Source organism: Nuphar pumila, chromosome 10, assembly GCF_984573655.1.
Source record: "Nuphar pumila chromosome 10, dmNupPumi1.hap1.1, whole genome shotgun sequence".
Classification (NCBI taxonomy): Eukaryota; Viridiplantae; Streptophyta; class Magnoliopsida; order Nymphaeales; family Nymphaeaceae; genus Nuphar; species Nuphar pumila.
The window spans coordinates 92,853,393-92,925,481 of NC_143258.1; the positions used below are offsets into that span (position 1 = coordinate 92,853,393).

General features: G+C 37.9%; 2 protein-coding genes, 2 long non-coding RNA genes and 1 pseudogene across 9 annotated transcripts; 3 read left to right on the forward strand and 2 right to left on the reverse strand.

Moving 5' to 3' along the window:
- Window positions 1–10,057: 10,057 nt before the first annotated feature.
- LOC149827378 (metal tolerance protein 10-like) lies at window positions 10,058–19,558 on the reverse strand. Its single transcript, XM_090019324.1, has 6 exons — window positions 19,226–19,558; window positions 14,806–14,915; window positions 13,178–13,423; window positions 12,115–12,195; window positions 10,972–11,202; window positions 10,058–10,528 (listed from the first exon to the last, which is right to left on the reverse strand). The coding sequence occupies exons 1-6, from the start codon at window positions 19,419–19,421 to the stop codon at window positions 10,181–10,183; spliced, it is 1,212 nt and encodes a 403-aa protein (XP_089875450.1). The 5' UTR covers window positions 19,422–19,558; the 3' UTR covers window positions 10,058–10,180.
- A 3,897-nt stretch (window positions 19,559–23,455) lies between these two features.
- Window positions 23,456–29,584, reverse strand: LOC149827379 (metal tolerance protein 10-like; annotated as a pseudogene).
- Window positions 29,585–46,631: 17,047 nt separating this feature from the next.
- Window positions 46,632–48,518, forward strand: LOC149827380 (uncharacterized). 4 transcript variants are annotated; one of them, XM_090019325.1, is made up of 4 exons: window positions 46,632–46,745; window positions 47,153–47,442; window positions 47,535–47,598; window positions 47,703–48,518. In XM_090019325.1, the coding sequence occupies exons 2-4, from the start codon at window positions 47,270–47,272 to the stop codon at window positions 48,024–48,026; spliced, it is 561 nt and encodes a 186-aa protein (XP_089875451.1). In that variant the 5' UTR covers window positions 46,632–46,745; window positions 47,153–47,269; the 3' UTR covers window positions 48,027–48,518. The 4 variants fall into 4 exon arrangements, with proteins under 4 accessions (XP_089875451.1, XP_089875454.1, XP_089875452.1 ...); XM_090019328.1 differs by having other exon boundaries at window positions 46,643–46,745; window positions 47,150–47,442; XM_090019326.1 differs by lacking the exon at window positions 46,632–46,745 and adding an exon at window positions 46,797–47,058 and having other exon boundaries at window positions 47,150–47,442.
- Window positions 48,519–53,315: 4,797 nt separating this feature from the next.
- LOC149827381 (uncharacterized) lies at window positions 53,316–57,482 on the forward strand. 3 transcript variants are annotated; one of them, XR_016434890.1, is made up of 6 exons: window positions 53,316–53,596; window positions 54,124–54,241; window positions 54,868–54,921; window positions 55,039–55,185; window positions 55,332–55,439; window positions 56,319–57,482. It is a non-coding gene; the product is annotated as an uncharacterized LOC149827381 (long non-coding RNA). The 3 variants fall into 3 exon arrangements; XR_016434889.1 differs by having other exon boundaries at window positions 54,124–54,198; XR_016434891.1 differs by lacking the exon at window positions 54,124–54,241.
- Window positions 57,483–68,876: 11,394 nt separating this feature from the next.
- On the forward strand, window positions 68,877–70,620 carry LOC149827382 (uncharacterized). Its single transcript, XR_016434888.1, has 7 exons — window positions 68,877–69,016; window positions 69,130–69,152; window positions 69,260–69,332; window positions 69,702–69,903; window positions 69,992–70,102; window positions 70,186–70,229; window positions 70,401–70,620. It is a non-coding gene; the product is annotated as an uncharacterized LOC149827382 (long non-coding RNA).
- The last annotated feature ends 1,469 nt before the right edge of the window (window positions 70,621–72,089 follow it).

A 72,089-nucleotide genomic window follows, 5' to 3' on the forward strand; every position in this document is an offset into this window, starting at 1 on the left:
TGCACTGTTAACTGACAATAGCACAGCTAAAAAAAATGATTTTGATAAGTGAGAGCGCTCAAATGGACTTAGCCTGCTGCTTCTACAGTCTCGTGTGGCTAAGAATATTAGGAGCACCATACCCACATGTAGAATAGTAAAAGAATTTCTGGAAGTTATAGAGGCGCAATTTGTTAGTTCACATAAAGCAAGGGTTAGCACATTGATGACAAGGTTAATATCTATGAAATATACCGGTGGAGAGAACATCCGACAACATATTCTACAAATGAGGAATATAACAACTCAATTGAATGACATGAAGGTCAGCATATCTGATTCCTTCCTGGTCCACTTAATAATGACTTTTCTGCCTAGTGAATATGGACCTTTCAAGATCTCTTACAACACTCATAATGATGAATGGACATTCAATGACTTGATGTCCAAGTATGTTGAGAAAGAAGAGAGACTGAAAGGAGAGAAGATATATAGTGCTCACGTATCTTCTCATAAAGGTCACAAAAGGCATGGACCAAAGAAGAATGCCATTAAGAAAAAGGTAAAGAGGAACTTTGATGCATCTGTATCCAACGGGTCAGGCGCCAAGTCCCATGAAGAATCTTCTATCAAGTGCTTCTTTTGCAAAAAGAAGAGACATTTAAAGGCAGACTGCATGAGGCACAACAAATGGCTGGCAAAGAAAGGTAATTTGTTATTAGTTTTTCATGAATGCAATTTGATCAACATTCCAACTAATAGCCGGTGGATTGATTCGTGTGTCACTGTTCATATTTCCAATGATTTCATAGATATTGAGGATCCATCTTCTTTTAAGGAAGCTATTGAGTGTGAGTAATCTTAATCTTGGATAGAGGCCATGAAAGAAGAGCTAGACTCTATAGCCAAAAACCAAGTATGGGATCTTGTCGAATTGCCTAGAGGAGTCAAGCCCGTAGGGTGCAAGTGGGTCTTCAAGACCAAAAGAGACTCTAAATCTAATATCAAAAAGTATAAGGCAAGGTTGGTTTCTAAAGGTTTCATTTAAATGGAGGGCATTGACTACAACGGGACATTTTCTTATGTCTCGACTAAAGACTCGATGATAATTATTTTTGCCCTAGTAGCTCATTTTGATCTAGAGCTACACCAAATGGATGTAAAAACAACTTTCCTAAATGGTTAATTAAGTGAAGAGGTATACATGGATCAACCTTTAGGTTTTTATAAAGGTAAGTCAGACCATTTGGTTTACAGGTTGAAAAAGTCAATATATGGACTTAAACAAGCCTCTCGTCAATGGTATACATAGTTCACCAAAGTCATTTTGACTTTTGGATTCACAGAGAACATCGTTGATTGATGCATATACTTCAAGACAAGTGTGAGTAAGTTTATAATTCTGGTACTTTATGTGGATGACATCTTACTTGCAACCAACGATAAAGATATGTTGACAAAAACCAAAAAAAAATTATCCTTCCATTTTGAAGTGAAAGACCTAGGAGAGGCTGCCTATGTTCTCGGTATTGAAATCCATCAAGACAGGTTTAAAGGTATACTAGGTATCTCTCAAAAGCTTATATTAATAAAGTTCTCAAAAGATATGGGATGGAGCATTATGCTCCTACTACGACACCCATATTAAAAGGAGATAAATTGAGCCTAAATGACTGCCCACAGACTGAAGAAGAAAAATGACAGATGACCCTGATACCATATGTATCTGTGGTCGGCAACTTGCAGTACTCTTAGACATGCACTCACCCTGACATATCATTTACAGTCGGAGTTCTTGACAGATTTCAGTCGAAACCTAGTCTAGCTCACTGGAAGGATGCTAAGAAAGTCATGTGCTATCTGCAAGGGACAAAAGACTATATGTTAACCTATACAAAGATGGACCACCTTAAGGTTATTGGTTATTCAAATGCAGATCTGGGAGGTTGTCCTGACAGTAGAAAGTCTATTACAGGATACATATTTCTGCTAGCCAATGGTGTGATTTCTTGGAGGAGTGGGAAACAATCCACTACTACTGCCTACACCATGGAGGCTGAGTTCATATCTCTATTCGAGACAACTTCACAGGCCATTTGGTTGTGGAATTTCATCTCAGAACTTCAAGTAGTTGAATTCATTGAGAGACCAGTGAAAGTATTTTTTGATAATAAAGTTGTATCCTTCTCCAATAACCACAAAAGTACTACGTCTTGTAAGCATATGGAGTTGAAGTGTTTTGTTATAAATGAGAGGACAGAGAATCTTTTGGTGTATATTGATAACATAGGGACTAAGAAAATGGTAGTTGATCCTCTTACTAAGGGTTTGGCCCCAAAATTATATGTCGAACATGTTAAGAGGATGTGCTTGTTTGAAACCTTGTAATCATGTACACTGACTTTTATGTGATCATATTTTGGTAATAAAGACATGATTCTCTATTTCTTTCTTTTGTTGGTTATGCATCAAGTTTGCTTATACAGTTTAAGAGTTTAGCATAACAACAAATTTAGACTGATAAAGTGGACTTAAGACCTATCCACTTAAACTTTCATATACTCAGGTCAAGTGGGAGAATGTTGGAAAATAAAGTGTCCCTTTGTATGTGTCTCTTTCCATGCATCATACCTTTTGGTATGATGCATGGTGACCTTTTGAAGGTATCCCTTGGATACCTATATATATTACATGTTAGGCAGTGGTGTAGGTGTGGAATTTGAAGGCTTACAGAGATTGGTCCCTGCTCACCCATTGCTTAAAGGCCTATACTCATCAACATGAGCAGTTCGGTTGAGGAGATCGTTTGTCTCTCACATCAGCCCAATGGCAAGGACATGTATGTATCCCTATCCCTTTATATATGTGTTATACAATGTGTATGGTCCTCTGATTCTCCACATCAACAAGTAGCTCTTCCTAGGTTGCCTGATTCGAGAGGGTAACTTCGACCTCATTGGCATCATGAAAACAAAAATGGTGTCTTTGTTATAGTCTATAGGCCGGTTTTGGAGGCCAGGAAAGCCATCTTTTGGACCGAGTTGGAGTCGTTGATTCATTCTTCTCATCACTCATGCATCCTCATCGGTGCCAATCAACAGGTGGGATGCTGGGGAATTCAGGCGCTTCATTGATCGAACTGGCTTGGTTGATCTGACCCTAGGAGGAGACCCTTTCTCCTAGTTCAATAAGCACTCAGACCCTTGTCTCCACAAGTTGGACCGGGTCCACCTCTTATGGAATCTTGGATTGCATCCATGACTTGGAGGGTTGCATTCACCCATGGTCCATCTTAGTTCATGGGCATGTTATTATTTCATGGGGGTATGGATTTAGGTGGAAAAAATGCTTTCTTTTTTAGTGTTGGTGGCTGCGTAAAGGGGGATTTCGAGAGCTAGTGCACTAATCTTGGTCTAAGATGATCGATGGGACATGGGTGGCTTATCGCTTGTAGCAGAAGCTTTCTCGCCTTCGAGTGGAGATCAATCTTTGACTGAGGTCCACTAGGACCTCTAAATTTCACCTTATTGACGATTGGGAAGCTGAATTGCTAGCTATGGAACCCACATCGAGTCATGATAGGGGCCTCATTCGTGTCCAACCTGGAGAAGGAGCTAATTACGTGTATAAAAGAATGGCGTAGCAGGGAAGAGAAAAATTGACACCAACGTTCATGGGTCCTTTGGCTAAAAGACATGGATGAGAACACCCACTTCAATTCCATCGATACGTCTCTGATAGAAAGTGTTTCAATAAAATTGAGTTTATGTAGATCGAAGGTGATGTTGTTGATGATGCCAATTTGCCTATGGCAGTAACATCTTATTTTGCTCATTTTTTCAGTGTATCGGGCATGCAAGGAGAATCCATTCAGCTTTGATATACACTAGTCTCAACCCAGCGCAATCATCTACATTGGATGCTCCTTCCCTACTACTAGAAATTCAGAGGCGGTCAAAGGCCTCTCCTTCATGAAATCACCGACCTTGATGGGTACTCAGTGAATTTTTTCTTTGTTTTTGACATATTCTTGATCTTCATTGATTTCTACTACAACGCGAACCTACTTAAGGTGCTTGGTAGATCTGTGATCATACTTCTTCCGAAGGTGGTAGATGCGATGGACATATCAACTTTTATGCTCATTTTCATTCTTGGTGCACCCTATTAATTGTATCCTTTCAAAGGTCCTGACAAGAAACTTGTTGGGTGTCATTTCAAATATCATCAAGACCTCGCATAGGGCATTCATCAAGGGGTGGAAGGTGTAGGACTGTGTGGTGCTAGACTCGGAAGCCATCCATAACATCTCAGCATCAAGAAAGTCATACTTTATGCTGAGGATGGATGTTAGCAATGCATTTGACTCTGTCTCATGGCTTTTTTTATGCAATCATTGTAAAACATAGGCTTTCGGGACGTGGTGTAGATGGGTGAAAAAAATGGTTGAGATTGCATCTGCAATGGTTTGCCTTAATGTTGATTATGGCCCAGTTTTTGATCTGCATAGGGGCCTCCGACAGGGCTGTCTGGTATCCCCCTTCTCTTTGATATTGTCGTTAAGGGGCTGGCAGCCTTGCTAAGACAAGTTGAAAGGGTCGAATTTGTAAACCCGACATCCTTCTTTGACTTTGACTTCACTCTTCTCTAGTTCATTGATGACTTGATCATCTTTGGTGAAGCATCAATAAAGCAGATAATGTGGATTATTTGCACCCTCAGAGTATTCAATGTCACTTCTGGTCTGCACATCAACAGGTGCAAAAGCCAGGTCATCGTCTTCAATGTCGGCCATGTGATCACAATAATTTCCTCTCACATCTTCAAATGTCGAGTAGGTGACCTACTGATTTGTCACCTCGGCCTCCCTCTTGACAACCAGTCGGTTCAGGTGCCACATTGGTCGCCCGTCTTTCTTTGTGTGGAGTCCAGATTGTAGTCACGATGAGTTAAGTACTTATCCCAAGCTGGTAGATTGCCCTTGATCAAATCTATTGTGTCGGCCATACAGTCTCATTACATGTCGATGTACCAACTGCCTGCTAAAATAGAGAAGCACATTGAGCAGCTCATGTGCAATTTACTTTGAGGAGGAGACAAAGAGCGATCTAAAATCACTTTGGTGGCTTGGTCTCAGGTTGCTAGACCGACCAAGCCGTGTGGTATGGGGGTCACACCCCTATCATTGATGAATGAAATGTTCATTTCAAAGTGGTGGTAGTTTGTTTGCCACAACGATGGGGACCTTGCACTGTATTTTTGCTCATAGTATGGGTTGCAAGGCCCATCTAAGGACTGGTCCTCGAGCAGGGGTGGTGGTTATAACACATCAAATTTTAGAACCCGAAAAATGGTGAAAATATATTTTTTTGAAATACTTTAACGAATACAACAGAAAAACTCAACATGTTTAAAATTTGACATGCTACTTTTCATGACCATTCATAACCATACAATTGTGAAATTTAAAAGAAATAAATTTAAACATGCATAAAATAAATTAAAGTCTACAACTATTCATAATTAATTACATTTGTTCCTTGAATTAAAATTTAAATAAATAATTAAAGTCTAAAATCTTTGGAGGTATAGAAAAGATAGGATCGATCTCTGTCGTAACCTCTCGCCTTCATATGCAAGTCTCTACTCACTTTCTGAAAAACATTAAATCATATGGAGTCAGACATAATATGTCTTAGAAGGGTGAAATATATTAAACTCGTAAAATAGAAGACGAATAAGAATCTTATCAGACTTTTCATAATTTAAATCTAAAAATTTACCGAAATACTTGCACAACTAACATGCGTATACAATCCGCTAAACTAAACAAGTATGTATCAATTAACTCATTTAAAGCAAATACAATGCATGAGCAGTTAAAATGCATGAACTTACCAAATGCATAAGTCATGGAATGCATGCACAAATTCTTAACTTTAATTACATGTTCTTTCTTAAACGATGCATGCAATGCCTAACTAATGCACATACATATTAAGTTATCACTTCTTAGCCCCATGGGTACAACACAAGCAGAAACCTTGTTCAGGGCCATGACTCAGGCAATGCTTTACATACAGAGGTGGCTTTGGCCTGGCCGGATACCTTTCACTAGTACTGAGTGAGGGACGACAAGAGCAAGAGAGAGTCTCAGCACTACCAACTTGATGCATCAGACTTTCACTCATGACTTTCTTACCCTCTACACTACAGTCTATTGCAGAGGTTTCTCCTATCTTTGTGGGTGGGGAGGAGCAACCGTCTGTGTTCAAATAGAGTTCCATAAAGTTGGATGTATCATTTGCCCTCTCTTTGCAAACCCTTATTTTAATGTTGTATGTTTTACTTAATTACTTTAATAACTTATGTACAACATTATGATTGAATCTGTTATAAGGAGTCAACCACTTTTTGAGAAATGGATACATTCTTTTAAGTATTGCATTCAAATATACTTTTATTCTCATGCTTAGAATAGCATATATGCATGTATATGGACAATGCGATAAAGAAACATAATTTACATGCATTCACATAATTACAACATCATTATCATCATCATAGCATGATCAGACATGTAGCCAAAAACAATATTTGCAAATAAATAATGCACTTTGCATTTTAGACCCTTCGGTCCCTTAATTAATGCTTAGCCCTCTTTTAGGCAACATGTCTAGTCTTTTCAACCTTCATATTTATGAGAAAGTAAAGCATATGTAAGACGGGTCTATTTTTTCTGCCAAAAAGGCTGAGGAAAAACACATTTATTTGTTGTGGATTATGATGAATTGATAGGTATGTTTTGATTTAAATTTCTTAGTTTAATTATATAAAAAAATACAAATGTGTGGTTTCGGGAGACCATCTTTGGCCTCACTCGAATGCATAGACCCAGTATTACAGTTTTTTTGCCAGACATCCGACCAGTAAAATGCTCACAACTCTCTCATTCGGAGGAGTTTTGATGAACGGTTTATTGCATTGGAAAGTTAACAGAATTTTATGCCTATTATGAAAATTTAAGCAAGGAAAGCTTGAGAGAAAAAAATAAAAGAGCAAAATGGAGGGCGCATGAGTAGGTATGGCAATCGGGTCGGATTGGAGGGTCAGAATACCTCAACACAAACATGACCCGTTTATTAAACGGGTCGGATGTGGCAAACACGAACACGACCCATTTATTAAATAGGTAACATGACACAACATGGTTAACCCATATAATAAACGGGTCGGGTTGACACGACATGATTACACGACACGGCAACCCGTTTATTAAACGGGTCGACCCGATAACATAGACACGATTGTCGGTTGACGGGTTGATGGGTTGGCAGTTAGATAAGTTAATATATATAGAGTTAGAGTTAGATAAGTTAATATATATATATATATATATATATATATATATATATATATATATATATATAAATGGGTTGCGGGTTGACGGGTTCGTGTAAACGGGTTGACCCACCCGCCTAACCCGTTTATTAAATGGGTCAAACGGGTTGGCGGGTTGGCATACCCCTAACACGAACACGACCCGTTTAATAAACGGGTTAGGCGGGTCGACCTGTTTACGACACGAACCCATTTAAGACAAACCCTAACCCGGCTAAGAAGCGGGTTGGCGGGTCGGGTCATATTTTGCCACCCCTAGGCGTGAGCCCCTCCTCTCTTTAAATAGGTTTAGGGAGGGTCAAGGGCTAGATCAAATCCCAGCCCTTGATCAAAACTTAGCTTAGTTTCTAAATCCCAAGGTGAGTTTCTTTCCTTTCTTCTTCTTTTTTCTTTTGCATTTTTTTCCACATATATTATTTTATTTTGTATAGCCTATGATATATAATTTATATGCTTAATATAATATATGTATTATGTACTAAATATAAGAGAAAGAGGGTTGGTTGAACCCTATGGTTGGCCTCCCAATCCAATTTTTGAAATAGACAACTTGCTTGTTTGGCAAGCAAATTGACTTTTCTATTTTATTTATTTATTTATTTATTTTTCCTTCTCTCTTCCTTGGTCCAGCTCCTTCTAGAGGCCTTTTAATGCTCTCTAAAGTGGCACCCTCCTGTTGGGTTTTGTTTTTACAATATAGTAACTTTTGACTTTTTCCACCTTGATTTTAATTTTTGGTAAGTTTTATTTTAACCCCATTTTAAAGTATATTTTTGTTTTTAGTATTTTAAAGTTTAAATTAGGATGTCACATAGGATGGGATGGCCTACCTATGGAATCATACTATTTTATAAATTTTGATTAATTTTTAAAATCCATTCCATGGAATTCAAATTAAATTCAGTTTAAATTCTATTGAAATGTTTCATAAATGAATTTATAATTCACATGAAATGTTAATACATGGAATTTAATTAAATTCATGCCTAATTAAATTTCATTAATAAATTTTTAAAGTCTTAAACATTTAAATTATTTATTTTAGTTAATTTCCCTAAGGGTCAATTCGACTTTTCCAAAAACTACTTAGAAAAATATGTTTCAAAATTCTATAAAACCCTAGGCATGTAGGGGTCATATATTTTTTTCACATTAAAATTTTTCAACTAAACCGTACAAACCCTTTTAGTGCATTTTCAGCTAAAATTTGGAATTATAATTTATCACACAATAACTCAAACACCAAAAGTTCAAAAACAAACTCAAAAAAATTGAGTATTACAACGGGCTTCTTCTGGGTTGTGGCGGCATTGGTGCCAAGTATGGCCCAAGTTCGTAACTGGGCTAGCCCCAACAGCTGACAGGTGGGATGTGTGTGTATGGTCTCACACCGCATTTGAGGAGTTCTTGGTGGACTCTTTTTGTCTTGCATTTGGCGAAGTCGGGGCTGACCCACTTCTGGTAGAGAGCATGTGGTGCCGTGGGCCATCTCCTAGATCGAGGATGTTTGCTTGGCTAGTGATCAGTGTCGATGTGTTGACTCATGACAACCTTCAAGGAGAGGTTTCTGCTTGCCTAGTGTTTGTTGCCTATGCAAAGTTGATGCCAAAATTAGGGATGGCAGTGGGGCGGGGCGGGGGACAAGGTCTCCACCCCCGCCCCGCCTCAAGATTTTATCCTCCATCCCCGACGGGGAATGGATTTTATCCTCCATCCCCGCATTCATCCCCGTTTCATGTCCTCCATCCCCGGTTCAAACGGGGATGAGGCGGGGCGGGGATATTGCGGGGAAAAGTGGTTGGGGCGGGGATGAGGCGAGGACGGGGCGGGGGGCGGAAAAGTGCACGTCCATCCCCGCCTCCACCCCCGAACGGGGATGGATTTTAACCTTCGTCCCCGCCTCCATCCCCGTTTCATACCCTTCATCTCCGGTCCAAACGGGGCGGGGCGGGCCCCCGCTTTCCCCCGGTCCACTGCCATCCCTAGCCAAAATGTTCCCACGCTTGCTATGGTCTTACAACTTTTTTCAAACCCTTCTCTCTCGACTACTTGGCAGCAGCTTCGCCTAATAGTGAGTTGAGAATCTTTTGCTAGAGACCTACTTCTTAACCAGAACCTGCCGCCTAGAAGAAGTATGTGGTATTATGTTTGGAGGTGTTGGTTGTTCACAACTTGATGAAAAGTTTGGTAGGAGCTTAACGAGACGACCTTTGACGGCAGGGCTAGGCCTACCTCCTCACTTCTTGTTCTTATTCTATCTTATGTATTTTACATGATTGTCATGAAATGGCCAGCGACGAACTTGGGATGGATTCGACCCATCTTCCGTACCTAACCTACTCTTCATGTAAAGTTGGGGGTCGATGCCCTAAGCTTTTTCTTTATCTTGCTTTAATAAAATCAAGTTTACTTAACCATATGGAGATATGATGTTTTTATATTTTCTGTAGTTTAGGTGTTTTATTATATTTTTAAACTTTTATGTGTGACGATGTCCGAGTTTTTGTCAAGGACGAAATTTTTAGTGTATCACAAGATTGTCTTTTACAAGGAAAATCCCGATAATAGGATATTAGTAGCACTTATAACAGCTACATCTAACCAAAATCAATACATATTTTTGTTACCCCCTTTTTTTTCATGGAACGTGTCTACTAATATGCAAATTACCCAAGTGATCAAAACACCCTTTTATTATCACAAGAAAAGAACAAAGTTTTCAGCAGCATTAAAAGACTTGAAGGTATATTACACGTTTCTTAGTGTTTCAACAGCATAAAAAGGCTTAAAAGGTTTATAACTATTTCACTTTCTTATTGTGTTCAGGCCTATGGCTCCACTCATAATCTAAATGCACAAACGCCCGCTCCACTTGAGGAAGCTGCTCCAACTTCTCTTGAAGATCTTCCCCAATGTCATGTGCTTGGCTTAAGAGCATGTCACCTGGCAGAACTATGTCAACCTCCACAAAGTATTGTGAACCAAATGTGTATGCTCTGACAGTGTCAATGTGCCTAATCTCTTGATGGTGATTCCATGTGAGATATGTCAGTGTCTGTAAGAATTCCGGTGGCGCCGTCTTTCCGACCAATGACCCGACGTTCTCCAATACTGTCTTAGCCCAAGTGCTGATGGTATACAGAGCGATCTGCTCAACAATTCAAGAAAAACTCCTCACTATGAATGTTTTGTGCCATAGAAATAGAAAACATTTTGCATTTTTTTTTTGTGATATTCAAGCAGGGGGATGATGGATCCCCTCCATCCAGTAGAAAGCCCTACTGGTGGCTACAGAACCAGGCAGTTACTCAACCACCCATACCAGTGGGGTTCGAACTTGAAATGCCCTATCACATGGGGACTTGCACAAACTACTACTACCAAATAGACGGAGCCCCCGTTGGTTACATCTTGTATCCTCCACTTTCATAACACTCAACGGGTGTGTTTGATTACTTTGGATCTCATATCTAAAATGATTTTTCATCGGATCTCAAACCCAGCGTTTGATGTGGGTATCTGTGCACACACATGAGAGAGAGAGAGAGAGAGAGAGATTACAAAAGAAAATGCATAGTATAGAAAAATTACCAGTATGGCTCCAGTAGGGTCAATCCACCAATAAAATCTGACGGCTAAGATCGCGGTAATCAGACCAGTTGAATTGGTGACAACATCGAAGAAATGGTCTTGAGCATAAGCTCTGACAATCTCATTTTGGAATCTTTGGCAATAAACCATCAGACCAAACTTCACCAAAGTAACCGAGACCATGATCCCGATCAACCATTTCTCCTTTTCTCGATCAAAAGCTGTGTGTGACTGCAATTATACAATTAATTAATCTCCATACGGCAAGCCAAAAAACAAAAAAAATAGCAAAAAGAAAGTATACACACAAAAGTGATGTGCAAAAGAATTGTCCTAAAGGGGTACCCTGTTCATATGATCACTTAACAGACATATACAGGATACCCGTTTGAACATGCATTTTGAGAACTTTTTTGCAGCTTCAAGATCCAACTCAATGAAAGACCTTGTGGTCCATCTCTCTCCATACTCTCTAGTCTCTACCATAAGTATTTCAACAGGCTGCCTGAAATTTAACTTATTACATTCAACCACCTGCTACTGTAATTTATGTTCCGTAGACACGCTTTGGTCAAAAATTATTCAGTTGACCTTTGTTCAGTCAATGAAAGTGGTAGCTAAAATGCTACTGTTTAACCAGAGGCTATAAAATGACATAAGATGAGTTTGTTTCATTACTTAAAAAAACAGAAAAACAAGAGAAAAAAGTTGAGCATGTTTGATAAGCAAAATGACAAAAACATTATTTACACCTCAATATTGTTAAATGCATCAGCATAAAGCAGGTGGACAAGCGGGTTAACCAAAATCAGGTTTCTATCAATAGCTGATAAATTAGGTAGCTTTTGTAAAAATCTTCAAAAAGTTAGGTTGTCTAAAGTGTCAAAGCCACACCTTGAAAAGAGCACTGACCAGAACATGAGAAATGGTGTCTTGATCACACGAACCTGGTAATTATACGCAACATGCTAGCACACAGTTATTGAATCGTTCAACTTCTAACAAGCGAAACAGAAACTCTGTCACAGGGATACTCCAACTTACCCCCGTGTCACGTCCCTTTGTATACTACTACTAGTGGAAAATTAGACAAAAAGAAAAAACATGACGTAGCGTGTCTTTGTAACATGAAACAGAAAGTACCTTGGTGATCAGTTCCCGAGCAGACTCCAACAGTATCTGGAAGCCCAAAGTTGCCATTACAGAAGCAAAGACCACAATCCCCTGTGAATTCCATCCCCTGTTGATCAGTTCTCGAGTAGGTTTGAAAAATAGAAACGGTTGAATTTTAACATGTTTCAAAATAAATCCTTTTTGTCAGGAGGCATACAACCTGCAATTAGGCCTAGTACAAGAGCTGAGCTTGAGATTGGTTCGTCTGCTTGTCATGAGCCGAGCTTGTCACAAGCTAACTTGTTTTCTAAGAAGGTTTGTTTTTTTAAGTATTTTTAGAATTTGATCATATATATAATATATGCATAAAATCAAGCATGTAGAACACATATGTACAGACGTCGGATTAAGGAAACATGAAAAAACCCTTTCAAAAGCTCCCTAAACTAAGAAATTGGTTTTTAGCAACCACCTTCTCATGTATAATATATCTAATAGGCGTATGAAACATATATAATACATATAATATAATATACGTATAATATATAAATCGAGCCTACACGAGCTGAGCCAAGCTGAGCTTCTCCTGTTTTTTTTCATGTGGAACGAGGAAACCACCCTCAACTACAAAATAAAGAGGCATTGTCCCGATGGAGTAAAGCCATGGGGGCATATCCGTGCTGGCTATGCCTGCCATACTTATATATGGTCATTGTCCCGATGGTGTAAACCCATGGGGCACCCCTTGCCCCCATGGAGTCGCCTAATTGCTTCAACATAATAAGCAAAGAGCATGATACCCTTACTCTTGATAATTCAAGGGGCTGATATGTCCATGAGAATGAAACCCTGACCACCCTTATAGCAGCCAAGGCCCCCATCTCACTATGCCAAACCCCTTGGGACTGAGCTTCTCCTGTTGAAACTCGAGTTGAACACATATACAAGCTGGCTCATAGCTTGGCTCAACAACCCCATGCAGTTCTCGAGTCGAGCGAGCTGCTCATCCGGTTTCCCAGCCCTACCTTTAATTCTGAACCCCTAACACGTGTAAATCCACAAGTAGAGAGATAGAAATATTGGAAAAACTTACTACTGGTTGCATTCGAGCCTTCCCTACGGGATAGCTATATTGGTTAGGCTTTTTCATGGCATGTGCTGTGAACCAGAGTATGAAGCCGGAGAGCAAGTCCAGGAGGGAGTCCAGAGTAGAAGCAATGACCGCCAGTGACTTGCTCTCATAGGAAGCAAACACCTTTGCAATAAAGAGCACCACGTTGGCCGCATTGGAGACGTGGATGGCAAACCTTTCGCTTCTTGCTACCTGTTTCAGCTCATCCTGCAGAACTCATTACAAGAAACACGTACGGTCAAAGTCATCAAAAGATAAGCAATCAACCGTGAAAGATCGATCCATTTGTATCCAAGCTCCTTTCGATCCTAGAAGACTCCATGCCCTACGTGGTTCGAAGCTCAGACACATTAATTATTGGGGTTTGTCTGCGTGGCCAGCGGGCGTTGAGTTGAAGACTCACGATCAAACCCCGGTGGTGCACCGGTGTGTCCGTAGCTTTCAGATGTGGGCTACATAAAGAACAGGGATCCCATCATTTGAATAGGATGGTTTTCATCATACATTCAATCCTAGCCATCCAGCAGAACCATCTAGCCATTGATTGGATGGCTAAGATTGAATGTATGATGGAACCCATCCTATTTCAAATGATGGGATCCGTGTTCTAAGGTAGGGTGGTCGTGGGACTCCACATGAGGTTTTCCTCTTTTTGGCTAGGTTACTCATCATTTAAAAAAAAACAAGAAAAAAAAGACATGACCACGATCATTTGAAAATGGGTAATCTACGAACAGGTGCTTAACATATGGCAAATTCACATTTAGCTGCATAACCTCATGTGTTTTCTTTTTTATTCACACAACTCTTGCTAAGTCCTGAAAATGACAATTTGAACTTTTTTCTCTTTAAAATATGCAAAATTTTAAAAAATACACCTAAATTTTGGGTGATAATAAAAAAACAAACCAAAGTTTTCAATATTGTTAAAAACACAATTAATGGCTCGTTTGAATGATGCCTAAAACCTGGTTTTTAGCCAGGTTTTGAATGTAAACTCAGTTTTAACAAAAAAAACAGGTTCTGCTTTTTTTATGGTTAATAAAAAAATCAAAGTGTTGCTTCCATCAAAGTTGTCATTAATTGTATCTATGATTATTGACAAAACTTCAGGTGTATTTAATTGAAAAATAATTCCAAAAAAAAAAGTTATTGGTTTAAGGGTAAATCTGTAAATTTTTATCCTATTAACTTAACTTGATATCCCAGGTTAAAAATGATGAAAGTGTCTATTTAGATAAACCGAACATAAATCTAGGCATGTTTTTAATTATATAAAAAACATAGTTGTGCCTTCTATTATTGTCAAAAAATTAGGTGTATTTTTTGAAATTTCTTAAAGTATTGACGTCACTTTTGCAGCCCCTCTACCATATAACTATAATTAAGGTAAATAAGTAAATTTCAGTCAGAAAAGCAACACAGGAAATCTTCTCAGCAATTTTTTACTAGATATATCTTAAATATTTGAAACCAGAGACGGCTAAACAAACATTTTGCCGTATGTTAGGCTCTTATATGTAAAATATCCATTAAAAATTATTGATCCTAACACCACAACAGTAGCAGTAAGAAGGAAAATGTCTCACCTCAGTCAGACCTGGTGCAGCACCCATTTCGTGAATAGTTTCCATCTCTGTGAAACCCTCCAGAAGCTTCTCCTGCTTCTTATAATACTCTGCAACCTCATTTTGTTTGCCTACGAAAATGCAGATTGGTAATCAATCAACTATATCTAAGCAAAGTTAACGCAAAATCATAGAGTTTTCAAAACTTTTAGCCAATTATTGCTATATTTGAATAAAGATGCCAATAATTAATTGGAATGATATAGGACACCAAATCATGTTTATATTGAACATTTCTACTAACAAACAGCGTTGAGATTCTGTCTGCAATTTCATTACTTGCAATTTTTGTAAAATATCACAGATGCCCTTGTCTGATTAATTTCTTAAATAAATGTTTAGTAATACATTTCATAAACAACAAAACTATTTCCAACTTTTTAACTTCTCATTCTAGTTTTAGTAGCGATTAGCCAAGATGACATAAACAAGTCTTTTCCATCAAAACCCCTTAAAGGGATTCTCTAGGAATGAAGATGAAGGAGAAAAGATGATTGAGTTTTTCTTTAACATGTTCTTGTCACAGTCAAAATCTGCCTACTTGGACAAGTCTATCAGCCAAAACATGCATGCTCATGTGAGGCAAGGAACGTTCTTGGACACTTATGGCTAATTGCTTCACCTTTTAGGCTTATGGAATATATATATGGTAACATTTAAATGATTATAAAGGTAGGAAACATTTAGGTACTTTTTTATATTAAAGCTTTAGGTTCCTCTTATTCCCATCTCTTTTTGTCTTTGAATTGAAGCATATTCTTTGTACTAGACTTTGTTACTTTTAGCTAGATTTACAAACATAACGATATTTCAGTTTTCAATCACATCTTCACGTTTTTATATGAAGAACTGAAAATGATAAGGTTTTTTATTTGAATTTTATTTTCTCTTAATTGGGAACTTCATACACTTGTTTTTTTATATGTATATATCATACTCATTGATACATCTGTTTTTTTACAACCATCATCGCTTTGATCTTAGCCAAAAGGCCATATATAGTTGGGAAATTTATTTAGAAGACTTCTTCGTAATTTTCTTCTTCCTTGAGCTTTGTCTTAAAATTTTATTAACAAGAAAAAGTATAATACGTTAAATATATTAAAAATGGGTTAACGTTAAAAAATGTAAATTTAAGAGTCTTTTGAGATTAAATAAATAAAAATAAAAACACCATATTCAAATCATGATATTTTGAAAATATCAAAATATATTAAAATTTTAAAGTAGGTGGCATGCATCCTTCACGAAATGTTAAAAAAATATTGTAGCTCACCAGGGAGAGCAGATCAGGTGACCGGATTGGGCTCGCTGTTATCCTTGGCCGGTACTGGACACCCATAATCTAATATATATTTTATATATAATATATAAAATATATATTTTATGTTATATATACAGGACAAGTCTGGCAGCCGGCCAGTTCGTGCCGAGCTTGGTATAGGCCCAAGCCCGGCCTGTGGTGGGCTGGGCCAGCCCGTTGCCCACCTCTAGCTAAGATGGTCATCTCAAGTTCTATTTGTTTTGCGTTATATCTTTGCTAATTGTCTTAAACTCTTAACTCAGCTTCGGGCCGATATCTCATCGATCGCCCTAAACAACTTGTATATAATCTACTACTTAATAAATGATTTTTTTTTACCTCAAAAACACTAAAAATAATGTTAATATGTTTAAAAATATTAAAACAATATTTGAATTTTTTAATATTAAAAATAAGATGAATCGGCTTTTTTTTTTTTTTAAGAAGATCCAGGATGAGTGATGCATGGCATGGGAACAGTTCCATGCAATAAAAAAAGTTTACATCACCAAGTTGAATTAATATAAGATGAGATGGGAAAGTATAGTCTTCCTTTTCCTTTTATTGGTAGCACTTTGTGATTTTCCTTAACTACCAAGTTAAGAATTTCAGGTGAACAACTTGGCAATGACGTAGGAAGGTTGAAATCCATGAGGGAATCCTATTCGTTGTGGGAAGTCAACCGCTTATATACGTTGTCGGTGGCATATGTCAGGGAAAACGTACCAAAATGAATCACATGACACCTGTGAAACTTTTTCTGTTTCTTCAAGACCTCTTTTTTCATTTTCCCAACTTTGCTGATGCAGTGAACATGAGGATGGCTCATGAACCCACCCTAGAGAATGATACTCTTATCTTAAACTAATTGTTTAGGAAAGCAAAATTTTAATTAAAAATAACACAAAAATGCAGAGAAAATAATTAAGGCTATGTTTGAGAGTCTTGGTACGGAGGTTATGTTGTGGTCTCGTACCCTCTACTCTCTTGCTGCCTGAGAGCAATGGCATTGCTGAAACAAAACAATGTGTAGGGCCTGGTGATGGCAGGCCCAAAGCCACATTTCAACACCTTTCAAGAAAGGACGTTTTTGACAACTCCGCCTCTCAACATCGCTCATTGGCAAAAGGCCATTCTCCAAAGTTCAGATAATGGCTGGCTCTGTGGTAAAGCCTATCACATGGATACTTGATTTTGATCCATGTCTGATTGTTCTTTCAATATATATATATATATATATATATAGAGAGAGAGAGAGAGAGAGAGATTGGTAGCTGTGAAATCCATAGGTACTAAATTCGTGGTCAAACACGCTGATCATCCATTGCTTGCGTTGATGGATGACCAGTGCAAAACAAAATAAAAAATCACATTTTTGACAACTTTTTTCGCGAAAGGAGAATAATTAGGCGACAAAATTGAAATGAGCATTAGCAACCACAAAAGACCTTTAGAGGTGATTTTTTTTTTGCCGCTAATACTCGTTTGATCATTAGCTGCGATAATTTTGTCGCCTCTAATGCCCCTTTGGCAGAAAACTTGTCATTTTGATGCTATTTTTTTTTTGCGCATGACCGTCCGTCAATGGGCATGATGGACGGCCAGCACGATTCACCACCGATTTAGTACCTGAGCATTTTGCGGCTACCAATTTTCCTATACATATTGCCCATAACAGTGGATGGGCAACGATGCTCGTTCATTGTTTTTTTTTAATTTTATTTTGGGGTCTTTAGCGACCTAGGTGTAGGGATGGCAGTGGGGTGGGGCAGGGCGTTGCGGAGGACAAGGTCTCCACCCCCGCCCCGCCTCCAGATTAGAACCTCCATCCCTGCTTCCATCCCCGGCGGGGATGGATTTTAACCTCCACCCCCGCCTTCATCCCCGTTTCATGTCCTCCATCCCCGCTTCCATCCCCGGCGGGGATGGATTTTAACCTCCACCCCCGCCTTCATCCCTGTTTCATGTCCTCCATCCCCGGTTCAAACGGGGATGAGGCGGGGCGGGGAAAAGGGTACGTCCATCCCCGCCTCCATCCCCGAACGGGGATGGATTTTAACCTTCGTCCCCGCCTCCATCCCCGTTTCATACCCTTCACCCCCGGTCCAAACGAGGCAAGGAGGGGTGGGGCCCTGCTTTCCCCCAGTCCACTGCCATCCCTACCTAGGTGGAAAAAAGGGTTTTAGCGGTAATCACCGCTAAAGGTCTTTTTTTTTTCTTATAACGTGCGTGCCTGTCATCAATGGCGGGCGCGTCCAAGGTCCCGACAGTGGATGATTTGCTCATCCACTGTTATGGGTTATATATATATATGCAAGAGAAAAACATAATTATCATGTCATGAACGTGATAATATCACGATAAAAAAAAAAACATGCCAGATTCAAATTCAGTGATATTTTTGAAATATCGCTTTTTTCCAGAGTATACCAGTAATCTCGAGATTTTCTAAATAATGACCGATATTTGTGGCTGTGGTACCATGACAGAAGGCAAAATGAAGCGTGTCAGTAACTTATCATGCAAGGGGTATCTGGTGTTGGTTGTGGGCCTTAAATCTAGAACTGGAATCCAGGCAAACACTGGACAAAAATCAAATGTTAACAAGTTTTATGCATCTCCTTTTTAATTTTTTCAGCACAACCTGTTCTAAGAAGATTTCGTAGCCGTTTATTACCACAACTTCCAAAATTCAACTTGCTAAAACAAATCAACACGAGCAAGGAAATAACAGTCACGGGTATGTCATAGTTATCTCCATTCGATCCCAACCTTAGAAAAATGGCTCTGAATTTGTTTATTTTTTTTTTTTACCCTCACCGAGAACCGGGTCATTTAATCGGCCCGCCTTCCAAAACTCCAGGTTGAAGACACAACCATGCACCAGCAGGATTCGATCATGAGTCAGCTTGACACAGGACCCCTCCGTTGACCCCATGGGGGGGGTCTAGTTGACAGTTCACACGGACAAGTAAGTTGTTAAAGAAGACATGAGGTTATTTCTTTTAAGTTTTAACAAGAAAAAGAAGAGACCATTCTCCCACACGCAGCGTACAGAGAGAGAAGAGAGAAACTCACTGAGGCATCTTAGGCGATGATGGAGGGACTTGGGGAGGGTCTGAGTGCGGTCGGGGAGGGTGACCTCGTTGAGGTTGAGGCGCCATGAGGGCACGCCGGAGCCCGAGTGATTCTCCGCTTCTATCACCAGAGAAGACGACGATATCTCAAGCAGATGCTCCGGAGACATCGTCTCTGTTGGAACCGCCATCACCATCTCTCTCTCTCTCTCAACAGCAACAACCAGGGTTTCACGTAAATTTGGTGTGACTTGCTAGCATGATCTTCTTTATTGATTCGTTGTCGTTGGTATATGAATAACCAAGTCGTCCCCTCCAAACAAGGAAATCGAATCGTTGGGGGCTCCTGAATATTATACCCTACATTCAAGCAGAGAAACTTCCCTTATTTATGCTCTCAAGTGTGATGAGGCTGCTACGTCAGCCACCGGCTGTATCTGTGTGTTGCAACTTGGTTCGATGCCTTAACCCAAGCGTTGGTGTCACGCTAACTCTAGGAGGACTCTAGGAGGGCATATCAGGTGATTTGGCAAAACACAAATAGTTGTGTTTTGAAATCACCAACATTCATTATAAAATGATGACATCAGCACTTTTGACATTATCCGCTGCCTGCAAAATGAATGATGGTGATTGAAGTGACGGACGGTAGTGATTTCAAAACAGAAAAGTGTATGTTTTGCCAAATTACTTGATTTCATCCTTGCACGCGATCCAATCACTAGATGACACATGCATATCCGGTCATTTGTTGGAAAGAGTAGGTTGAGAAGAGTCGGGACCTAGGGATCGGGTAACTGCTCGCTTATGTGATACAGCCGAATCACATGACACATGTGATGTGATTGGCGTGTGTCACATAAGCAGGCAGTTACACAATCACTGGATCCTATAACTCGGGTGGAGAATGGAATTCACCAGATAATGGATCTGCTCTCCATTAGGGGTCATTTTAATGCTGAGTCCACCTGAGAAGATTTATAGATACGCAATCTGACGTCACTCAAACAAGGGGATTTTTTATCCTCAGATATGAAATCCCCATCACAGGCCAAACCTTCCAAAATTTAAAAGGGAGCTCAGTTTTGGGATCCAAAGATATCCGATCAAAAATCTTCAGATCTGAGATCCAACCGGTTCGAACACCCCCTTACGAAGAAGGGATGTAAATCCAAGCCCATTTAATGGGATTCAGTAAGCAAAGTAGTATCTAAATGCTAATCGGACTTGGTTGTTGCGTTATCACATTCTAGTTTGAGAAGATCTGACCCGATTATATGTATATGTCACATGATTAGGGGTGTGCACTTTAGGATCCACTTTTAGTATAAGCTTTTTGCTGTGAACGTTAACACCTTACATCCCATTATATTCACCTCATGTGCGACCCTTTGATGCAAATGGATCAGATCCAGGATGGAGGTTTATATTTAGCTGTTCAAGATCCGAGCTGTTTGCATCCCTACCTTTGATCCTAACATTAGATGCTGTTCCATTTTATGAACATTTTTTAACCAATCGAAATATAGGATTTGGAATTTCATGATCCTACCATTAGATGCTATCCCTAGTGGGATTCGAACCTGAGGCCCCTCGATTATAATAATTTGACCTAACAATCCAGCTACGTCAATCAATCCGCAATGGAGATATTTGTTCAAGAATAAAGTTTATCCAGAAGCATTTGTCTAAATTGAATCACAAAAGAGATCCTTTTATAAACGGTGGAATGGATCACTTTTTATGCATTTGTTGCATTTTGGAAAAAACAGTGGGTCCCACAAAATTTATGACAACTTTTTCCTTTTTTGACATATTTTTTCATGTACGTACCAAACGACTGGCTAGGAAAATCTGGAAGCATGTGAAGGGAAAGTAAAGCAGCTAAGGTCTTAGGGTACAAATGGATATCGGACACAAAACTGGATTATGGCTGATCCAAAGAGTGGACTCAGTATTCGTTTACCTTAACGTGCTGTAGATTTTTTATTATGATTTTGATGTCAAAATTGTGGCTTGGAAACGGTGCCTCACATTGGGCAAATGCTTCTAAACATAATAGGTTTGGTTGCATTCAAATGTGATTTGGAAAATTCATGCAAATGAGGGGTGAATCTCATTTGCACAGCTAACCAAACACGTGATTTGGAATCTCATGCAAATGAGAGAATGGATCTCATTTGCACATCTAACCAAACGTGTGATTTGAAATCTCATGCCAATAAGGAATGGAATGTGATTTGAGATCACATTCGAAGTGAATCTTATATGATAAATTGACTTGAAATCATAAGACTTCAAATCACATTTTATTCCATCTCATGTGGTTCCAAATCACACGAGATGCAACCAAACTATTAGCCGATCCAAATCCGATCTGCTGGGATTTGAATCCAGCACGCATCATCTATATCAAACGGTTATGGATAACCATGGGCATGAGCAAAGAAAATGTAGGCGTGAATCTCTCCAACCAGTGTACATTATCCTCCTCAGGATCATCGCGATCCACCTCAAGATCGGATCTGACAAGATAAGAAATTGTTGAAAGGCTGGATCACAGGCATATTATCTGAGGACGTGCTTGGGTTCATCATTGAGCTTGACATAGCTGCCCAAGTCTGGTCGAACCGTGAGGAAGCGCTAGCTCTTGAATCTCAAAAACGTGAATGCTATTTGCTTCAAAAACTTTCTCTCTCTGAGCACATTGCTAATTTCAAAAATACTTGTGACGAACTAGCCACCATTGGCAAGCCTGTCGATGATAAAACAAAGTCTTTTTGTTTCTAAATGGCATTCGACCAAGGCTACGAAGCATTTGTCCTCACTGTGATGAAGTCGTATGTTCCTACATATAAAAAACTTGTCTCTCTCTCCTTCAAGCTCATGAGACTTTTAGAACCCTTCAAAATCCCTAGCAAGAATAACCCAAATCAGAACGTCGCATTTGTGAGGACAAAAATAAAAGCAACAGGCGAAGAGGGTACCAAAATCAGTTCTCATCTCAAGGCCACAGTTTCTCTCAGACAGGAAACCAGTCATCTCTTCAGATGTACCAAAATCTCAATCAAGGACCTCAAAACAATCAAAATTGTGACATAGCAGTCCACCTCGCCCAACAGCATCATTGACCATCGTTATCACGCAGATTACAGCAGCCTTAGTAAGCAGTTGACCACCATCTCAGATCCGCAATCTGATGACCCACATCATGGTACCACTGATGGTTATGGGAGTGCCGATTTAGACCAATCTCCCAAAATCCCAACCAGCCCAAAGCAGGTTATATGTTCCCCCTCCCTCCCTCACCCTCCCAACGACAGTCGTTAGCCACAGTGCTTTTTCGGGGGTCCCAATGAGCGCCACGTATATAAGCTCGTATCTCCATGTTTGTTAGCATAAATTAGAGTCAGTGACTGGTGCGGTTGCAAAGACTTAATTACACTTTCCGCCATTGGTGCCATAAAACGATGATTCTAAAAAAGGAGTGGTTGCAAAGACTTAAGTACCCCGAAGATGGTTATTTAAGACCCAGTAACTACACTGCACGATTATCCGAGAAACAAATCCCCCTGAAGAAGGCCATGAACATCAACCCTCTCTCTCTCCCTTTTCTTTCTACCTCTGTGCACATTCAGCAGACGATTCTACACTGCTCCATCAAGCACCGACTGACCTGCACACTGACTGTAGCATGGTTCAATTTGATGAGTTGTGGAGCCTGATTCAGAGTTTTTGCCCTTACAAGAGGGGGGTTACAGGGGGCCAACGCCCCCCGAAAGAAATTTTTTGGGGCCTTGTATAAATTCTTTCTTTTTTTTCCCGCTTGTAACTGTCAAAAAAGAGCAATACAGTGTTTTGTTTGATCGTTCTTGTTTATTGTTTCCTTCGATTGTTTCTTGATCGCGGTTTTTGTAGCATCCTTTCCCACGATTTTATGTTTTTTTTTTTGCTATGCGGTTTTCGTAAATCGTTACTTGATTTAGCGATTTTTCATTTTTTTTTTTTTGCTACTCGATTTAGTGATTTGCCATTTTTTCGCTAAGTGATTTTCGTAATTCACTACTCAATATAGCGATTCACGAAAATCGCATAGCGATTTGCCATTTATGTTTTTTTTCGCTACGTGATTTTCATAAATTGCTACTCGATTTAGAGATTTGCCATTTTTTTTTGCTACGCGATTTCCGTAAATCGCTACTGTGTATAAATTGTAAATTGCGATGTTGAACTATGCTTCCTTCAGCACGATCGTCGCCGTGATCAGGCTGTAGTAGCCAGTTGTCTCGATGGCAGTCTTGAGGTTCGTGATGGGGAAGCTGAAGAGGAACATGTCATTCCCGACGTTGGCGGGGAGGTGGGTCCTGTCGGATAGCACGGTGTTGGAGGTCAAGATAAGAACCTTGAGGTGTCAGAACCCCACAAATGCCCGCCAAGACTTGAGGGTGAGAACGCCTGTGTTGAGCAGCGTCAGAGTGGCCTGGAAGACACAGCCCTGATCGAAAGTATTGCCGACGTAGGGGTAGATGGATTGTACTTTGAAAGACTCTGTTGTAGGTGTACTGGAGGAAGATTTCATTATAAGTGTCCCTCGAAGGCGGCGGAGGGGCCGCCGCAATCGGTTGCCCGTTGAATGAGGGCAGCATTCCGGCCACTGCTAGCAGAAAGAGGGCGACGATCACCATTGGATCGCTGACTCTTTGCCTCCCTTACTTTCTTCTCTAGAGAGAGAGAGAGACAAAGAGAGAGAGAGAGAGAGAGAGAGAGAGAGAGAGGGAGGGAGGGAGGGTTTTACAGTGCTGCACGGAGAAGGAAGAAGAAGATGATGATGACGGAAAGTTCAAACGAAAAAGAAAGAGAAAGCATTTCAGGTTTGTTTCGTTGTTTGGACTTTGAAGAGTTAACATCATCCTCGACTTTCTGGATGGAGGATATTTTTGGCCTTTTTTCGAACCGTCATTTCCCTTTTTTTGAATGGAGAACATTTTTGTCATTTTCTCAAACTGTCGTTTCATGACGAGAATAGCAAGAAAGGGTACTTAAGTCTTTGTAACCGCACCAGACTCTGATGCTAAGTGATGATGACACACACGGGAATACGAGCCCCATGTGCTTATATATGTGGCGTTCATTCGAACCCCCGAACACACACTGTAGAAAACATTGCATTTTCGGGGGGAAACACACAACACCCTCCCCAACCAACCAACCCTAATTGAGACTCAGATCGATATGCATGACACCTCTCCAGCTTCATGCTGCTGGCAATCCAGCTTATAACACCCATACCGTGGTCACTCGGACCAAAGTTGGCATTATCAAACCCAATGAAAAATATTTTTTAGTCGAGCTTGATGTTTCTCTTGAACCCAAGACCGTTAAGTCTGCCATCACTCATCTAGGTTGATTACAAGCCATTAAAGATGAGATACAAGTCCAGCTTGATGTTCCTCTTGAATCAACTTTAACATATGAAAATAATAAATATGGCATGTTAAACATGATCCAATAATTTATTTTACTTTTAAATATTAGATCTATGTAAATCAAGTGTTGTACCGCCATAAGCTCTCTCACAAGGGCATGTCATTTTGGCTGCATGTCCCTTGGTGACATGCATAGAAATGTTGATTTACACTATAAGAAAAATGTTAATTAGCGATGGAAATTTGCGATGGATTTTTTTCGTAGCAAATTTGTGATAGATTAGCTAGAGAAAACTTTCTTCATGAATCTGTCGCTAAGTAGCGACGGATTAGCGATGAAAATTTTCTCTAGCTAATCTGTTGCTAATTAGCGACGGATTAACGACAATAATTGTTTGGTCGCTAATTCTCAATACAAGAAAAATATTTTAGCGAGGGAATTTTTCTGTCGCTAATTAGCGACGGATTAGCAACGGAAAAATTTCCTCGCTAAATCCCTCGCTAATTTTCGATTTAAACCGAGCGCGAAATTTTCCCTCTCTCACCGTTCGAAATTTAAATGGATCGCGCTCGATTTAAACCGACTTCTTCGGAGGACGGCGAGGAGAGCGCGTTGGAGAGCATGTACATGAGAGTGGAGGACGACGACGCCGGAGGACGGTCGGCGATCGCTGGAGGACGTCGGCATCGGTTCACGGAGGACGACGACGCCGGTTCATGGAGGATGACGGCGACACCGGTTCATAGAAGATGACGACGCCGGTTCATGGAGGACGGCGACGCCGGAGAGCACCGGTTTATGGAAAACGGTGACGTCGGAGAGCACCGGTTCATGGAGGACGGCGACGCCGGAGAGCACCGGTTCACGGAGGACGGTGACGTCGGAGAGCACCGGTTCACGGAGGACGGCGACTCCGGAGGACGGTCAGCAATCGCTGGAGGACGTCGGCGCCGATTCACGAAGGATGATGATGCCGGTTCACGGAGGATGGCGACGCTGGTTCACGGAGAATGACGGCGTCGCCGGTTCATGGAAGATGACGGCGCCGGTTCATGGAGGACGGCGACCCCGGAGAGCATCGGTTCACGGAAGACGGTTCACGGAGGACGGCGACGCCGGTTCACGGAGGACGACGACTCCCATTCACGGAGGGCGGCGATGCCAGAGAGCACCGGTTCACGGAGGACGATACAAGTTTGACGATGAGGCATAGCGATCATTCTGTGCAATGCCTGTCGGGTGCAGTATAAGTCCGGCTTATTGCTGTCGGAATACCGCCCGATAGGGATCATTTTTTTTTTTTAAATTTAGTGATGGATTAACGACGGATAATGTCTGTTGCTAATCTGTCGCAAATTAGCGACAGAATTAACGTCAGATAAGTTTTTACGCTAATTAGCGAGCAAAAATCTGTGATGGCCTCTATCCATCGCTAATCTGTCGCTAAACAGTTTAGCGACGGATTAACAATGGATATAAGCCATCGCTAATCCACGATTTTCTTATAGTGTTAGACACATCTTACTGTGGCCATTATTTTTAGTAGTTTTAATGATACTTCAATAAAAGATATTTTTAAATATTAAAATATCAAAAATAGTTTTTATTAAGTAAAAATTAAAAAATTCTGTGTCATGTCCATTTTAGCAAAAATTTTAGAAACTTGCAAGTCCAACCTGCATTCCTCAGTCATTCCCTAGTCCACATATCTATGCGATATAGACCATAAATTAAGATATAAAACCAGATTGAAAAGGAAATATCATAAAAATAAATTGTCTAGAAAAGAACTTCACTCAAAAGGGTACAAAGTGCCAACAAAAATACATGCCAAAGAATAGAAAAACTGGTTTGAAAAAACTAAGTGCAAAAGCCTTCATTTAGCTTGGCCTACTTGACATGTCTTCAAAATTGAAATATATGTATGTGGAACAATATTGACAATGCTAGATTGAACAATACTCTCTAGCAGAAACCACCCTCTCTTTCGCACTTTCTTGGCTTTCTAAATTGGAGATCAAACCGTATAGATATTATCTACATTGTTTTCTGTTGAAATTTGGATAGGGCTATGCACAAAGTGAGGAAGGAGAGAATAGAGAGAAGATGTGGTAGATGGGGAAAATGTAAAAAATGACCTATGTCTGGGGGTTGGGGGTGGTCTTGCTAGGTTATTCTTGCAGTGCGTAGGGGCTGGGGATTTTATAGTCCTCTCCCCAGTAGCCATTTTTATAGCCTTGAATAGAAATTTTAATCTTATTCAATACGTTATAATGAGATTTTAACTCACATGTTATGTGAGTTATGAGCCCAACATCATGTGTAGCTCTTTGGATTCTAGTGTGAGCCCTTATAGCCACATTAAAACTTAATTATCAAGAACTAACATCTCTTACTTGGTCATACGGGGCAAACAACCATATTGTATCACAATTGATGCATCAAGTATTGATATAGCACTTCATGACATAACATGCACCTAATAAGTTATGCACAATTTTAAGGGTTGTATCAATATGTAATTATGGTGTTTTTTCATATATTATGAGTTATTTCTCATATAATCATGTGAACTTTGTATCATTCATATTCAAATATGAGGTTTTTCACATATGCTATAGGTTATTTCCTACATAGCTATATGCATTTTTTCATCATTTTTATATAATCAAATGTAATGTTTTTTCACATGTTATGGGATGTTTTTCAGATAATCATGTGATATTTTCATCATCATATGAATCATGATTTTTTTCCTATATGGTATGGATTTAGTCATGACATTGTCCTTGCATGCACTAATTTCACATAACCATATAGGTTTTTTATCATGTCACAATTTAAATTTAACCATGAATGTGCAATATCATATATAAACAAATACTTTATATTGTGAGTCTCACTTTCTTACTTAGTCATGAGGTTCTTATGGCTCTTCCATGACCATATCATATGACATCATCATGTCCACATAAACACTAGTGAAGTTCTATGAATTTTCATTAACTCATGAATCTATGATAAAATATGATTTATTAATCATAACAACTATCACTTTTCAAAATTTTACCATAGTCAATACTCCCACTATCTAAGTGAAGTACCCTAGTTAACATTCTGGTGCATAAAATTTTGGTGGATGTTTATGTGATTCTGAGTATGCATCTTAGTGATCTCCTGCTCCTTCCCATTGACGCTCTCCCTCTTTTGCCGCCCTCTGGGTCAGCGGCTCCTGCGTGAGCCTGTTTTGTCTGTTTGATGTTCTTTTTCCTTTCTGCTTTCTTTTATTTGTTTTGGCTTTTGCTCTTGTTTCATTCATGGGTTCAACATTTTGTTGATCTTCATGAGTGGTAATGTTGTATTTCTTTCGTCTCTCTCTCTCTCTCTCTCTCTCTCTCTCTCTCTATATATATATATATATATATATATATATATATATATTGAAAATAGTGAGCAGTGAACATTACCAATATGGCTCCAGTTGGGTCGAACAACCAGAGGAACCTAACTGCCAAGATTGCTGTGGCTAGGCCAACTGAGTTGGTGATGACATCAAAGAAATGGTCTTTGGCATAGGCTCTAACGATCTCATTTTGGAACCTTTGGCAGTAAACCATGAGGACAAACTTTAAAACAGCAACTGACACCATGATGCCAATCAACCATCTCTCCTTTTCTCGATCCAGGGTGGGGTTTGACTGCAGATTTTCCATTTGTTAGTAAATGTGAACAGCTAAAAGAGTTCCGAGAGAAGATCAGATCATGTTGTATTTAACTGCGCCAGTTATATTCAATTCTCTCGGGGCATCTCACTTGGAAAGTATGAGAACAGGGCCCATGGACATCTGCAACAAGTGAGATGTGTGGTGAGGATTGAATATAACTGAAGAATCAACTATATACAATATGACCTGAGCTGTCCATACATCCTCTTTATCACTATGCACACACACACACACACACACACACAACCTCATACATTTGCACCCAACTTGGGCTTTCAAAATGAGCTGAAAGAGCCAAGCTCCTCTTGTTCATGCTTGCTTGTTTAGGCTCAACAACTAGCTTCGTTTCGGCCTTTCATTAACCAAACCTAGCTGAGAGTCCTCTGTTCAGTACTCTGTCTGTTAGTCACAACTGTCTTATTCAAAGCTCATATTAGGCGGTACAAATTCAACCATCTCCTACATGAGCCAAACTGGACCGAATCATGAGCAGCTGGGCATGTCCCAGTCCTAGACTTGTATGTGGTTTCAAGGGTGCCCTGTCATGTGCATGTACTAATAGAGTGCACAACATGGATTTTATCTCATAAAATGTTGATATGAAACTGTGAAAAACACGCTTACTGATTCAAGTCCTCACACAAGCATGACCTTGGCGACTATTACTAGCTGCTATCCCGGCTGGTTCCTTGTCATCGGAAAAACATAAATGGTTCACAATTATTATTAGAGTACCTGTGTAATGAGCTCTCGAGAAGACTCCAATAGTGTCTGGAAACCAAATGTAGCCATTACAGATGCAAACACAAGAATTCCCTGCAAAGGCCAGCCAGTTCCAAATACTAAACAAAAGGTCAAGTTTGGGGTAGGATTAGTATTCCACCCTTTGGTTCTTATTAAGACAACTGGATGCGGCGACAAAATGAAGGCAAGGCAAGGCAGATCGAGAACCTTACAACAGGCTACCTTCGGTTCTTGCCAATGGGGTATCTGTACTGATTGGGCTTTCTCATTGAACGGGCAGTGAACCAGAGGATGAACCCAGAGAGCAAGTCCAGCAGGGAGTCAAGTGTGGAAGCAATGACTGCCAGTGACTTGATCTCCACTGATGCATAAACCTTGGTTATGAAAAGTACCACATTAGCAGCGTTGGACTTGTGGATGGCACTCCTCTTCCTCATTGCTAGCTCTTTCATCTCGTCCTGCATGCACACGGTCGCCAAAATATCCAAAATATGCCTTCCATGTATTGAGGGAAAAAATTGGAATGTGCTTGCTTTTCTTCCTAATGGATTTTTACATGTAGTGAAACAAATATCAGCTTGCTTCCGCCAGTTTCACGAATTTGATTGAAATAAATGCTCTCTTAAAGTCAGCTTTGATATTTGAAATCCCACCAATTCTATTCTAAAGCCCTCACAGTAGAAAACTTTTCTATGTTCTGATATGCAGGTAGTTTTTTATAATATTCTAAAATCAATGATCTAAAATTTTATAAATATTTACTACTTAAAATCATATTTTTTATTAAAAAAATGATCCAAGTATCGTTTCTTAACAAATCAACCATGTTAAACACATCTGCGGGGTCAGATTTGCAAAAATCACTCCAAAAATGCATGTTTGCTCGCAATAGGCTGATGGTAGGCTGGATAATATATATAGATTAAATATCCAAATGTACTCTATAGATTAAATAGCCAATTATGCCTTGTGTTTCTCTGATTCTCCGGCTGCCTTCCAGCCTACTTTAGGAAAGATTCTTCCGTAATGCATGATAGTACCTAATCATATTGAATCATTTCAGTCTAGCTAGAATTTATATTTGAATGATAAAGTCTACGAGTGGTAGTGAGCCTCCAGAGATTACCTGCTTCTGAGGAAAACTTTTGTCATAAAAAACACTCAATATCCAGGCCTTCTTATTATACAGAGAGCAACAGTGTTATATAATTGTATGAATGGCCTTATTTAATACAGATGAATTGGAACTCTTCACCTTCCTCATTTCTTATTTGCCCTGATTGAAAGTAGAAAGTGACGGCCACAGATGAGATCACAACAATTTGTCCTCCAATGGTAGAAATACCTAATCATGTTTGGATTGTTGGTCCACTTTCTTAGGGAGGGTGCGTTGTGACGTAATGTCACTTTGGGATGCTCTAAGATAATGACATTCGGATGCCCATGCGATTGTCGTATTATAATAAGATAAACCAATTTTTGTAGCAAATATAGTTGCCTATTGAAAGTAGAAAGAAAGTAGATCGAGTGTTTGGGGGCAAAACACTTAATAAAGTGTTCTGACAACTAGGGGAGCCACGTATAGGGATGGCAGTGGACCGGGGGGGGGGGGGGGGGGGGGGGGGGGCTTTGTACCTCCACCCCTGCCCCCATCTCAAACTAATTATCCCCGTCCCCTGCCCTGCCTCGCCCCACCCCTTCCCTGCCCCGTCCCCGTCCAGCCCCGCCTTGCCATGGATCTCATCACATGAGATTGGATCTTCCAATCATGTTTAGAAAGAAAAAAAAGGGTTACAACATATGGGCTCATCTATTGGATATGCTTGAATCATGTCAAACTTGGTTGAATCTAGAAGATTAGATCCAAATACAACCCACTTTAGTTTGATTGGATATGGTTCAAATGCCAAGACAAGCTTACTGCAGACCCAAAGCAAGACAGGCACAATCACTATCATGGTCGACTTATAGCATAAAAAGCACAAAGCAATCACCAAGCTTTGTGAAGAACAGACATAAAATGCAAGCCACCATAAGTCAAATGAATAGCATTGAAAGTATAGAATCACTTATAAAGGAAAAAACAATATAGTCCTTGTGTGGACTAAATGGACATATTGAAACTAAAATTCAAACATAAATTTCAATTTCACACTTGGCACAGGTTATGCATTTGGATCATGGTAAGATGTATGCCATGAGGTGAGGCACGCTCCTCTTCGGGGGATAGGCTGATGAATCTATGGCCTACCCAAGGCAATTTATTGGTGCCTCACCTTCGGAGCAGGCAATTGCCACCTTGAGGCGGGGACTTGTTGAAATCAAGGCTTTCCATCGTTGCACAAAAGTACAGCCAAAGAGGAATTTATTTGACAAATCTAGAAGTTTTTGCAAACAAGAAGTATGTTTAAAGAAGAAACCAGAAAAAGTTGTGATGCCTCAATTTTCTAGTCGACAACACACTCAAATCTATGTTTTCCATAAATTTACCAACACAAGTGATGGCAAAAATTATACTAAGCCCTTCACTGTTTGAAATGTGTTGAAACTTGTCACTAGTCACATATCCAAAATAGCTAGTGCAGCCAAAAATTGTCTAATCAAAAGAGAAACAAATAAACACTACAGAGCATCCTCTGAGTTTCACTACCAAAATATAAAATCGGCAAAAGCCCTATCACATGAGAGGGACAAACCTAGACGAGTGGGTGGCACCAATACCTGGCCTTCCCTGCTTGACAGACTTGTAGCTTATGGAGAACTCTGCCAAGTAATGGTTGATCATCTCTGGCTTGATCTCAACCTGGTTGAAAGTCTATCCATTGTACACTCCAATGATATTTCTGATCATTTTAGGCACAATAATCATGTTGCACAAGTGGGTCCTCACTAGCTCAGGCTTTTCACCAGATCGGGCTTCACGTTTCTGATTTATAATGCAAATAGACTAATAGTTAGAAACATTTCTATTACTTGTCAACAATAAAGTTGCATTTGAAATAAAATAAGACTACCTAAATCTCTACACAAGGTAAATTTTTTTGGTATAAACCAGCTACAACGATTGGTTTACAGTAGTCAACTTTTTTTTCCTTTAAAAGTTCAGCTTATTAGAGTATCCAATGAACAAACAGACAACAAGAATTATAATAAAAATAACAAGAATTACTTGGTTGCAGAAAAAAAACAATAACAACAGTAATACTTTGAGAGAGAGAGAGCAAGTCATGTACTTGAGTATGAATACACCAAAAGCAATTAATAAAAACAGAAAAGAATTACAGGTGAGGAATTTGTTGTTTACGAGGTTCCTTTTCTGTGGGCCTCTGTTCCTTACATTTTGTTTCCTAAACACTATTGCTATAGCATATAGCGCTACTGCAGCATTGCCATTTGGCACCATATTGGTTATCCTTCTCATATGGGCACTAGTTACATCACATTTGCTTATTCTAGGTGGAATAGCTGGTAAAAACAGTAAGGTTGACTTCCAAGCTCCACTTTGAACCATAAAGTATCCCAGAGAAATCCCACCATTGCCTTGGTATAGGGGAACTATGGTGATGGCAGGATTCTTGCCTTTCAGTGCTATCTATATTGAACCTTACTACATCTTTGCAAGTGTACGGGGACACAGAATCTACACCATCTACAACATTCTCTTTATTGTCTTCATCATTCTCACCATTGTCACAGCATTGATTATTGTGGCACTAACATACTTTTAACTTGCTGCTGAAGATCATGAATGGTGGTGGAGGTGAGTTAATATACATTGTATTCTGTTATGTTAATTCCATACAATTTCTGTCTTTCTTTTCTATTTCATCTGTTTTTCTTTTAATCTATTTTTTCATGTCCTCACTCTCTCTCAGTTTTATTCTTTGATTTCTAGTTCTATTGATTTCTATTTACCTATGGTTTTCTAGTTGCAAGATCATGTGAGTATGAACTTGTCCTTCACAGACGCTCTAACTTCATGTATTTTGTGTTCTGTATGGTTGTGTTAATGCTTGAACAATAGTAGTTTACAATTGTTTTCAGATTTTCCTGAGTTCAAATGTGGCTCATCAGGAGGGCAGAAGTGTAGGCTACAAATATAAGGCACTAGGTTATTAACATCGACAAATTACTTTGGGTAGCAATAGAGAAAAAAAAACAATAACAACAATAATACTTTGAGAGAGAGAGCAAGTCATGTACTTGAGTATGAATACACCAAAAGTTCAAAACAATTCGTGAATATTGTAGCTTGGAGGTTTTCACACACCAAAACAAGCAGAAAAGAATATTGCAGCCCTTTTACTCGAGTATGAATGCACACATACAAGTCATGTACACTGAATGAAACTGAAAAACCAATCAAAGCATAATGATGTTCTTTGCCTCTTCCTCTTCTCAAATATCCATGCAATGAAACACACTCATATCAAGCTCCTTCTAGTTGTATCCATGCAATGAAACACACTCATATCTTTGCCACCTCCAGTCACCCATCCCCTCCTACTAAAATTTCAGGAAATATTTACATGCTGATAGTGGTTAGGGCCCTCCTGCTTAACTTGTAGTTCAAAGCATTGGTAACTTTGTATCCTCTAGCTAGATGCTCATGCTTTTGAACTTGAAAGTTTCAAGAATTTTTGTCTACTATTTTTATGGTTTGATGCATTTTATTGGACACTACCTGCAAATAACCACATATTACTAACTTTTTTGCACTTAAAGTTATCAGATTTTGACAACTGTATGTTTGGAATAATCTAGTGACCCACATGAAGTAATATAGCAAGGACTTAGGAAAAGTTGTCATTTGACCAGAAGATGTTTCACCGATGCTTAGGCACCAATATACCATATGGGGATTGTGGAGAGTGAACTAATTGTCTATGAAATTGCAAAATGAAGCAGCTTTTCTTTGGATGCCATGAATAAAAAGATGTGTGTCATGCATCAATGCCATGAATGGACCACAAAAATACTGGTATGACCCAACACATCACTTGAGCTCAACATGTGAGTTCACAAATTTTTTGAAAAACAACACTTCACTTAGCATGGAACATAAATAAAATAGTCTATTACATTTTCCAGTCGCATACTTTCAACTACAAACATATTGCATAACTTCTACACACTACAAAGTTCGTTCACAAATATCACTAAAAGATTATCATATGCTAGTTATTTCTTGAGAATAATGTGGTTATGGCTCCCAATGTCAATCACAAATCATGAGATGTTGTAAGGAAAACAGGACATCTTCACAAAAATCTACTTTGAACAAAATAATATTTCTTGAGAACTCAATATAGCTTGAGGTGGCTTCTTAGATGGAGCAAAAGCTTTTGCTGTGGATTTAAGGTCCTAAAAAATTCATAAGATTTAATGCACATATCAAATGTGGAAGTAAAGAATGATAAATCTAACAACATACATATTACTCTCCAAACTGGATGACATAAATGCAAGAGAAAATTCTAACAATTTGTTAATGAACTTGCAAATAAAGAATTGCCATTAGCTCATTAAACTCTAAATATCATCAGCATTGATAGCATTTGTATCTTCTACTTCACTTTCCTATTAACCAAACAAATTAGATTTTGTCAGCAAGTGATAATAGCAGATAAAAGAGTGAGTAAAAGATAAAATTCACCACATCCATATCTTCCAAGAATGTGTAACACTGTGGATCCTTCGATGATGATGAACCTATAAATAAAAAAATAATGCATTAGTTACACATTATAACATAAGCATTCACTAATTATAAAATTATTATTTTATTACCTCGTTCTTCAACCCACAACCAATTTTGAGAGCACATCAAAGCCTCTACTGTAGTTGGAAGAAGTCTGCTACAATGTGGACTCACCACCCTCCTGCCTGTACTAAAAGCAGACTCTGAAGCAACTATGGAGATAAAAATAACAAATATATCTGTTGCAATCTTTTGTAGAAGAGGATACTTCAGACCACTTGACTTCTAAAAAGATAGTATATCAAAATCTGTAGTTCTTGGCATCATCCCATCTTCTAAGTAATGTTCCAACTCCGATCTCTCACATGCTTTTTCCATATCTTTAGATTGTATAAACTTATCAAAGTCAGAAAGATCATCAATTAGTGGACATTTGGATCCAATACTTGATTGAGGAGAAAGTTGAGGTTCATTGGAGTTGTTTTCTTGTTTTTCATATTCACTGATCAACTTCAAACAAAGATTACTAATCCTCATAATTTTATTTAAAGCCTCATTATCTCCATAAATCTTCTTGTAATAATACTCTAACATGCTCAACTTGTATCTTGGATCTAAAACAGTGGCCACTCCTATAATATCATGGATCACACTCCAATACTTATTAAATTTTTCTAACATTCTAGGCACCATGTTTTTCACCACATCTTTTGGATCACTTGATCACTTAGTCATCTCAACTATAATCCCACAAATAGTTGAAAAATAGGTTTTTGTTGTAGGATACTTTATACTTAAAAGTAATTTTGTTGCACGATGAAATAACTCTAATTTCTCACAATTATCTTGTGCCACCTCCCAATTCTCTTCTGTCGGACAACACTTATAGTGGGGATCTCGATATGTTAAATGAGTAAAAACATCTTTATAAAACAATGCAGTTTGAAGCATGAGAAAAGTTAATTTCCATCGAGTTTTAACATCAAAAACAAGGTTTTTGGTAATTGAAATATGCATTTAATGGGTAGCCTCTTCAAATCTTTGTATTCTCATGAGAGATGATGTCCAATAAACAACACTATCACGAATTCTTTTAATTCTTTCTCCAATCACAGCCAAACCATCTTGGACAATCAAGTTGAGAATATGTGCACAACAACGCATATAAAACAACCGCCCATGTAATATTAATAAACCAAATGAAAGTTTATCCAATAAAATATCAATAACTGCATTATTAGTGGTGCAATTATCCATCATCAAACTTATCAACTTTCTATCAAAGTTCTACTCAAACAAACACTCAGCAAGAACTTCCTTGGTATGTTGATAAGGCACATATAAAAACCTGAACATAATATAAGAAGGTGATTAAATATTGATATTGAAAAAACATGTCAGTAATGAACGAAAAAAAAAGATTGATATTTGATAAGTACCTTATGATTCGACTTTGCAAGCTCTAAGAATTATCAATGAAGTGTGCAGTGATAGCCATATAACCCTTCTTTTGATTGATAGATGACCACATGTCTGTAGTGATAGCAACTCTACTTTTAGTTTTTTTCAACAACTTCATTGTCTTGTCTCGTTCCACATTATAAAATTTTTGAATATCTTTTTTCACAGTGTTTTGAGTAATTATTTTGAACAAGGGTTAAATAGTATTAGAATATTTTCTAAACTCATAATGATCAACCATACTAAGAGGATATTCATGTAGAATAATCATCATAGCAAGATCCCTTCTTTCAGCATCTTGAACAAATTGCCAATTCTCTATTGTTTTCTCAGCATTCATTGTAGTTTTGTTTGTAGCCAAAATATATTGCTGAATATTATTATGCTTAAGCCTAGGACAGATCTTAATATGATCATGCAAATGAGTAGTTCCAACCTTGGCACCACCAATAAGACATTTATGACAATAATTATACTCTGACTTATCCTTTCCACCAATCTTTTTCCTAGTAAAATATTTTCATACAACTGATTTATGCCTACTTGTCTGTCCAAGTGCGAATGTACCACAATTAGTTGATTGGTTTTCATTATCTTTTATTGAAACATGGTTGCTATCAACTGGTGTTAACAGAGCTTGAGACATACTATGTGAACTTGAAGGTTGAGAAATTAAATTATTGGTTCTTGGTTCTTCCTCTTCCATATCAAATTATGACATACCAACTTATAGCTCTACAAAACATTCATAAAAAATTGACATACATATAGCAATTTCACTAAAATCTGGTTCAAAATAAAAATAATAGAAGTATGGTAATAAGATAATAGAATTTCAGAGAGCCAGAATGATGCAATAAGAGATGAAAAATTGAACATTAACAATAGGAAAAAATGAAAAACATCAAGAATGAGCTAGTGTCTAGTGAGTAGTGACAGAAGCTGGATGAAAATTTACGAAAATCAACTTTACAAAAAATATCAGAAAAACTTTACGGTAATGTAACATGATGGAGAAATACAACTGCATAAAAAAAATAAAATGTTGTATGTTGATAAATACACTTGCATGTAAAATTCCCAAGCATATTGTCGATCCCACTCCTGTAGACACCCAAGATAATAACAAAAAAAAAAAGACAACAACACAATAAACAAAAGCATGAAAAATCTAAAAAAAATAATAATGTGTTGAATCCATATAGTCACTAACCAGCACATATCATGGCCAGTATTTTCTAATTTATTATGGTACACAAACCCCCAACCATAGGTAGTTTGTAACCCTTCTAATACAAGCAGAGGATTCTAGCCAAAGAGACCCCCTGCTAGGTAAGAAACCCTCCAAAGACCATGTTTGTACTCAAGAGCCAAAAAAAATTTCTAGCATGCTGATTCTAATATGATGAATAATCTCCATTGGCATATTCAAAATCAGGTCACAAATGGTGCCCTACCACATGCAAAAAAAAAAAAAAACCCAAGCATTTTAAGAAATGTGTTCCGTTAAAAACAAGACTCAAACATCCAAAACCAAAAAGAAAAAAAGAAGTCAAATACAAAAAATTGTTATTAGAACAGCTAAAAAAAACATGCCAAGAATTTTTTTTTACAAATATGTGACATACTTTTGATTGGTAGCGTGATGTAGAATATGAGTAGCGGATGTGCAATGATGACCATCATCACAAACCAGTAAAGAGATAGACTGACATTGAATATTAAACTTACATTGAGCATGAAAGTATAATGTGTTACGGTCACCTTCCAAAATCCACTAAGCTCTAGACGTTTGACGCAAAAAGGCTTCTTCAATATGAAATAAAGAAATAAGCTTATGTTTTAGCTCCGAGTACCCATCCACAAGCTCCACCTGTCCAGCATCAATACGATTTTCAAAGGCCATCTTTAGCATGTTGTATATTACCAAATTTCAAAATTTAAGTGCTACTTAATGGCATAGGCTTTAACACTACTCATTGCATGGGGGGCAGTCAAACATGTGTTGGAACCAAAGGTTAATAACAAGCTCAGAGTAACCGTAGCCAGATGTTGAAAAAGCGAGAGGGCGTAGGCAAATCTGAGTAATATTTGAATGAAACAGTTAGTGCCTTGCGATCTGAAACTGGATTGGAAACAACCTCAATTGAGTAAGGAAACACTGAGAGCCATTGTTGATTAATTAAGCCATGATCGCCCGAAATGTGTTTCCAAGCATGATTCAAATTTCAAAATATGTTGTACTTAAAAATCAAAACAAACAAGAGAAGCAGCAGTATAGATTTCATTTCTTTGGATGCACACTCCTGCATGCGACAAAAAGACTAAAATCACCTATCATTCTTGTGGAATCTGAACCTAGCACTGAAGTAAAATGACACAGCGAGCAACCACAGATTGTTGTAAATGACAACCAAAGACAACCAATCTTGCATCTCATCCCTTGCAAAGTTGGTGGACGAATTTGACACCGACGATGATGGTCGTCGATGGTTGACAGAGAGAGAGGGCTGAGGGCTGATGAACGTGTTGTTGCTGCTGCACACGATTTAGGGTTAGTAAGTTAGTATATATTATTATGGTTTTATTGTAATTTTATTAGTTAGGTTTAAGTATTTTAGTAATTTTATTAACGGGGATGAGGCGGGGTGGGGGGAAGTGTAAGTCCATCCCCGCACAGGGATGAATTTTGACCTTCATCCCCGCCTCCATCCCCATTTCATGCCTTTTATCTCCGGTCCATACGGGGCGAGACAGGGCGGAGCCCCATTTTCCTCCGGTCCACTGCCATCCCTGGCCACATAGTGGATGCCTCCTATAAAAAAGAAGGGGTGCCCCCGGATCAGATTACCAACAGGGAGCTTCGCTTGTCTAGCCGGAGTAGTTAGTGCACGTCATCTTGTGTTGGGACGTTACAAGTTCAAACCCCAAATGGTATGATTGTATAACTGGTAGGGGTCTGCCTAACCCCAACTTTCTCTGTAATAAAAAAAAAGGAGAACGGATGGAGCCTTGGACAGAAACACCATCCAAGGCCTCTGGATGCCATCATGAAAATGAACAGCACCCAGAACCTACTTAATGTCCCTTATTTTGGATGTTTTTTAGCCATCCATTAATTTTGCTTCATCGATGCCGTCCATCAGCAAAGTGAACACTTTAGGTACAGACCATCCTTTTAGATGAGACTTTGATGCCATCCATCTCTATTATGAACGACATTCAAGGAGTCTTGGACAGTTTTTTTGTTCAAGTCTCCTTGGACCTGATCCTCTTTCCTTACTAAAGAGAGGGGGAGGGGGGGGGGGGGCTGAACACAGAACCACGCCTTGCAAGAAAAGGCATATAACTAGGGGTGTCAAAGGGTCGGGTTTGGTTCAGACCCAAGTGGAACTTGACTTGGACAAGATCTTTGGGTATGGTATTAGGTCGGGCTTGAGTCTAATCAGGTCCACTATAAGAAAAATCATACCTGAACCCAATAAGAACTACATAGCTAGGTGACTGAAAGGCATATACATTCGTAAGTTTGACACCTAGGGTGCCTCTTGCCACATGATCGAAGCATCAGGCCTCTTGGTGGGCAAGAGGGCAAGCAGCCCCATAGCTCTATGCTGCCAAGTGTGGTGACCACATCTTGGCAGGGCTTTCTAGCATGAAAATATAATCACCAACCTCATATTGGCAAGCCTTCGGTTGGTAATATCCTTGAGGTACCCTCTGGGGCAGCCACGTTAACAGGCGGGTGGGCATGTACCTTGACCTGTAAAAATCCTTTATGAGAGATTTGGGATAGAGTGGGCATGCAGCTACATTGTTTTTATTATAACTTTTTACTTTGATATTGTATAGAACTGATTTTTAGCTTGTTGGAAAGATAACATCTTTTAGTTTAATAGATATTTTGGACAAAAATCTAAAAGATGTTTTTTGAAGTTCAAAAGTTTAAGCAAGCAGAACTTTAAAATGACATTGTCAAAGTGTTTACAACAGCATATCAAGAATTCGACTTTCCAATTGTCATTTGTGAATCATTTGCATGTGTCATTAATTGTGTCATCTCGGCAGTGTCTTCATCCTCGTCTATCCTTTCTGAGTCATTCTCATCAGATATGGTATAGTCATCATCATCATCTGATTCTCCTCTTTCAACGTGATCGTTGCTACGACTAATTGACTGTTCGAATACACAAACTAAATCAAAAGTCATCATATTATTTATCACTTTATTTTCTTTCATGATATAACATGTATGCATTTCTAAATTTCATGATTAACCATAAAAAATAATACATTCATCATCACACCTATATTTCAAGCATAAATTCTAAAGTCCAACTCATATCTAGTTGTATCATCTCCAGGTTCTTCATTCGAGGAGGTTTTTCATCGATTGTACAACATTAATTAGTCATGAAGGTTTTTTATTGTCTACACAATATCAATTATTCATGGAGGTTTTTCATTGCCTGCACATCATACATATATATCCCTAATTGGTTTAGGCAATTGCATGCCCTCTGCATGTATGTTAAGAACATCAATATTGCCTATTGTTTGGGACAGTTGAATGTTCACCAAAGGATTGTACTCAATAGATGATGCTTGAGATAGATGCACATTCTTTACAGGATTCTTATCATTATAATCAACAATTACTCTGTGTTTAACTTTGTAAGCCTTCAAGTAAACATCACTACTAAATAACATCGATTTTATATTATCATCGTTTAAAACATGTAACTGTATTTGTTGGTTGTCTACGTTGGAAGAATAACTATACAAGAGGCTCAATAATTCTTCCTCATATATGGTTTTATTAGAAATCAAAGCCACAAATTTCTTAAAGCTACTATTTTTGAAGACTATTATAGATCTCTAATTAGGATAATAAGACTAATGATAGTGTACTATAGTCTTTTCAGACACCATTATTAATTGTCTACACCAACCACACAATATATCATTCATTTAATGAAAATATCATCTAACAAAAATGTCATTCATATATCCTTCACATATTCAATTAACAACAAAAACCTAACCCTGTGCACAATCAACTCCAACCTCATCACACTAATTGAATGCTTGCACACAATTGTTACAGTTCAGAGTATGATATTAGATCCTGACCCAGTTCCTAGGATTCAAAGCTTTTTGGGGGTCTACCAGCACTGTGTGAGTCCCAAGTTAATGATATGATAATTGACATGACCTCTCTAACGATTGACAAGTCAAAAAATCCAGAGTCTGTAGCAAGAGAAGGAGAAGTAGGACACATGTCAAGCATATGAGGTATGCCAATTGAGGAATGAGTCCCACCTAGTGGGCGTTACATACTAGAGAGTTATATGGGACATCCTCTAATTCTAGAAGCTAATAAAAGTTAATTAATTATGAAAGAGTCTTTTAATTGATTTATTCTTGTAAGGAGTTCTTAACTAAAAAGAAGTTCTAAATTAGTTGGTTTCTTTATGCAATTAGGACTCAACTCAAACTCTCTTTATATAAGAAAGTCTTGGAGAGCAATATTAAGCATTGAATAAGATTAAGATTTTTTAAATCTATCGCTCCCTAGTCATCCCCCTCTCCTTGGATGATTCTCTATCTTTCTCTTTAACATCTTTCTCTTTCTTATTTCTCTCTACTCTCTTTCTTCGCCCTCATGACCTCTCTAATTCTCAGTTGACCAGGCCTCTTGGATTTGGACGTCCAGGCCCCTTTAGGAGCCTGAGCTCCTCTAATATCCCAGACTGTGTGTTTCTGCTTTTTCGACAAGCCAAGAGGCATCTCTGAGTTGCAGATCATGTGTTCGAGCTTTAGAATATGAGAAACTTTAGCTCAACCTGCAACATATCTCCTAGGTACTTCTATAGCCTTTTCATAGCCATAGGATATTTTCTATTGATTTTCTAGACCCCAAAAACCACAACCATATTCTACCAGGTACCCAAAATAATTGATTCTCCTAAACCGATAAACCTTAGCCATTAATAGCCTTTCCTTGAATTTAGGGTATATTCCAGACCCTTACACACATTCCTATGTGACCCTAGAACCCTTGAACTAGACACTATTAATTTTGGACCAAAACTTTACCTAAAATGCTTATTGAGCCCAAACCGCACCTACCTGATTTAGCCGTTTGACCTTGTTTTTATTGTTTCGGCCAAACTACAATCACGAGAGACCTCAGACCTCTTCCCCACCATGTTCAGAAGGGTTTATCACTCCCGACATGTGTACCATAGGTTTGACGATCCAATAACTCAAACTACAATTCTCGTCCATAAAAAATCTGGACCTACCTTCCATGCCTTCTTTCGAACCACTTACTTAAAATATTCTAGAGGATCTAACAACTGTCAACCCTAACCCCATTATCGAAGAAAAAACCACCAAATAGTAAATAAAAAATAAAAAATAAACATAAATCATCTATAATACCAACAAATATATATAATCATCTACAATACTAATAAATATATATCTATGAAAAAACCCTAAAAATAGTAAACCTTAAATGAAAATTTTGGTGTTAAATAATAAATAAAAACATAGACAAGCATACAAAAATTTATGATCAATTTAAAATGCAATGCATAGGATACAAAATTATGCCTAAAAGTTAAAAAATATTTAAAAAGAGAGAATGCCAAAAATATGTGCTTATCGAAAAAATAATGCCAAAATAACATAAATAGGTAAAATATGAAGCAATTTTTTGGAGTTGTACATTTATTTATTCATTTAACATTAAAAGAGAATGCCAAAATAATTGATTAATGCCAATGTTTAATTAAAATAACAGATTTATGTTAGAAATTTTAAATGATAATTGTTTCATCTGTTAAAGATGTGCTTACAAGAATATCTCGCCACTGATGAAATGCCATAAAAAATAGTCATCCAAGAAATTTGTCAGAGAAAACATGATGGGGCAAAAAGGGTTGGGGACCAATAAAAAAAGACCTTAAAATGTGATTATCATTTTTTAAATATAGTAACATTGCATTTAATGCTAGCACGATCATTTATTAAAATAATAGATATATTCACATTTAAGTGTTTAGAAAATTTGTGAATCTCATGTTTAATGTATGAATGTTCAGAAAGTCTGCAAATGATGCACAAGATTAACATATACATGTATTTGCGAATGTAAGAAGACATTTGCAAACATCCTTGAAGAGTATTTACTTAAATAAGATTCACAAATTATATTCACGAAGTTTATTTATAATTGAGAAGGTCATAATGTATTTGCGAACATTGTGAAAGTTAGGGACATTCACAACTAGTATTTGCGAATGTTGACAAACATTTATAGATCTCCTTAATGAGTATTTAATTAAAAGAGATTCATAGGTTATATTCGAGAAGATCATATTGTATTTGTGAAGGTTGCACTGTACTTACGAAGGTCTTATCAGAGTACAAAAAGCGTGGATATTGCAACAGGTATTTGTAAATGTTATACACGTTTGCAGAGCTCCTCGAGAAGTATTTACTTAAATGAGGTTCGTAGGTTATATTCGCAAAGTTTGTGCTCTGTTTGGGAATGCCGAACTATATTTGTGGATGTTCACATAATCTCATTGCGAACTTCCTATAATGTAGCTATATATCATGCGAACCTCATCCGGTTCACATATGCGAAGGCAAAAAAATCCTTAAAAAGTTAAAAATTAATCATTTTGGATATGTGAGAGTTTTTGTCAAATTGCTAGATATTTTGAAAAATATATCATTTTGCAATGAGAGTACAATAATTTTCAATTTAAAAAAATTGAACTAAAACTAACCCTAGTTTTTTATCGAGCTATTTGCAAAAGGTGAAAGGGTTTTGTGAGGCTTTGTTATCATATATATGAGAGCTGCGGGAGCCAAACTTGAAATGGACCTAATTAATACCCAGACCCTACAAGGATTAAAATAATATTTTTATATTAAAAGATCACGAGTCTTAATCAGGTCACACTCGAGTTTGGTGTGAAATTTCACAAACCATACTCAGCTCCATACACTAAGTGGGCCATTTAGATCCAGCCCGGTTTCTAATCGATCTTTCTTTTTTATCATCAAACCCCTGACCCTATAGGGTTCGGTATGGGTTAGGGTCTTGACACTCCTTTGTGTCAAACATAAAATAACATAAATTTAATGGTTATATCCAAAATTTCTTAATAGAATACCGGCTAGGCCTGGGTTCGAGTCAAGAAAAACCTCCACACACACCCAAGGAGAGAGAGAGAGAGAGAGAGAGAGAGAGAGAGAGAGAGAGAGAGAGAGAGGTGTTTTGGGTTGTGCCCATGGTAAGTAAGTAGGTCTAAACATGCAAAATGTACAAATGGCCGTCATGTTGATGGGTAGGAGTGCAATACCACGTTGTGCCATCCCAAAACCTGACGGGTTCAAAATAACTCGGGTAGGATTGGCTACGCGGGTTTCATGGCTACAAAATGAGAGAGAGAGAGAGAGAGTTTTTAAACGAGTGGAGGGGAATTTTTCGGGTAAAAAATAATGAAAAGAAAAATAACGGGGACGCAAACGTCTCTTCGCGCTCATGGTTTTGTGCTCTTGCTGCCTCAGGTTTTTCTCAAACAAATACCTTCTTCACTGCTACTCTCTCTCTCTTCCTCATCAGTCATGTGTTATAAATTAAAAAAACAAACAAACTTTATTCTGCTTTTTTACTAATTTATAAAAAGGAAATTATTTTTAAAGTCTATCGTTTGTCCCTAATTACCACAACAGCCTCACGTTTCTTCAATTTTTTGTTACAAGCTTCTATTTTTAATTTCCAAAAAACAATAAAAAAACTCAGGAAAAATCAGGTCCCGAATTATGTATTCGTACCAGAAACTCAAAACATTGAAACCCATTTTTGAAATTTAAGGACAAAAAGTTAGGCTAAATATTAAAATTTTAATTAGAAAAAAGTCTTCTAATTAAGATTGAGAAAGAGCTCGTTTGAATTCATAAAATCGGCTCGACAAGCTGAATATGAACAGTAGGTACTCGGCGCTCGTTAGGTAGTAAGAAATGTATTTTCGATATATTTTATATGTCTTTTTTAATAATCTTATTTCTTTTAGCTCTAAAACAATGTATCTTTTTACAGTAAACATCCTAGAACTCGGGTTGTTTAACTGATGCTGATTATGAGCAAAAACTCTGCTTGACTCGCTGCAAGAATGAGCAAACTTGTCTGCAAGTATCACAGCGCCTGGCAATGATATAATAACTTGAATCGGTTATTTTTTAATAAATAAAAAAATAGCTTAAAATTAATTATTTCAATATTATTTTAATGGTTTTAACATTTGTCACGTTTAGATATAGGGGTGTCAACAGGTTGGGTTTACCTGAATCCGACCCGGACCAAACTCTATAAGATTTGGGTATGGTGACAAATAAGAAGACCCTATTTTTGACTCAAAGGTCCGATTAATACATGGATCCATGTATAGTTTGTAAAATTTTATATCAGACTCGGGCCTGACCCGAGTTTCGATTAAGACCCATAATTTTTTAATGTAAAAATCATAAAAAATATTATTTTACCAAGTATAATCCGGGTCATGTAGTTCATATCGGGTCCAGGTATGGTTTCTCTTATAGTAAACCTGATTAGACCCGGTTCCACAAACCAAACCCGACCCTAACCCATCGGTTATTGGCAAATACCACGGCACTTTTTTATTTGCATCTAACCGGCTCTAATTTTTCAAGTTTTCCAAAGACGTGGTTGGTCTTAAAATCATCAAATCTTTTAACAAAAAATAGCTATACCCTTAAATAATATTTATTTTCTTAAACGAGATATTTTATGAAGGAAAGAGAAAAAGATAAGCTTGTTTACCTCAAGAAGATTTTTGAAATTGAACCTCGTTCGGAAAATAAAGCGTTTTCCCATGTTTTGTTTACTCCCAATTAAAAAAAAAAAATCTGACACAAAAAGTATCCATCGGATCGGAACGTTGAAAGGTTCCACCTTCCAAGAGCTCCAATCAACCAGACCTTTACTTTTACTTTTCTTTTTCTTTTTCTTTTCTTCAAAAGCAAACAAAAATCTTGGCCGTTCATTCCGCCTTTAAATATCAAATCAACGTGCATACTTTTTTTTTTTAATTTATATATATGGAAACAAAAAAGATGCCGTGCTGTCGACAACGATGCGCCCTTTCTGCGTCACGTACCAAGTGCGTGTTTCAAAATAAACAAAAAGAAAAAAGGTATAATATTTAATCCAACGGCTAGGTTTCGTGTGTAGCCTGGCTTCCTCACGTTTTACTTACCTCGATATTACCAAAGCGTCCCTTCTCTTATTTTTTCCCTTTCCCTATAAATCTTTCCCACCATCGATGTTCTTGTTTTCTTTCCTCCATCTTCAATTTTCTTTTCTAAATTTTCCTTTTATGTTTAATTTTATTTCTTCATGGCTCGTTGAAGGCAGCGTGGTACTCTTCTTCTTCTTTTTTTCCCTTCTTCGTTTTCTGTTGTGTTCTTCTAGTTTACCTTTTCTGATATTTTCCAAAAAGAACAAGATATTTTCACCTTTTTCTGGCGTTTCTCATCTTCTGATGGGGAGATTTCCGAGCGTCGACCGTTGGTTCTGTGGTATGTGGCCTCCCTTTTATTAGAACGGGAACGATGCTCGGGAGTTCTGCGGATCCCGGCGGGGAATTTGTAGATCTGCGGTTTTCTTTAGTCTTTCGCGAACTCCGTTTCAAGATCTGGATTTTGTAGGGTTTTCTTTTGTGAAATTAAAGCGTGAGTTGTTCTGTTCCAAGACAGATCTGGGAGATGTCGTTTGGATGTGTAGGAACGATCCTTGATTCAGTTTTTCGTTTTCTTTTCTTAGCAGGCATGGTCAGAGGGCTGCTGAGGGTCGAGTTTGTAAATAAGACTAATTAACCCTCACATCTAACCTGTACATACTTGAGGAAAAAGATCAGCCTTCCGTTGTCTATCCGTGCTGAAGATGCGCCGATCCAACGGGTTCGAAGATATGGCTGATCTCGCAAGGGCGAGGACGTCTCTCGCCGCTCAGGAACGCTGCAGGGGACCCCTCCTCTGCCCGAAACCGAGACGACTCGCCATCATCAACCATGCCATTTCTGGCGACTCCGTGCGACCTCTCTGGCTGCCTCTGAGGTATCTCTCTCTCTTTCCCTCTCTCTCTCTCTCTCTCTCTCTGTAGATCTATCGATGTGAAGCTGATCTACGGTAATCTTGCCAATGAACAGCCATCCGACGGAGCAGCTCGAGTCCAAAGCCGGATCGGAACTCCTTGACATAATTTTTGCAAAGGTACACCGTCCCCCATCTCTTTTCCCTCTCCTCTTCGTTCTTTAGAAAAATTCTACCTGGAATCTGAAGATTGATCGGTTGTTTGTGGATGTTCTTAATCGCAGGGCGTGTACGGTGTTGACCAGTCGGGTTGCGGGTCGCCTCCCTATTTCTGCGGATCCCCGCCGAGCCGAGCGGCGAACCCTCTGATCCACGACGTTCGGTTTACGGAGGGCCGCAGGGACGATCTTCCCCCGGTGCCCTTTCCGGTGCCGGCCAGTTTTTCAGCGTCGCCGGCATCGTCTCCTCCCTCCTCCCCATCGCCTTCCTCCGCTCGCAAGGGATGCGCGAGGGCCAAGTTCGGTCACAAGCCCGCTGCCGTCAGAATCGAAGGTTTTGACTCCCTCGACCGAGATCGAAGGGGCTGCAGCATCCCGGCGATGGCCTGATCCGTCCATCCACTAACATCATGATCATTTTGTTGACCCCACAAATCGAAAGTCAACGTGAGTTTCACCACAATTTCCATCAACAGAAAGGAAGCAGCACATCAGGAGAAGAAAAAAAAGTCTTTTTTTAGAAAAGGGAGTTCATGTTGTCAAGTTGTGTATATGTATTATGTAAATGAGTTTTTGAAATAAGAGAGGAAGTGTGATGCGCCTCTTGTTCTGAGAAAGGGTGAGGTTTTCCTTTTGAGGTTTAGGTTAGGTTTAGCTCTAGGTATGAATGAGTGAGATCAGGAATTTTAGAGGGGTTCTGAGAAAGGGTGAGGTTAGATTTGCCTTGGCTTTGCTTTGTTATTTTTTCCCCTTTGGTTCTCTGCCCGTGGCTGAATCTGTATATTGTTCTGGAATATGTCTAGGGTTTGAGTATTTTTATCTTAATTTTTGTAATTCGGTTTTCTCCATTAATGTAAATATTTAATTTTTCATTCTCTTTGAGTTTTGAATGGTGCAATTGTTCCTCGCTTCTGCTTTTCTTGCGCAAATGAAATTCAACGAAGGGTTTGGTTCCGCTGGTTTTGTCAGCATCGTCTGTAAGGAGGTAGGGTTTGTTGGTTAAGTTAGCACGAAGCCTGTCTGTGGGGGTGGGACGATGTGTGATTAATTATTTAAGTTAGTTTTGCTACTGTGCTCCAGGAGCGCACACCTTACACCCACCTAGTGGAAACCATATGTGCAGGTTGCAGCTTCTCAATCAGACTTCATAGATGCATTCAACATGGTTTATTTGATAATAATCATGCCTTAGATAGTATTTTTTGGATATGAAAAATAGATTTTTGAGTTATAAATTTTTGTACATTCTGGTCCGTTGCTTTTGTAAAGTTTGTTTATATTAGATAATAGTAATGATATGGTGCTCCGGGATCACCTACTCCCACCTAACAGAAGGTTCAATTTAAAAAAAAAAAATTGAGTTGGTTAAGTTAGCACGAAGCCTGTCTGTGGGGTGGGACGGTGGGTGATTAATTATTTAAGTTAGTATTGCTACTGTGCTCCAGGAACTCACACCTTACACCCAAACCATATGTGCAGGTTGCAGCTTCTCAATCAGACTTCTTAGATAATCATGCCTTATATCGTACTTTTTTTTATATGAAAATTAGTTTTTTGAGTTATAACTTTTGGTACGTTGTGTTCCGTTGATTTTTTAAAGAACTTATATTTTTGTCATAATCACATGATCCAAAACTTGTTTTTCTATTGGGTCTAATCAACCAAAAAAGCTCAAATTTTTTTTTAAATTTAATCTTCTGTTAGGTGGGAGTTAGGTGCTCCCGGAGCACCATATCATTACTATTTTCTAATATAAACAAACTTTACAAAAGCAGGAGCTGTGACAACACAGGCTGAGGTGTGTGAGGACTGAAGTTAGGGTTTTGGTAAACCTGGGGTAATCAGCAATGACGTTGTCTGATGATCCGTCCTTTTCTGCTGTGTGGGGTTTTTTCCTTCTCATGTCACAAAGACACGGGTGAGACTCGGTACTTGGCTCGAGTTTCATAAGAAAAAAAAAAAAGGATTCTTTTGAAGAATAGGACACAAACTTTTAAATTATGTTTTTGTTAAAATACTACTATATTCAAATATTGAATTCATGATTATTTTTGTGTGGGATCCCTTGTTTTGAAATGGGGTTTTTGTAGGTATGTGATGGTGACAAATGACCGAAAGGTGTTAGGCTGTTTCTGTCCCTTTTTCATCATCGTCACGTGCACTGTTTGCTTCGATCAACCCTCGTTGAGGGATTCTCTTCGTCTTTTTGGTTTGAACTTTGGCCTTATCTCGTGGGGGACTTTACTACACCTATCTCTCTCCTTCTTTGCCTTTACTTTGTTGTCACGCATTTGATGATTAACGGTGTCAATGGGTCAGGACCCGACCTGTACTAAACCCTGTAGAAGGTCAGGGTTTGGTGATAAATAAGAAGCTCCTATTAAAATTAGGGTCGGACCTGAAAGGTCCAATTAATATATAGAGCCGGGTATGGTTTGTGAAATTTTATACCCGTCTCGAAACCGACCCAAGTTTCGACAAAGATCCGTTATTTTTCAATGTAAAAAAGATAAAAAAACTTTATTTTACCGAGTATGGTTCGGGTTTGGTTTATGTAATCCTTATAGAATCCGGGTATGGTTTTTTTTTTAAGGTGAGTCCATTCCAGGCCTGATACCAGCATCTCAAATTAGATTTTGGGTCTGGTGGGTCCGTCGTGATCAAGTTGATTCGTGCTCATCCTTTAGGAGGTATGGTTTTGTCATGTCAACGTTTCAACTTTTTCAATTACTGTTACCTCACACTGTTTCATTTGTATTGGAGCGTTTCACCACTGTCTGTGCAGCCAAGAAAATCAATTCTGGCCATGTGCCTTGTCAGACAAGCCTTAAATGCAGAGTGTTAAGGTATCTATGAGCAGGAATAGTAAAAATATCAGTTCATATATATTTGTGCATTAAGCACCTGATCACCCTCCATCTTTGAGACAGCGAGTGTCAGTTGTGGTGCCCAAGGCTTGATGGAGGGCAATCAGGTACTTAATGCACAATTTTTGTGCCATGTGATTGCACCCAATCCGGATTCACGGGGTTAACAACACGCTAAGTGCCATTTCATGTGAGGCCGGTACTCTGTAACTGTGGCTCCATGCAATGCTGTCACGTGATTGGCTATGACACACTTTTAGCCATGTCACTTAACCGCTCCATTGATATTAGAATTTACTTCATATATATATATATATAAAGTAAATATTAGCTACTTTACAAAAGTAATGAGCTAGAAATCATAGGTGCAAGTTGTGTAGACTCGTTCTAATTACATAGATTCTATTCACATAGATATGATCTTTTGAGTTACTAAATACTGATACAGTGTGAGCCATTGATTTTTGGACCTCTTCAAAAAATTAATTACTTGTCATAATTACATAATTCAAAACAAAGTTCCTACTAAACAAACAATTTTGATCACATTGGTAGCATTTGATCTACCAAAAATTTAATTTAAAAAAAAAAGTGATTTCTACTCATTATATATATATATATAGTAATGGGTAGGTGCTAAACACATTTGGTGCTAAACCACGTGTGAAATGGGGTTTTCAGTTTTTTCCGATGTTTTTTATGCAGTTCCGGACCTATACATGTTTTGGACATGGTAGATTTACTATGAATCTGGATCATGTATTTTTGATGAAAAAAAAATGATGTTTGGAGCTTGAAAAATTTACCCATGTTTAAAATCAATCGCTTCAAGAGTTGATCCTTATAAAATCAAGTACATAGATCACATCTGCACGGTCAGAATTTAAAAATAAAATAAAAAAACTCGAAAAACTTATTTAGCACACGGTATATATATATATATATATATATATATATATATGAAGTAAGAAGCTCCAACCGTACGTGTGAAAAAAAAAAAGTTACCATGGCCGTTTCACTCCGTAGTCCTTACTGGAAAGGGCAGTTATTGCGCTCAATGCTTAACTCTGGCTTCTATTTAATTTATTTGAATCATTGTCAGGATGTTTGTCCATGTTACTGATCTCGAATAAGATCAGAGATGTATTTATATGAGCGTACTACCATGATACGAAACTGACGCTCCTCTCTTTACCTGCCACAATGGTAGCCCCCCCGCCATGAGCACTTCCCCTCCCTCTGCCATCCTCCTCCTTGGGGTCTGATGGAAACGACGTAACGGGTGGTGGTTGATCGTGTTAATGAAGTGGTTGAATCTCTCTTGGGGAACTCAGTTCATGAACTTTGTGAGTCTATGGGTTCCAAAATCACTGATAAGGAGGCTTTATCAATCCAGAACTACAGTTACACCAGAAAACAACAGTGAATGCCCTAGTCTCTCTAAGCTAAAGACAGAAATTAGAAGCCTTTTAACATAAAGCATAATTCTTTTATCGGTGTTGCAATTGCCAATAGAAGAACCAAGTGGAAGTCATCACGTTCAAAATGAAATTTGCAGCTTGGAATGCCAGAGACTTAAACTCCAACTCTTCTTTGGTAACTGGAGAACAAATCAAAAGCTTGATATTCTGGCAGTGGTGGAGTTAAAATTAGAAAGTGGTGGACAACAATATTTGCCGTGCAATTTGGAAGGGGTGTAGGTTCTCATTCAAGCCTTCCATCTATTCTGCTCAAGGGATTTTAATTTGTTGGAGATTAGATTGGGTTGACCAGGTGGTGTGGACTGGAGATTTCTCTATATCAATCCTGTTCTCTTCTCCATCTTTGTTGTCTCCCCTATTGTTGAGGGTAGTGTATAGTCCCACAACAAGTCCAAGGAAAAGGCGTTTGTGGTTTGAACTCAGCAAAGTGGGGCTCAAGCTTATGCCTACTGGTGTGCCATCGATGATTTTAATTGCATTAAGTCTCTTGATGAATGTAATCGCCCAAAGAAGTTTACATGCTCAATAAAGGACTTTAATGACTTCATTGAGAGACGGAGGCTTTATGATATCCCCGATGGTGGGCAATTTTTCAAATGGTCAAAAAATAGATATTCTTCATGTTTAAAGAAACTAGACCGCGCTCTCGCCTCGATGGATTTTGTCGATGCTCATCATGATTTATCGGCTTATGTATGTCCCCGAGTTGCATATGAACATGGAGCTGTTATTCTTCAGTTTGAGAACAAAATTAAAACGTCTAATCATTTCATATTTGAAGATTGGTGGATGGATATTCCTGGCTTTTCCAAGAAAGTCTCTCAGCAGTGGTCTAAGCCCATCTATGGCAAATGTCCATTCAGATTGGTGAACAGGTTGAATGTCATATTATCAAATGGGTAAAGGAGAACAGGGGAGGTAGGTGATAATGATAAAAGATAAGGAGGTTCATGTTCACGATAAGAGGCATAAACAACTGGTGCATATGAAGAGGCATACACTACAAGAAAAACGTTAATCAGCGGATTATTTTTGTCTTAAATTTAAGACGAATTAGCTAGAGAAAATTAGTCATAGTTAAAATTGAAACTATTTATGGAATTAGTGACGAAAAACATTTGGTTGCAAACTCTGTCGTTATTTAGCGATGAAAAACATTCCGTCGCTAATTCATTGCTAACTAGCGACGGATGAGCGCCATATTTTTTTTCATTGTTAATTTACGATGAATTTAGAGACGGAATGTTTTCGACCCTAAACGATCGCTACTTTTTTATTTAAACTGCGCGAAATTCTCTCTCTCTCTCTCTCTCTCTCTCTCTAATTAACCCCCCACCCCCAAATCGGCTTCCCGACGGGGAAGAGGGCGTCCTGCACCGTCGTCGTCGATCATCGTCCGTGGAAGATCATCGTCCGCGGCACAATCTAATGCTCTTTCTATTGCTCTTTCAACTTGAGAGTTAGGGTTTACGGCGTGGGCTACTCGGCGTCGTTGTCGATCCACAGGAGAAGAGGCGATCTCGTTGCGCACCTGAAGAAGGTCGATAAGGGAGAGGGAGGTTTAGTTCTCGAAGACGTTCCTCGCTTGACCGATTATCTACCAAAATTACAGGTAATTTGCTTTTTTATTTTCTTTTTGATATTTGTTGTTTTCTTCCTTCTGTGTCGTGATTTTGTTTCTCGATCTAGGGGTTTGGATCGTTAACTAGCGGTTTTGTCTGTTTTGGGAACGAAAGAATGAGGCACTTAATAAATCCGGCCATCTCTGTGGAGAATTTGTGCATTTACGAGAGTTATAAGATTGATCGATGTTTGTTTGCTTTTGGTTAATTCTGGAAGGAAACTTTCTCTCTAACGATTCTCATCGCCATCTGATCATTATCGATGGAATTGTATATTTTTCATGATTTATAAGTTTGATTGGCGACTGTTTCATTTTTATGCGATTCCAAATGAAGAATACTTTATTCTAAGCGGTTATAAGGAGTTCAATTTTGCATACATTGTTGGTGGAAGCAATTTCCTTGTAAGTCTTTTAATAAACGAGCATATGAACTTGGCATTGATGAAAAGTTGCGATTTGTGCTTATTTTGGTGCTTTTGCACTCATGAAAGCTCTTTCTGATTGATCGTATTTAGGGAGTTGAGGAAGATAAAGATTTTTTTTGCTGCTGCTATGATCGTTGTCACAATGATTTTACCAAGAGGTGAAAGGTGAATTTGTCATCTACTCTGCTGCACTTTCATAATTACAGAGGTTAACGCCTAGCTGCCTTCCTCACTAACCAGAACTTGAACTTATTATTCTCTAAGGCGATCTGTGAGATTTCAATCAACTGCCATAGCCTGAGGATTTGCATGTTAGATGTTGAGCATTTTCGATCGGAGGAGAATTTTGGAGAAAGGCTTTTATGAGATATAATTAAAAAGATGCTTGGTTGTGTCTTTTTTTCTCTCTTTTCACTTTTAAGGATTTATAGATTCTATCCCACTCACAGAGCAAAAAGTGCAGCTTTCTCTGCAACTGAGGAGCTTGTTACATGTTCCATTGTATGTAGGTTTTCCTCTAAAGTTTCAGCACCCTCAACTTTGTCTCGTCCAACTGATCTTTTACCTTGGGAAGTTACAGTGCGCTTCTTTAGTGTAAATTATGAGTTTCACAGTGTGGTTCTTTAGTATGAATTATGATGATTTCACCTTTGAAGGAGAGGATATGTAGACACCCAAAACACAAAATAAATTGATCCATCCTGTGATGTTTGTTTGAATTATGATGTTTTCCCTCGTTTTTATAAGGATTCTGAAAATTCTGAACTGAAAGAAAAGAACAACTTATATCTTGTGTGTTTTTGAACATTTGTTTTGACTTTGGCAAATACACAGGTAAGCCCAAATCTTTATGGGGACAACAACACCAGGCTCTTTACTTACTGGACTGTAAGTTTCTTGAGTGAATGTTTGGCCTTTTTTTTACATATGTTAATTCCATTTTGAGTTGATAAACAAGTTCCTAATATTTTGGTGTATTGTGCTTTCATTATTTGATTCAAACAGAGTGATGCATATCAAGCTACAAGGTGCTACAATCTCCTGTGCTCTGGCTTCATCCAAATCAATAGCGAGATAGCCATGGGGGCTAGCATTTCCCCTATCTCGGGTTTTGGTGGTTCCCAATATGATATCAGTATACTGGTGTGGAAGGTAAAAAATATAAATCAGAAAAATCCAAAACAGAAAACACAGAACCAGAGAATATATCTGATATGTCTTTGTTTTATGTTAAAATTTTAAAACCTCCTTGCTCCTTTCTTGAGTTTTGTGTTAATTTTTGTTTTTCTTGACTGAAGGACCCCAAACAAGGAAATTGGTGGATGCAGTTTGGGAATGACTATGTTAGGAGTCATCTGTTCCATTGAAATGGTCACATCTGAGATGATTCAATTGTAGCTATGGTGGTCAGTTCAAGCTTCATTTCTATTTTCTTTTTCATGGATGTTCTACAGCTAATGAACCATTCTCCTTTGTTGGTCCAGTGATTTAGAGGAGAAACTTCTGAATTCCTTAGATAGTATTTTGATAACAATTCTTTTGTTACAAGTTTTAGTTGCTACAAAAATCCGTTGATAAACCAAAGCCATTACATTCTGATTTGAAAGAAGTCAATAAACACAACTGCTTGGATTGTTTAAGAAAAGTTGCTTGCTGCCGTGCCACCTTAGACATTGTAAATTATAGTATTGTTTCAAGAGTGATGCTCTCACTGAAAAAACTCTGAAGCCCAAGTTGGTGATTTTGGATGGTCAGAACTCATAGCTAATGTCTGTGCAATGTTTAGGATAGGATATGTCCTTATGTGCAGTTGACCATGATTATTGTCAATTAGTTTGAAATCCAAACACCTGTGGATGGAATACAATGTAGTGGAAAAACTCAGGCCTATCACCAAGATTTGTTGTAAGAACACTTCTAGACTTTCAAATACATATTTTTTGGTGTTTGTTAGCCCAAATTGTCTGAGATGTGAAGATATTATGATCATGTAGGTATTGATTTGTTAAATGGCAAGCATTTTAAGCTGATTGTGAAGTGTCAGTTACATGTTGCTTAGTCATATTAATGAATCTTGGGTCTATGGTGCATGCATAATATATATATCCATACTCTTGATGATCAAGACTTGCTAGTAATTAATTGAAGTCGGTGATATTGATTAATCTTGGGTTCATAGTGCATGCATGTGTAGTGTGTCCATGTTCTTGATGATAATGGCTTGCTACTAGTAAAATTTTATATGTTAAATATTGCCAAGTTGATAATGTGTTGGATGAATGCAGGCATCTGAAAGTTTTGATGAAGTGGAGGAGTGAATCCCTGTTGTCGCTATTGTTGGCCGACCTAATGTTGGCAAGAGCAGTATTTTGAATGCATTAGTTGGAGAAGATTGACACTTCAATTGCACCACTTTAAGAGGTGAAAAGTTCTAGTTTAGGAAAACATGTTTTTCTGCCGGATATAATCCTTCAATCATTGATGTTCAGTTTCTTAAAGACCTCAAATATGAATTTCATTTTTTTGGTTTTTTTGGTATGATGGATAACCCTGGATATGATGGATATTTGAGCTCTTGTGTAGATGAAGATTTGGTTGACATTATTGAGTCATGCTAACAATCTAATGCTATGTGCATATGCAATAGACTTATGTTTTTACCTTGTAACTGTCTTAATATATTTCAAGTATTTGATTGGAAATGTGCATTTAATATTCATTAATGCTGCTGCTGTATGCATTTGATGGACTCTTACCAATCATTGCAATTAGATTTATTGAGTTCTCATCTAGTCATTTTCTTTGTGTTTGTATGTGGAAAGTGTATTCAACATTTCAGCTTTTCTTTACAAATTATTTTTATCAAAAAGTTAAGGACATACATGTTATCCATGAAAATAGGTATGCTCATTGCTTCTGACAATATGGTTAAATGCCTCTTATAAAAGGTTGGAGTTGCCTGTCTTGTTTTTCTGGAAAATTGTATCTTCACATCATAAGTTGCTCAAGTGGTCTTGACGTTCTTGAAAGAGTTATTGTTGAATGATCACTTTTTGTTGCAGTCAAGGATGTTGTATTCTTCCTCTGATCATGATGGTGGTTTTGTCTTAAGCAGTGGGAGGCTCTTGCTCTTTTGCCCATTGAAATTTTTGTCAACTAGCTCCGGTCACTTTCAGAGGGTACCACAATAATGGGTTTATCAGTTGCTACTGGTGCATACTTTCAGTTGCTACTGGTGCATACTTTTATACTTCCATTTTTGTACGTGATAGCTGCTGTTTTTTTGTCATCTACCATTTCATGGAGTTTTTCGTTGCATTGATTCTTATAAACAGGAATATTGCCATTATCCGTTTCACGTAGTGAATGATTGTTAAGCATGAGTCTGCTCATTCTCTTGTCAAAGAACCAAGTGATCACTATAAATGTTACATGGGAATCATCGTCTCCGTTTAGTTTCCTATTCAAACGAGTATGAACTTGAATGAATTGCAAGCAATCTGGCATGGCCTAATACTACTTTGTTCTATCTTTAATCATGTTTGCTTTGTCCACTTTCAATTGTGTTAACTTTATTTTCATTTAAATATACTTCAGGCATTCTTATTGTCTTTTCTTTTTTTTATTTTGGGTAAGAATGGCATTTTTTTCCCAAGTGTTAACTGTATTATACTATTTAGCAGTATCATATATTTTCCTTACAAGAGGGGGGCCGGGGTTTGCCTCCGGCGCGGGGGTCCAGGGGGGCCGCCCCTGGCGGGGGCTCGAGGGGCAGCGCCCCCTGGACCAAAATTTTTCTTGGGCTTATGTTTGAGACCCAGTTTCTTATGGATCATACTCGACCAAGGTTTTTTTTTTTAAATTTTGCGACGGATATTATCCGTCGCTACTATTTGATTTTGTGACAGAATGTAATCAGTCGCTAATTTAGCGTCGGATTACATTCTGTCACAAAACCAAACCCGTGCCTATTTAGCGACGGATTACATCTGTCGCTATTTAGCGACCAAGATTATGCGATGGACGCTATCCGTCGCTAAACACGTTAGCGACAGATTTGCGATGGATAGCGATTGTCGTTAATCTGCATTTTTCTTGTAGTGATAACTCATTGGCGTATATGAAGAGTCTTGATCAAGATAACCGAATATACGATAAGGAGGTTCATGATGAGGTGGATAACCAATTACATGAAAATCAGGTTCACGACAAGAAGGTTCATGATAAGGTGGATAACCGAATACATGATCATCAGAAGCTAAGGTAAATGGAGATTATCGATAAGGTTGATAACCAAATGAAGGTTATCGATAATGATCAGCTAAGGCTAAGAGGTGTTCACAATAATAAAGAAAACATGAATCATAAAGAGAGAGAGAGTCTGGATTGTAATGAAGTGCCAAATGAAAAGAGCAACGTCTCCAAGCGAAAGCACGGAAGCACGACATACACAAGATGCCACAAAAGGGCAAAATAAACCACAAAAGTGGTCAAGCACAAAAAGAAGATAAAAAATATATCTCACTTCATAGAATGCTTCAAAAGAAGCTTGAGAAATACATGGGGCTGTGCCCCTTATTTATACAGAGCAAGGGACCCAAGGAGGGGCTCCCATAGAGTCGTTGGAGCCCCTCCAACGGTCATATTTATGACCGTTGGAGGGGTCCAACGACTCTATGTGGACCCCTCTCAAGTGAATAAAAAACAAAAAAGAAAAAAAGCAAAAAAGGAAAATGAATAAAGGAAAAAGAAAAAGAGAAAAGCATATCAATGATATGCGTGTACAGGGTGAAATGACAGAAATACCCCTATCAGGTTTTACAAAATAAATAAATATATATTTATATATATAGATAGACACATAGACATATATATATCATATATATGTGTATGTGTCGTAATCTATGTATATATATATATATATATATATATATATATATATATATATATATATATATATATAAATATACATCATATTTTAACACCCCCCCTCAAACACATGGTAAGATCACCGAGAGTTTGCTGAGGAGGAAGTAGAAGCGAGGCGAAGGCAAAGCTTTGGTGAAGAAGTCCGCCAACTAATATTCGGTAGGAACATATGGAAGTTGAATGGTGCCTCGTAAAAACTCATCTCGAACATAATGACAGTCCATCTCAATATGCTTCGTTCGTTCGTGAAAAGTGTGATTGCTAGCGATATAAATGGAGCTCTTGTTGTCACAGCATAGCTTTGAGGGAGTTGAGAATGAGACACCCATATCTTTAAGTAAGCTTCTTAACCATATAATCTCAGTTGTGGTAGTGGCCATCACACGATATTCGGCTTCAGTAGATGAGAGAGAAACTTTACGCTGCTTTTTACACCTCCAGGAGATAAGTGACTCCCCAAGAAACACACAATAACCTGTGGTAGAAATACGATCATCGGGTTTACCCCCCCAATCAGAGTCAGTATACGCAAGTAAAGTAAGAGGTGAAGAAGAGGATAAGAATACTCCCTTAGTTATGGAATCTTTTAGATATCTGATAATCCGCATTACTGCTGCCATGTGAGTGGTGGTAGGAGCAGTCTGAAATTGGCTTGCACTATGAACTGCATGGGAAATGTCAGGCCTGGTAATAGATAAATATGTTAATGATCCAATCAATTGACGATAAGGTGTGGGATCTGCTAAAGGAGTGCCATCATTGGCTCTCATCTTGGCATTGATCACTTCTGGAGTCTCCACCCTTTTGTCATCCGTTAGCCCAGACCTAGCAATAATATCAGAGGCAAGCTTCATCTGAGATAGGACATACCCCTTGGGGGAGTATGCAACTTCAATTCCTAAGAAATACCTCAAAAAACCCAGATCAGACATATCAAAATTTTTCTTAAGAATATTTTTAATAAGATCAATACCTTTCTTATCATTACCTGTGATAATCATATCATCAACATATAATAACAAAATGGTTATGTATTCATTAGAGGATTTAACAAACAAAGCAGTATCAGTGTAACATGAGGAGAAACCATTATCAAGAACTACTTTGCTAAAAAGATCATACCACGCTTTTGGCGCTTGTTTTAACCCATAAAGAGCTTTGTTTAATTTTAGAATATTACCTTTCCCAATTTCAAGACCCGACGGAGGATCCATAAGAACTTCTTCACATAAAGTGCCATTTAAGAAAGCATTTTTAACATCAAGTTGGTATATTGGCCATTGTTTGATGGATGCTAAAGCAATTAAGGTTCGTACACTAGTCATTCTGGCCACGGGAGCAAAAGTTTCTTCATAATCAATCCCATATTCTTGGGCATAGCCTTTTGCTACCAAACGAGCTTTGTATCTTTCAAGAGACCCATCACATTTAGTTTTGACTTTATATACCCATCTACACCCAATTGCCTTTTTTCCTAAAGGTTGAGGAATAATGCTCCAGGTTTGGGCCTTGTTAAGAGCCTCTAGTTCAATTTTCATGGCTTCAATCCAATGTGGGTGATCTTTAGCTTCCTTGAAAGAGGTAGGTTCGTGATACGAATGTATTAACATAAGACAGGTCCTATAATTCGGAGAAAAAGATTCATATGACACAAACTTTTGTGGTGGCCTACTGGTACGAGAAGATCTCCTAGGTAGATTGTTGTCAGTAGATTCTTCTAAAGAGAAGTCTTGAGAGTATCTATCAATAGCAGGTTGATGTTCATTTCCTATCCGCCGGGTATAAACATTTATATCATTAAGGTTTTCATTTGGGGAGGTATTATCATGTTGTTGTATATCATTATAATGTGAAATTCCATCACAACTAGTATCACAAGAAATATCCTCAGGAGACTCAATTCTAGGAGCTAAGTCAAATAGAAAAGAATAATCGATGTCTTCCTTAGATGTGTGGATATCGAAACCATTTTGTTCTTCAATAAAGTTTACATTTCTCGACACATATAATTTATTGTTTCGAATATCGAAACATCTATAGCCTTTTTGATTCTCACCATAGCCAATGAACACACATTCAATAGCTTTAGGTGACAACTTATCTTGTCCTAAACTAAGTACAAAACATTTGCAACCAAAGATTCTTAATCTATTAAAATCAGGAGTAATTTTAAATAATTTTTCAAAGGGCGAAACATTTTTCAAAGAGGAAGAGGGCATACGATTCACAAGATATGTTGCGGTAAGAAGAGCTTCGGCCCAAAAGTTTTTAGGAACACATTTAGACACAAGAAGAGTTCTTGTGGTTTCAATTAAATGCCTATGTTTCCTTTCCGCAAGACCATTTTGTTGCGGAGTTTTAGGACAAGATCGTTGGTGCAAAATTCCATTTGTTTTAAAATAATTTTGGAAGTCTTTAGACATGTATTCTCCTCCTGAGTCGGATCTAAAAATGGCTATATTGTGTTGGAATTGATTTTGAACAAGAGCGTGAAACTCTTTAAAATTAGTGAAGACATCAAATTTATTCTTGATAATATAAACCCATGTGTATCTAGTAAAATCATCAATAAAAGAAACATAGTAAGAGAAGCCTCCTTTGGACATAACGGGTGCCGGTCCCCATACATCGGAATGCACAAGTTCAAAAGGCCTTTTTGACACAAAATTGCTATGAGAATATGGAAGAGAGTGAATTTTCCCAAGAATACAATCATTGCATGTAAATGTATTTGTATTACAAAATTTTTCCAAAAATGGAAAAAGGTACAATTTGGAAATACTAGGGTGCCCAAGTCTCTTATGCCAAGTCTCAATATCTTTGGATTGAACATGATTACAAAATGATTTGGATGGCAAAGACAAAAAATCCATATAGTAAAGGTCCCCTCTTCTATGGCCTTGCCCAATCCGCTTCCCGGACCGGAGATCCTGCACATAGCAATGGGTTGGTGAAAAAGAGACATTACACTCAAAATTGGTGATTTGAGAGACGGAGAAAAGATTTAGATTAAGTTTTGGGATGATTCGGATTTTGGGAACAAAAAATTCTTTGTTTCGGTCATAAATTTTCTCAAGGTTTCCAATACCCTCAACATTTAAAGAAGTTCCATCGGCGGTGGATACATATGATTTAAACTTATTAAGACTTGGTTTTGACAAAAGTGATGCATTTGGAGTCATATGGAAAGAGGCACCCGAATCAAGAATCCAAGAAGGCATACCTGTGAATGAAGAAATGGCGGCACCGGAAGTGGAAGGTGAGGATGATGATGTAGAGGCGTTCATCTTCATAAATTGTTGGAGAGTTTCGGTTAGATGAGCGATGGAATCCTTTATGTCACCATCCTTCTTAGAATCTTCATTGATGATTGGTGGAGTTTCTCCCACGAAAGCTACCTTCTTCTTGAATTTAGGGCAATCGGGACGAATATGGCCTGGTTCATTACAATTATGACAAATGATTTTCCTTCCTCCACCATTATTCTTCCAAAAATGTGGTGGTTTATATGATCTTACATTGTTGCCGGGTCTAGACACGGCATGAACTTCATCAACATCCCTTTTCAAAGCCAAACGGGTTTCTTCTTGACATAAATCGGCCAAAATATCGCTTAGAGGAGTAGAGGCTCTATGAAGTAGAGATCCTCTAAGTTGTTCAAATTCGGGACGAAGCCCATGAATAAATTGAAAGAACCTCTCTTTTTCCATTTGCTCTTGTCTCATAGCAATAGCACTTCCTTCCCATTGCGGTTCGAGAAGGACAAGTTCATCCCATAAAGAGGATAGGGCACTATAGTAGTCCCTAATGCTCATATCACCTTGCTTGGTAGCTCTTACCTTTTCTTGAAGAAAAAAATGCCTAGCAAGGTCTCTTTGAGTGTACATACCTTTCATGAAAAACCATGCTTCATTAGCCTTCTTGAATTTAGCAAGATTTGCACAAATCTTCAATTCGACGTTATTCATGAACCATGCTAAGATTTTAGCATGTTCACTTTCCCAATCTTCCATTTTAGAAGAGTAATCAAGAATAGCCTTTTCTTTTTCTTCTTCATTCAAGGCTTTTTCTTCACCTCCTTCAAATTTAGTTAACTTTAGTTGTGGTTCCGGAATGGTTCCACATACATAACCCCAAAGCCTTTTACCTTTGAGATTATTCTCCATAGCGGCCGCCCACATGCGATAATTGGTCCCATCCAATTTGAATGAGAGATCGATTTTTGCATCTTTGTTGGCCATTAGAAGAAAAATTTATAAGACAAGAGAGAAGAGAGGTATTACTTGTCAATGGAGGATCCAATGAAGCCTTCTTAGCCAAGGCTCTGATACCATGTAATGAAGTGCCAAATGAAAAGAGCAACGTCTCCAAGCGAAAGCACGGAAGCACGCACATACACAAGATGCCACAAAAGGGCAAAATAAACCACAAAAGTGGTCAAGCACAAAAAGAAGATAAAAAATATATCTCACTTCATAGAATGCTTCAAAAGAAGCTTGAGAAATACATGGGGCTGTGCCCCTTATTTATACACAGCAAGGGACCCAAGGTGGGGGCTCCCATAGAGTCGTTGGAGCCCCTCCAACGGTCATATTATGACCGTTGGAGGGCTCCAACGACTCTATGTGGACCCCTCTCAAGTGAATAAAAAACAAAAAAGAAAAAAAGCAAAAAAGGAAAATGAATAAAGGAAAAAGAAAAAGAGAAAAGCATATCAATGATATGCGTGTACAGGGTGAAATGACAGAAATACCCCTATCGGGTTTTACAAAATAAATATATATATATTTATATATATAGATAGACACACAGACGTATATATATCATATATATGTGTATGTGTCGTAATCTATGTATATATATATATATATATAAATATACATCATATTTTAACATGGATATGTTTGAGATATCTAACTGTAAAAACTATATAAAGACTCTCAATAATGGAACCTACTCAAGTCATTGAGTTGAGCAGAGTATTTGTGATGTGGACGTAGGTGATCCCAACACTGAACCATGTAATATCGTGTGTAGTAAGTTGCTCTTTCAATTAGTGCTTTTTGTTTTCATGGTATCAGAGCTGGTTGCCTGGTTAGGGTATTTTTTGCGTTCATATTGCTTTTTCCTTTTATTATGATTGCTATCTCAACCAAGTCCACTTCATTGGTAAAATACCCATACCCATTTAACCTTAATGTCACTAATTTTGTGACAATTAAACTCAACTATAACAACTTTCTATTATGGCAAACCCAGTTTCTTGGTCTTATTAAAAGTCAAGACATGACAGACTTTTTTGATGGAGAATATCCCACACCGCCTCAGTATATTCAGACTCCTATCGGTGCTGCTATGAATCCTGAATACATAGCATAGAGGAAATCATACCGTTTACTTCGAGGATGGATCACTGGTACTCTTGCAGAAGAAGTCCTTGGAATTGTGGTTGGACTTCAAACCTCTCGAGAAATATGAAATGCTCTGATAACCTCCTTTGCTCATGTATCCAAAGAACGTGAGTTCTTGCTTGTTTAAAAATTGTAATTTCATCAAAAAAATGAGAGGCCTATAGTCGATTATATAAACAACTTCAAAAATATATGTGAAGAGCTTGTGGTCATAGGCAAGCCAATTGATGATGATACTAAGGTATTTTGGTTATTGAATGAGCTTGGAGTTGGTTATGAATCATTTGTTATAACCATGCTAAAGCCACCAAACCCATCATATGAACAAGCCATCGAGTTGTTGCAAAGCCATCAAACAAGATGCAATCTTTATAAAGGAGTGAACAACCACTCTGCCTTTTTTATCCAAAAAACTAAAAATAAAAAATATTGATATTTCAACAAAAAATAACAATTTTATTCAAAAGGTCATGAGTTCACTCAAGCAGGTCAAACTATAAATCATGGAAATAATTCAGCCCCAAAGAAGCCATTCAATGGTCAAGCAAGAAATCAAGTTTAATCAAAAAATAAAGAAAAGGGAATGACCTGTCAAATTTGCTTCAAGCCAAATCATAACACTATCAATTGTTGGCATTGATTCAATTAAGCATTTCAGGCAGAAGATGTCCCTCAAGCAGTCGCAACATTAAAACTCTTTGATGGTCAAGATAATGCGTTGTTTTCAGATACAAGAGCGATTGCTCATGTCACTTCAAATGCAAGTAAACTTGACAATCTTAATAAGTGTTATGAACAAAAAAAAAATCATGATTGGTGATGGATCTAAACTTGCTATTACTCACACTAGAACTGCAAAGTTAAAGGTTGGAAGCAAAGAATTGATACTACAAAAAGTTCTTGTTGTTCCTGAGATTAAGAAAAATTTGATTTCTGTTAGCCACACTAGAACTGCAAAGTTAAAGGTTGGAAGCAAAGAATTGACACTAGCGAATGTTCTTGTTGTTCTTGAGATAAAAAAAAATGATTTCTATTAGCCAGTTAATGTTTGACATGCTTAATTCCTTTGAGTTGTCGTCTAACAGGTTTTTGGTGAAGGATCAAGCCAACAACAAGGTGGTGGTGATGGGAAATAGAATCAGTGGCCTGTATGGAGTCACACCGGAGAATAAGCAAGTCTACTATTCTACACGATTCTGATATGTTAACAAGGATGTTTGGCATGCGAGACTTAGCCATCCCAATATGTAGCTGGTTGATTTTCTAGTTAAAAACAATTTTATTGAGGTAACCACACAGAATAAATTTTATTCAGTATGCCCGAGTTGTCGAATGGACAAAATGTGTAGGTTACCGTTCCTTTATGTTGATGAACATTGTCATCAATCGTTTAATAAGGTTCATTGTGATTTGTGTGGGTCGGCACCCATATCTTCTTTTAAAAAATTCAAGTTTTATGTTATATTTGTTGATGAATATTCAAGATTCTCATGATTTTATCCGTTAAAGGCCAAATATGAGCTCACAAAAAAATTTATTGAATTTCACAATTTGGTGATTACTCAATTTGAGAAAAAAATCAAAGTTTTTCAAATCGATGAAGGGGGTGAATTTCATAGCCACGTGTTGATTTTTTTTTTGAAAGGAAATGACATTAAACATATTAAGGACTACCCAAAAACGCCTAAGTAAAATGGAATGGCTGAGCGTAAACATCACTCTATTACTGAACTGGGATTAACTATGTTTTTTATAGTAATATTTCAACACGTTTTTGTGTGGAAGCTTTCTCCACAGCTATATGGCTAATTAATAGACTTTCATGTCCAAACCTTCATATAAAGTCGTTATTTGAGTTGCTAACTAAGAATCAATCAGATTTTTCATGCCTTAGATCGTTTGGCTGTAGATGTTTTCCATATTTTAGAGACTACAACAAAAAGAAGTTTGAACCATGATCTCTACCATGTGTATTTTTGGGATATAGCAAATTTCATAAGGGGTACAAATGTCTTTATCCTCCTACTGGCCGTGTTTTTATATCCATACATGTTAAATTTGATGAACACATTTTTCTATATAGAACTCCTGGTAAACTATTTTTTTCTATATCTGATAATGAAAAAATTAGTAAGCTTTATTAATTCAAATCATTGTCATCAAGCTAATAATTTTATGGAGAAGGGTTGCATTAATGATGACCGCCAAACTAGTGCTCTTCAAGATAATACTTCTAGTCTTACTACTAACAGTCAAAATGATTCTCAAGATCTTCATAACCATGAGAATTATGAAAATCCGATTTCTCTTGAGCCTGATGCTCAACCTAAAGCAGGTGTCATTCAATCTGCTAATTCAGATGTTGTTGGGACAGATCTTCAGAACATTCATCATATGGTCACACAGTTGAAAGAAGGAATAGTCAAACCAAATCCTAAATATTTCTTAGCTCTAATTGTCCAACTCGAACAAAACACAATTAATGAGGCATTAAAGAGTCCAGACTGACATTGAGCTATGGAAGAAGAGCTGCTTGCATTAGAACAAAATGATACGTGGGTTCTAGTTCCTCGTATGCCTAATATGAATGTGATCGAGAGTAGATGGGTGTTTAAGATAAAGATTAAAAGTGATGGGAGCATAGAACACCTTAAAGCTCGCTTGGTGGCTAAAGGGTTCAGTCAAATACCTGGAGTTGATTTTGTTGAGACCTTCTTCTATATCATAAAACCTTCATCAATTAGAATTGTTCTAATAGTTGCTCTGCCTATAATTGGGATATTAGACAGTTAGATGTTAAGAATATATTTTTACATGGGTTTCTGACTCAAGAAGTCTATATTGATCAACCCTCTAGGTAAAGAGATAAAAATTAACTTGATTTTGTGTGTAAATTAAATAGAGCCTTATATGGCTTGAAACAAGCTCCACGACCTTGGTATGACAGGTTTGGTACATTCTTGTTCTCTATGGGATTTTATTCTAGTGTTGCTGACTCATCTTTGTTTATTTATCAAAGTCATCATGGGATAACGCTTCTTCTACTTTATGTTGATGATATTATTCTCACAGGAAACAATCTCACTATAATAAATGAGTTTGTTACCAAAGTTAGCAATGAGTTTGCTATGAAATATCTGGGTTATCTCCACTACTTTCGGGAATCGAGGTTCATCGCTTCACTCAAGGCCTATTCCTGAATCGAAAATGATATGCTTATGCTTTATTGAATCATGAGAAAATGCTAGGCGCTAAGCCTGTCTCTACTCCTATGTCATCTAATCTTTGTCCTACTAAAGAAAATAAAAAATTATTCTATGATTGTACTCTGTATAGAAGTCTGGTCGAAGGATTACAATATTTGACATTTACTAGACCAAACATCTCATACAGTATAAATTATGTTAGTCAATTTATGCAAAATTTCACTGAGTTTTACTTTTAAATGGTGAAAAGAATTTTGTGATATATTCATAGCACTATTGAGTATTGAACCCAATTATTGGCTAACACTCCAATTCAATTATATGCCTTTTTTGATGCGGATTGGGCTCCTCTTACTAGAAGATCCACCACAGGCTTTTGCACCTTCCTTGATGCCAATTACATATCTTGGAGTGCTAAGAAACAACACACAGTGGCTCGTTCAAGCACTGAAGCTGAAAACAAGGCAATGGCGTCGACTGCAGCAGAGCTTACATGGTTGTCGTTTATTCTTCATGACATTGGGATATATTTATCTGAATCGCCTATTCTATTTTGGGATAATCTTTCAGCTCTTCAAGTGACTATTAAACCAGTATTTCTTTCTTGCATGAAGTATGTTGAGATTGACTTTCACTTTATTTGGGAAAAGGTAGCTCATGGTAGTCTTATCACTAAGTTTGTTCTTTCGTCACAATAGATAGCCGATATCTTAACCAAGGCTCTTCTTCAGCTTGCCTTTGATCAACTTCGTAGCAAACTCGGGCTGTGGATTCACCCCAACTCAAGTTTGAGGGAGAATGATAATGATAAAGATAAGGAGGTTCATGTTCATGATAAAAGGCATAACCGACTGGCGTATATGAAGTCTTGATCAAGATAACCAAATACACGATAAGGAGGTTCACGATAAAGAGGTTCATGATGAGGCGGAATACCAATTACATGATAATCAGGTTCACGATAAGGAGATTCATGTATATAACCGAATACATGATCATTAGAGGCTAAGGCAAATGGAGATTATCAATAAAGTTGATAACCAAATGAAGGTTATCGATAATGATCGGCTAATGCTAAGAGGAGTTCACGATAATAAAGAAAATGTGAATCATAAAGCGACAGTCCAGATATGTTTGAGATATCTAATTGTAAAAACTATATAAAGACTCTCAATAATGAAACCTACTCAAGTCGTTGAGTAGAGTATTTGTGCAGTGGACGTAGGTAATCCCAACACCGAACGACGTAATATCGTGTGTTAGTTCTTTCAATTAGTTCTTTTTGTTTTCAGCAGGTTCAATGAGATTCGTAGGTGAGAAGACCAATTAGCATCCTTTTAAGCCTAGTTGGACTCCTTTGCAGCATATCACCCTGTGAGAGACAATGGGTGATCTAAGCGAATCAATGAGAGCGTGGAGGCATCGGGATGAAGTCAGGTGGAGACAAAGCTCTAGAATAGACTGGTTAAAATGTCGGAAGCAAAATTCAAATTTTTTTTTTACCTATGAGCTTCCTATCGTAGACGCACTAATAAGATTTCGTTCATTAGGATTGGTGCTCCAGCATTTGAAGGTGAGCAGATGATTGGGGCCATAACAGACCATTTCATAATTTTATATTTTGAAAAGGGGAGTGGTGGGGGATGACTTCATAATCTTCCTTTTGGTCATCTTTTAAAGGAGCAAGCTGATTCTCAAATCGAGCCTTTCTCTCTCGAGGAATAAAAAATGGCAGTGTGGTCGCTACCCTCAAGTAAGTTTCCTGGACCTGACAGATTTCCTTCTTATTTTTATAAGTACTTTGAGTTGCCGCAAATGGTTTCGGAATTTCAAGATAATGGTGCTCTGTTAAGAGATATTAAAAAGTCGTAGTTCTTAATGATTCCTATGGACCTAAATGCAAAGGATGTTTGAAGATTTTAATCTATTTCTTTGTTGAATAGTTTGTATAAGATTCTCACTAAGCTTCTTGTGAGTAGATTAAAGTTCGTTATGCCCGATGAAGTAAGGTGGAGGCAAAGCTCTAGAATAAACTGGTTAAAATGTGGGAAGCAAAATTCCATTTTTTTTTTTACCTATGAGCTTCCTATCGTAGACTCACTAGTAAGATTTCCTTCATTAGGATTGGTGCTCCAGCATTTGAAGGTGAGCAGATGATTGGGGCCATAGCAGACTATTTCAAAAAATTATTTTCTGAAAAGGAGAGTGGGTGGGGAATGATTTCATAATCTTCCTTTTGGTCATCTTTTAAAGGAGCAAGCTGATTCTCTAATCGAGCCTCTCTCTCGAGGAATTAAAAATAGCGGTGTGGTCGCTACCCTCAAGTAAGTTCCCTGGACCTGACAGATTTCCTTATTTTTTTTAAGTACTTTTGGGATGATTGTAAGCTTGAGTTGCTTCAAATGGTTTCAGAATTTCAAGAAGATAATGGTCCTCTGTTAAGAGAGATTAAAAAGTCGTTCTTATTGATACTTATGGACCTAAGTGCAAAGGATGTTTCAAGATTCTCTCACTAAGCTTCTTGTGAGTAGATTAAAGTTGGTTATGCCCGATGTCATATCTCATTTTCAAATGGCTTTCCTTAAAGGTCGTCTGTTGCATTGCAGGGTTTTTTTGGCCAATGAAATCGTGCATTTGCCAAGTGCTTCTTGTAAGCCTTTTCTCTTTCTTAAGCTTGATGTTTTTAAAGCTTTTGATTCAGTTAAATGTTTTTATTTAGAAGAGTGTTTGAGGGAAATGGCTTTTAATGATAAATTTATAAATTGGTTTATGGAGATGGTCACTACTGCAGAAATTATGGTTACAGTTAATGGTGTGACAGGGAAATACTTCAAAATGCAACGCGTTCTTCTTCAAGGCTGTCCACTTTGGCCTCTCCTTTTTAATGTTGGTGAGGCTCTAAATCCTCTTTTTAGGAGAGAGCAATGCAGTCAAATTTTATTGATCAACTAGACTTGCCCGACCTTAAGGGGCATTGTTTGCTCTAATATGCTGATGATATAGTGATTTTTTGCTTCGTGATTTTGTTTCAAACGCCAAGAATTTGGACTTTGCTACAAGCTTTTGAGGTGGTTTCTGACCTACAAGTTAGTGAGGATAAATGCAAGTTGGTCGTGTGTAAATTCTACAAGCTGAAGCTTGTAGCAAAGTCAAACCCGACACCCAAAAACAATTTCAGCAAAAGCAATAGGTTTGGTCCTTCAATTCGACCTGAAAGAAAGGTTCACAAGTGTGGAAAGCAATAGTTAAAGCTTTCGATACATTAAAAAAGGGGTTGGTCAATATTGATTCACTGGGCCAAGTTAAATGTGCATTCAACAAAGATGATTGTTTTTCTGTTGCTTTCTGATATATGACATACTTGCAATGAAGATGGTATGTCATGGCTCCCGGATAATACTATTTGGTGTAGAGGACATTTGCCTAGAACGACATTTTTTGCTTGAGTGTTACTAGCTAGGAAGACAAACACTCAAGAACCGCCTGCAGAAAATTGAAATTTATTTAGCAAAGAGATGTCTATGTGAACATAGCACTGAAACTGCAGAGCATTTGCTCTGGTTCTGTCCCTATTTTCAAGAAATTTTCTTGACCAGATGTTAAAATGGAGCCAAATCAGAAGGCAATTGATAACTGGGTCTATGTCTATTAGGTTCTCATGCAATTGGAAGAAAGCCTGTAGATGGTGGTTCATATCAGCTTGGTTTGGGAAGAAAGAAACCATAGAATTTTTAGAGGAAAGAAGAAACCTGCCAAGTCAATTCTATTTGTTTATCCAATTCGACCTGTTTTCACTGCAAAGCTTAATTGAAAGGATTCGGATCTCTAGTGGCTGGGCCACTAGCTAATATGGTCTTTGGTGCGTCGTGGTGTCTTGATCGATGCTCAACTTATAATATTGAGCACTACCATTTGTAAACTTCTTCTGATGTTTCATCAGTATAATCTTTATATTTACTTCTTGCTGAAATTTAATGATTTTTTTTTTCAAAATAAAAAGTCTGAAAATGACAGTAATGTACGGGTAGTTTGACACATTTCTGGAAATGTCTTATAACTATTATTATTCTTCTCATGTTTAAAATCATAAATACCCAACTTCATTAGGACCTTTTTACCTTTCGCAATTGGGAATGATGAAGTTATTGTGATAAAATTATACCTCTCACTAACTTCACGAAACTTGCATAAATTTATTTGCAAAAATTCGACGAACAAACATTGCAAATATGAAAGAATAAAGAGCCACTTGACGAAATCTTATGAGTTTAAAACATACATGTCAGGATCCTTTTGTGGCAAGGCCAAAGCTGGGGTGCACTTATTGGTGAGCTAAGAGTTTTACACCTCTATAACAAATATCATGAGATTTATAAAAATCTCACAATGATATTACAAGAAATTGCTTAAAAGTTTAAAACGGCATTTTTTCATGAGATTTTCAAACCGTGACAAATATCAAGATATTTACGGTTTTAGAAGATATTTATCATGAAAACCCCCCAAGATT

Excerpts from the sequence above, each read along its gene's own strand:
- LOC149827380 (XM_090019325.1), top strand. The coding sequence starts at position 47,270 with ATGCGCCGATCCAACGGGTTCGAAGATATGGCTGATCTCGCAAGGGCG. Across the intron at positions 47,443-47,534 it reads CCTCTCTGGCTGCCTCTGAG|CCATCCGACGGAGCAGCTCG; the intron begins GTATCTCTCTCT and ends GCCAATGAACAG. Across the intron at positions 47,599-47,702 it reads TTGACATAATTTTTGCAAAG|GGCGTGTACGGTGTTGACCA; the intron begins GTACACCGTCCC and ends TCTTAATCGCAG.
- LOC149827378 (XM_090019324.1), bottom strand. The coding sequence starts at position 19,421 with ATGGTGATGGCGGTTCCAACAGAGACGATGTCTCCGGAGCATCTGCTT. Across the intron at positions 12,196-13,177 it reads AGGCTCGAATGCAACCAGTA|GGGATTGTGGTCTTTGCTTC; the intron begins GTAAGTTTTTCC and ends TGGAATTCACAG. Across the intron at positions 11,203-12,114 it reads CTCGGGAACTGATCACCAAG|TCACACACAGCTTTTGATCG; the intron begins GTACTTTCTGTT and ends GTATAATTGCAG.